At 40.8% G+C, this 72,089-nt stretch overlaps 2 protein-coding genes across 2 annotated transcripts in view; one reads left to right on the forward strand and one right to left on the reverse strand.

The window, feature by feature from the left end:
* The first annotated feature begins 20,351 nt into the window (after positions 1–20,351).
* On the forward strand, positions 20,352–49,769 carry LOC147603757 (uncharacterized). The gene is made up of 5 exons (XM_086796202.1): positions 20,352–20,562; positions 38,086–38,163; positions 46,574–46,649; positions 49,044–49,117; positions 49,277–49,769. The coding sequence occupies exons 1-5, from the start codon at positions 20,497–20,499 to the stop codon at positions 49,349–49,351; spliced, it is 369 nt and encodes a 122-aa protein (XP_086652328.1). The 5' UTR covers positions 20,352–20,496; the 3' UTR covers positions 49,352–49,769.
* Positions 49,770–65,375: 15,606 nt separating this feature from the next.
* The window catches only part of ATPQ (ATP synthase D chain), a 47,910-nt gene continuing 41,196 nt past the window's right edge, over positions 65,376–72,089 (reverse strand). The window contains exons 3-5 of the mRNA XM_086796219.1: positions 66,030–66,094; positions 65,843–65,929; positions 65,376–65,757 (exon numbers count right to left, since the gene is read on the reverse strand). Of these exons, the coding sequence (XP_086652345.1) occupies positions 65,656–65,757; positions 65,843–65,929; positions 66,030–66,094 (254 nt within the window). The 3' untranslated portion in view covers positions 65,376–65,655. The remainder of the gene's footprint in view (positions 65,758–65,842; positions 65,930–66,029; positions 66,095–72,089) is intronic.

Consider the following 72,089-nt stretch of genomic DNA (forward strand, 5'->3'; position numbering starts at 1 on the left):
CATGATGCATGACAATGTGGTCCAAGTGATACGAGTAACGAATGTGTGACACTGATGAAACATGTGTGACCTTGAGTGGTGGAGCTATGCAAGGGTCAAAACAAAGTAAAGATGTGAAGATGTGCATGGAAAAAATCCATGTGACCTTGGAGCAATAGACAAATATGTGAGAAGCCATGGAATGGCACAAAATGCAAGGAATGTTGGTACATTATCTCGTAGTGAAATGGCCATGGCTCACCTATCATGATATCAACAAAATCCTCCCAAGCATCCTCAAGGAATGAAAAAACACCCCACAATTCCTCGTACCACCTAAGGATGCACATGCAACTCATAGCGTGGGAACGCTCACATGGTGGCAAGATGGTGTCAAGAACAAGTGCTAAATGATGCACCATGATGCGAAAAAATAAGCGTGAAGTAGATCAAGGCACAAATACACATAAAAATAAGGCGCGTGTGCATGAAAAAATTAGCTTCTTTTAAAGTTTTGTAATTTTTTAATGGGGCACATGTGCATGAAAAATAGCTTCTTTTGGAGTTTTGAATTTTTTTGAAATTTTTACTTTTTTGGCTCTTTTCTCTTTTTTTATTAAAACAAAAAAGATGCAAGGGGGGTTAGGAAAAAAAAGGGAGAATATATATAAAAAGTGTTAGTAAGATGAAGAATTAACATAAAAAATTTTTAAAGTAGAAAAGTTAGTTTTAAAAAAAAGTTTAGATTAGAAAAGAGGAAGGGAGGTTAAAATAAAAATAAAAATGTGTTTTTTGGATTATATTATTTTGACATTTGCTTGAAAGAAAAAAATGAAAATAAATGCAAGGGGGGAGGATTTGGGGGTTACTTATAATTAAAAAGACAATATATAATGGTTTTGAAATTGTTTTGAAAATATCAAAGGAAGAGGCATCAGTTAGAAAAATAAAAGGGGAATTTTGAATTAGTTGAGGGCGTTAGTTTACTTAAGAGAATTATATTTTTGTTTATGGATAGTTTTTAAAAAACAAAATAAAAGGGAGGTAAGGGGATCAGTTAAACATAGAAAAAAAAAGGGAGGTAAGGGGATCAGTTAAACAAAATAAAAGGGAGGTAAGGGGATCAGTTAAACATAGAAAAAAAAAATTAAAAATTAGTTAAAGGGGGGGGAGGGGGGCTATGGGTGTAAGAGGGAGGATGGGCTTGTAAGAGAGGGGATGGAGGGGTTAATGGATGTAAGAAAGAGGATGGGAGGGTTAATGTGGGTTTAAGAGGGGGAGTGGGTGAATTTAATAAGATAAAGGGGGCAGCTATTGTCAAAAAAAAGGGTGAAATTGATAAAAATAAGGGGGGAAGCTGTAGAAAAAAAAAAGGGGGGGGGAAGAAATGTGTTTCAATACCTTGGGAAGGGATCATTTTTAAACATTAGGAGGGGATTTAATTTTATTACATAAAATTAAAAAAAGGGGAACACTTTGAATTGTCATCTGCTTCGTTCTACGTGGATATGACAAATCTTTTCCTTCCATTTTCTAGAGAGCAAGACAACTACCAATAGTGCGCCTCCATGACATGTCACCTTGCTGAAGAGCTATGCTAGCACAAACTACCACCTTCCCTTCCCATAGCGGTGCATCTCAATGTCGCCTTCAGCCTTACTTCTCTGCAACATTGTCATGGCACCTTTTCTTAGCCCATCTCCTCCAAACTCTACTAAGTGACAGTCTCCCCCGACACAATTACCTCCCACACCTTTTTGACCCCACCACCACATTGCCTCCCCTTGCCATGTGTAGCCTAGATAGCAACTACTTCAACCTAATGACATCTATCGTTGGCTCCAACAGCCCCACCGTTGTTTCCCTCTTTGTCTGCAACATTGTGCCGTGAGGGCTCCCCCACTTCTTTATGTTGTTGTGGCACTACATAACCACCTCTTACTCCTTCTGGTTGAGCAAATAGCACCTCCACCTTCTCTTGTAAAGCTGTGATGATGATTGCATTTCTCTATCTTCCTTGGGTCCACCTCTTCTTGGTGTTGTTGCACCACCTCATGGGACATGGTTGCCACCTCTATCCCTTGTTAAGCCCATCTCACCACATGCCCTTGCATGCCACGAATGACCTTCTTTCCACCCTCTCTACTTGTTGGGTCCATGTCAGCTAGCATCCTCTGATAGTCTTGGGTGGTGCCTTCAGCACACCCTCTATCGATAGCCTTGGGGCTACTCTTCTGCTAGATGCTTTCTAGCACTACAGGCACCTCTTGTAACATACTCTCATCTAATTAATGATGGGTGTGCGATGAATTAGACAAATGAGATGGTCCTCTCCACCTCTTACTCTCCTCCTCCATATGAGATGGTCCTCTCCACCTCTTACTCTCCTCCTCCAAATGAGACAGCCATCTCTTTGGGGTCTTTACACCAACCTAATTGGTGACTTTGGTAGCTTGTTCTTGGAAGGCTTATGAGTTGGCAAGGATTGTGAGCCACCAAGGTGGTTCACTTATTGTAGGCACTTAAGCTTATTCCTCATGCAAGCCATCTCTTTGGGGTGTTCACACCAGCTTGATTGATGACTTTGCTAGCTTGTGCTCTCCTCCTCTCGATGATGACCATCTCTTTGGGGTGTTCACACCAGCCCGAATCAGTGACTTTGCTAGCTTATACTTGTAAAGCTTGTGAGTTGGCAAGGATTGTGAGCACCAAGGCTGGTTCATTTATTGTAGGCACTCAAGCCGGTGCCTCATGCAAGCCATGTGGCCTCTCTTTGGCTAGTATATGGAGGTCGTCCTAGTACACACATTCACTAGTGCTTATGAGGCTTTAAGTTATGCCCCCTTTCTTGGCATATGTTATATCTTCTAAACTGAGAAGCTAATTCTTCTATTGAGATTTTCCCTTGCCTCCTTGCACTCCTTTAAGAAATTATAGAACATGACATTATGGAAGTGTAATAAAAAAACACAACTCACAATGAAGGCTCAATCTGTGTCATTAAAGATCACCCATTTGATGAAGATGCCTCCATGTAAACTTGTCCTAGTAATAAAACCATCACTAAGTCATCGGCAAGGTGCACTCTATATTATAGGTGCTCAAGAGCTTGTCTTTTACTGAAGCTCTCAAGCAAAGAATAATAAATAAAGAATGTGATAATCTCCATTTATAACCTAGTTGAATAGATAATGAATAAGCTTATCTAGCAAAAATGAGAAGAAATAGGAAGAGGTTAAAAGGAGGCAATAAACCTAACTAAAATGAAAAGGAGACAATAAACCTAACTAAAATGAAAAGGAAAGCAACTCAACACATCTCTCACACTACACACTCTCACTCCATACTCACCTCTCACTCATAAGCCTAAGCTCAAGCAAATTACAAGAACATGGCAATGAGAAGATGGAAAACCCACACACAAGCTCAAGCAAATGACAAGCACATGGCAAACCCACACACAAGCACTTAACCACAATCCCCTCACACTTGGGGAGTGCTCAAGAATTAATAAGCTTTGCCAAAAGCAACACACCCTAGTTCTCTCTTAGCAAAAAGAAGACCTCACTCAACTCTAAGAAAACCATAAAAGGAGATACCTCAACCTCTAACATGAGAGAGGGGAGCACAAGAATTAATCCTACTAAAAGGGAAAGAACACAAGATGGAGTCCATAACTTGGGCTAGAGATGGAATGGGATCTCACTAATGCTCTCTATATATAGTAAAATATAGGTCCATCCCATAACTTGGGCTAGAGAGGAATGGGATCAAACTAATGCTCTCTATATATAGTAAAATATAGGTCCATCCCATATCCACAAGTGCCACATGAGCATAGGTAAGTCCACAAAAGGTACACATGAAGCTCAATGTTCCTACCCAAATATACCATGTAAACAATATAGGATGCATGCCCCAAAGTGGTATGCATATACATGTGCATGTGCACCATCATGTGGAGAGGGTAGATAGTGCTAAGCTATGGTATAGAAAGGGGTACACTAGATCCCAGTCAAGCTACACAAGTGCCATATAGATCCATCCCATATGCACAAGTGCCACATGGTGAGCATAGGTAAGTCCACAAAAGATACACATGACGCTCAATGTTACTCCTAGTCACACATCGAGCTATAGTACAGAAAGGGGTTAACACACTAGATCCCAATCAAGCTACACAAGTGCCATATAAGTCCATCCCATATGCACAAATGCCACATGGTGAGCATAGGTAAGTCCACAAAAGGTACAAATGAAGCTCAATGTTACGGGAATGTTACTTCCAATCATCAAGCTACACAAGTGCCACATAGGTCCATCCCATATGTACAAGTGCCACATGTGGTGAGTATAGGGGAGTCCACAAAAGATATACATGAAGCTCAATGTCACCTAAATATATTATAGTAAACAATATAGGATGTGTGCCCAAAGTGGTATGCATATACATGTGTATGTGCACCATCATGTGGAGAGGGTAGGTAGTGCTAAACTATGGTACAAAAGGGCATTAACACTCTAAATCCCAATCACGCTACGCAAGTGCCATATAGGTCCATCCCATATGCACAAGTGCCACATAGTGAGCATAGGTGAGTCCACAAAAGATACACATGAAGCTCAATGTCACCTAAATATATTATGGTAAACAATGTAGGATGTGTGCCCCAAAGTGATATGCATATACATGTGCATGCGCACCATCATGTGGAGAGGGTAGGTAGTGCTAAGCTATGGTATGAAAAGGGGTTAACACACTAGATCCCAATAAAGCTACTAGAATCCCAAGGTTTCTACAAGGTAAACCCATCTGTTTGAATCCCAAAAACCTTTCCATCCACACAACCCCTAAAAAGATTCAAGTAACAATGGCCTCAATACCAAGTACCACTTCAAAAGTCAACATTTCATTTGGTCATGATAAAATTGCTTAAAGCATAAGGATTCTATGAAGTGAACCCCCCACATCTGGGTGCTAATTTCAAAGAAATCCATGCCTTGGACCCTCGCAAATGCACCCTTGAACAAAAAATTTAAGTGGGTGTGGAGACCCAAGAAAATGTCATCCCCAAATTTTAAGCAAGAAGGGAGAGCAGTGGTAGCACCTTCAACATGCATATCAAACCCGCCAATGAAGTAGTTGGAAGAAAGTTTTGGACGTGCCACCAAGTCCATGTGTAGTAGTGTGGTCCACCCCCAATAGTTCCAATTTTCATGAGCCACCTATGGTGCCATGTTTTCCACTATACCTCGGGATTCCTACGAGTGCTTCATATGGAGGGTAGAGATGGTACAACTAGGTTTATTTTCAAGTACCCTCCCCACGGAGGGCAGAGCCAATAACCTCCTATAAAGTTTAAAAGCACCTAAACATCCATATTGAGTGGGCATAGCACTCCCCATCGAGGGTAGAGTTGATAATAGTTGGGTTTGTTTGTAGTAGGTACCCTCTCAAAAGGTCCAAAATACACCAAGGTCTGGGTTTGTTTGCAGTACCCTCCCCATGAAGGGGAGAACCAATACCCTCCTAGAAAGTCTAAGAGCTTCCACCTCAATAGTCCACATTGAGTGGGTAGAGTGATCCTCATGGAGGGTAGAGCGGACAATAGCTGGGATTTTTTTGTAGGTACCCTCTTGAAAAGTCCAAAATGTACCTAGAAAATCCAAGAGCTTCCACTCAAATAATCCACATTCTAATCATAGCCACCTCACCTTGTCACTTTACATGTAACTAGCATTAACATGGCAATGATCAACATTCTGCTCATAGCCTCCTCATCCGATCATTTTACATGTAACTAGCATTAACATGGCAATGATCAACATTCTGCTCATAGCCTCCTCATCTGATCATTTTACACATAACTGGAACTAACACGGCAATGCTCACATAATGACCATGCACTGAATCAAAACCAAGAATTTAATTCATTGCACAAGGAACCTACATGCACACATCAAGGCTGACAATGCCACCACATCCATATCATCATGCACCTAAGTTGGAAGCCTAGAAAGAAGCCTTTGGATCTCCTAGATCCATTCATCACATCAAATTGTCCCTCACCATTCGGGATGATTCCTACACCATTTGGGATCCCAAAATAACCCTCACCATTCGAGATGATTCCTACTCCCTATCCCAAAATTCTCTGCACTGTCTAAGGATGTCTCCTTCATTCCCAAGTTAAAGCTCCCTTGGCAACATCTTTAGGGTTGCCTACCCATCGGCAGAATGTCGTGCCACATTGCATTTACTTAAAGTAGCCCCTTACCTCGTGCAACCAATCTCCATGCATAGCTAAACCACCACATCTAAAAGCCCCCCACCCTTGGCTCATTCCATGAGGGGCTATATCTCAATGAGAAACCACTGCCAATTACTCAAGACAAAGCTAGTGAAGATGACAGGAAGGACCCAGGGGTGTCCTTACCTATCCATGAGCAACAACTCACATAAATGTTAACTCACAAAATGGAGCTCGGCTCACACACACAATGTTCTCAAAGACAAGAACACAAAGGTGTAGAGTGTGAGAGGTAAGTTGAAAAGAGAGAAATGAAGCTCTCTACAAGTACAAAGGAGAAAGTATAAATGAGCAGCAACCCTAAACTCTGGATGAGGTTTTTTATATACTAGCTAACCCTAAGGTGCTCATTCACACCTGGATGGCCATGGGAAAAACCCAGTGGTGGTGGGATAAAAGTGCCCATGGCATAAGCACATGGCCTCATAGTAAAGTACTACCATATATCAAAAAAACCTCCCTTGTCTCATGTAGTATAAATAAGAGAGGTTTAGAGAGATAGTACATCACTCTTTGAAAGGCCCAAAGCTTAAAGAAAGGCCTCACTCTTTGAAAGGGAAGAGGCCCAGAGCTTAAAGAAAGGCCTCAAACTGCCTTAGTTAAAATGTCTGCCACATTATCATGTGTACTACAATAGATCACATTGATCTCTCTTGCATGGAACCACTCTTTGACATAGTGGTAATGCACTTCAATGTGCTTGCTCTTGGCATGAAAGACATGATTTTTTATAACTTACCATTGTGCTCTGACTCGTCAATGTGAGAATAGGAGTAGGGGTGTCTGAAGAGACACAAAGATTCTCCATTAATCTTCTCAACATAAACATTCAACTATCACACTGCCGCTACTCTATATTTAGCTTCACAAGATGATGTTTGCGATAGTTGTTTTCTTTTTCCTCAGCCAATATATGCATAAGTTTCCAAGAAAGAAGCAATTATCAAATGTGGACTATCATGTATTATAATCACCCTACCCAATCAGAATCACTAAAGGCCTACAGTCATAAATTACCCCCTTGGCATAGAGCAATCCAAGATTGTAAGTGTTGTGTGGAAGATACATTTAACTGCCTGCCAATGCTTAGTGCCTTGGCAGTGCACAAACTTTAAAAGCTATGACACACCATATTGGATGCCTAGCCATTGATTTGCACAAATAGATTAGGCATCCAACAGCTTGATCATAAGTGATGTTGAATGGTTCACCGACATTCTATAGACTAAGCTTTACACTAGGTTCCATCAGTGTAGATATTGGTTCGTAACTTTCTATATTGAACCTCGTGGAGTAGTCCTTTGATGTACTTTGATTGGTTAATGATTAGACCATCATCTTGTTGTATAAACCATGTATCCACATAGTAGTGCAAAAAGACTAAAAACTGACATCTCAAAACTTGAGGTAATGTTAGCCTTGAAAGCTATAATTAAATCCTCATTTGGTGCGTGTTACTAGCATGTCATCTAGATAGAGAATGATAATCCTACTTTTCCTTTGTCACATATAGAGTGCTTTCTGTAGATTGTTTTGAAATCCCTATCTAATCAGATGGGCAAAAAATTTTTGATACCAAGCTGTGGGAGCTTGTTTCAAATCGTATAAAGCTTTATTTATACCTTCTCTTCTTGACCAGGTTGGGCAAAGCCAATTGGTTGACTCACATAAACTTCTTCCTATGAGTTACCATTCAAGAATGTTGTTTTAATGTCCAAATTGGTGTACTTTGCATCCATGATGGGTTACCAAAGCAATAACAACTTGGATAATGGTCATATGGGAAGTTGGAGAAAAAGTTTAATCATAATCAATCCCTTTTTGTTGGGCATAACCTTTTGCAACAAGTCTACCCTTGAATTTTTCAACGGATCTATTTGCCTTTCTCTTGACTTTAAAAACCCGCTTAGTGCCAATAGCTTTCTTGCCAAGTGGTAGATTCTCTAAATCTACCTCTCTCTTGACTTTACCAATTTAGTACCAATAGCTTTCTTGCCAGGTAGTAGATCCACTAAATCCCAAGTACCATTTTTTTGAATGGCATGAATTTCATCTTGCATGGCTTTTACCCGATTTGGATATTCTTAAGCCTCTTGAAAAGACTCAAGTTCATCTACATCATGTGGAGAACCAAGAAACGCAAACTCGGCAATATCTCATATCTAGCACTCATATCTCATTCTACTCTGCAAAGAAGCAGACAATTTGCTATCTTGCAAGGTTCTTCTCACCCATCAAGGAATAAGCCTAGATTTATTTGTTGATCTTTTAGCATTTATTACAACATTCAACTGATCTGATGTTGGTGCATCAAATCCTTGAGCATTCCTCGCTTATAATAAACAAGGATCAGTGGCAAAGTCTACTCATAATCAATAGATACTAGCACAAGTAATAACCCATCAAACATGTCTGGAAAATTGGCATATACATGTTTATTTAATTCCATCATTGGATAGATAGAGTCCTCTACAAAAACAACACCCTAACTGACAATAATCTTCTTTGTGAGAGTATTGTAGAGATGATAACCTTTACTTTCAGCACTATAGCCAATAAAAATACATTTCATTATCTTGTCATTAAGCTTAGTTCTGCTTTATGTTGGCATATGTTCATATGCCAAACAACCAAAAACACGCATGTGTTTAACCTTAGGTTTTTTATTGAACATAGCCTCATGTGAGGAATGATAGTCTTCAAAGCTTTAGTGGGGCACCTATTCAGCACATAGGTAGTATAAAGAACTACTTCCATCCAAAACTTGTGTGGCAGTTTGCTGACCTTTAACCATGCATCTAGCCATCTTCACATGAGAGTCGTGTTTCTCCTCTCACCAAGCAACACCATTTTGCTATGGTGTATAAGGAATTGTACAACACTAATGCTTAATGCCTTTTTATGTCAAAAATTCTTTGAATGCATTAGACATATATCCCCCTTCTGAACAGAGAGGTTGAACTTTTAAGCCACTTTCATTTTCAACCCCATAACAACAAAGTGTTGAAAATAAGAAAATACCTCTGATTTTTCCTTCATAGGGTAAGACCACTCATACTACTATAGTCATCAATGAATGTAACAAAGTATAAGTTTCCTCCCAAAGAAGTAGTCCTCATTGGACCACGTGTATCACTATGTATGAGCCGTAATTTGTGATCAGCTCCATCTGCTACACTCTGGGAAACGTTGGTGAGAAATTTTTCCAAGGATGTATCCTTCATAAACATATCTTAGGGGTGGATCAAGTTGAGGAAGATGCTCTAACATTCCATGTTTTTACAAAAGCATCAAACCACTACTAGAAGTGTGGCCCAACCTAGCATGCCACAAATGGGCATCTTTTACTATATTAAAAGTGTTTTTCACAAAAGCAAAATCACGCTTATCATACATGTCCATTTTGTACAAATAACCAATGGTCAAAAATCCAGGTATAATATGTTCATCCTATTCAAGAATAATGCATTTATTATCTGCAAATTCAACATCAAGACCCCCTTACTAAAGTGGGCAAAAAAAGTAGATTCTTCTGAATTCTTGGAGCAAAAATTATATTCTGAAAGCAAAGATCCTCACCCACTAACAGTAGTGAGAACCTTTAACAAGGTAAGAGGAATTATTGGCACACGTAATAGTGTGACCACTGTGACCAAATTTCTTTGAGAAGTTATATGCTTCGAAGCACTACTGTCAAGAGACCAATTGTCAAAGACAGTTGCACTACTGTCAAGAAACCAATTGTCAAAGACAGTTGCACTACGGAGACATATATCCTATTCACGATTATAACCACAAATAACCATTAGTGAGAAGTCTTCATGGATACAACAACATTAGAAGAGTCCTCTTTTTTGAACTCTGAATTGTTAGAACCTTTGTTGGATTCCATTTTTTTCTTTTCCTTGTTTTGAAGTTTGAATCAATTTTCTATTACATGGTTACTCTTCTTACAATATTGGCAAGTCACCTTCTTTAGCTTTTCGGATTCACCCTTCGCCTCAAAAGTTTGGTGTGAATTGGTCTTCTCCTAAAACTTCTTGCTCTTATCCTTGGTTGTTAGAGCGTGAACACTGCTAGAACTCTCACATGAATACTTTCTAGAATATTTCTCCTCTAACAAATAAGCTAATAAGCTCTTGATAGATAAGAGAGGCTACATTGCCTCTCAAAGAAAGTTAGAGAGAAGTACTAAAACCCAAATAAGATTAATGCAAAGAGTTAAGGGTAATGTTAACCATTTCGTTGTCAAAAATGATCTCATGAATGTTGAGAAGTTGTTCTCTAAGTCCTATAACTTGGTTAAGTGTTCATCATGGACTCCTTCTTCTGCATTTTCTCATTATCGAGTTATCTTTTAAGAAAAGAAACTCATGTATCACTTTCAACCTAATTCTAAAGTGTTTTGTAAAAATGAATATAAGGAAAATAGACCTTTTAATTGACAAGGCAATCAATGCCAAAGCTTGAGCATCTTGGGAATCCCATCTTCTTTGGTCAGCATAATAGTTTAAGGGACTTTAAGCTAGGTCAATTAGTCTTGACCTAGGTCAGCACAATAGTTTAAGGGACTTTAAGCTAAGTCAATTAGTCTTGACCTAGGTCAGCACAATAGTTTAAGGGACTTTAAGCTAGGTCAATTAGTCTTGACCCCTTTGAGGAATAACAAGAGAAAGAATACCAAACAAAACATTTGCAGGGTTGTTGACCATACCTTAGTGCTGCTATTGAATTTGAGAAGGAAAGATGCAAAAAGAAAGCTTAAACTAAAGTCTGTAGATGTTGTTGAACAATTTGCAAATTGCTAGGAATTATCAATAGAATCATTGGAGTCTCGGATCACCGATTGATCAGGTGATCCAATTTTGCAATCGGATGATCAAAAAAAGTGGAATCGGTTGATCACAAAAAGTGGAATTAGTTGATCACAAAAAGTGGAATTGATGAAGTTGGATCACCAAGTTAGTCAATCGACCACAAATCACAAAAAGTGGAATTGATGAAGTTGGATCACCAAGTTAGTCAATCGACCACAAATCACAAAAAGCAAAATCGGTGAAGTTGGATCGTCGATCAAAGAAACCCATGATTTAAGAGTTGAATCGATCAATTGTAAACCTAAGAGCAATTATAGAATTGGGTAATTGCACATGAAAATGATTGCACACAATCAAAAACGTTAAGCGATCTTATCGTGCCATGCAGCATCAACTCTTCTGATGAAGAAGTCAAGTCAAATCGTGAGGAGTTGTCGACGAGACTACACTATTGGATGGCTTTAAAGAATCGACATAGCACTATTGGGCTGACTGTAGCTATTGTAAGCCAAAGTTGGAAACCATGTCCTCTTTTGTTGAGAGAGAAGCTGCCTAGGAAGCTATGAAAGCTTCAATGGAAACTTGAACTAGAAAACTTCAAGCAACAAGAGGAAAACACAGCTAGGATAAATCACCATTGCCTAGAAGAAAACCTCCGAAGCTTGATGCCTACTACTATGAGGAGCTACAACCTGATGAAAACCAGAAAACTAAGCTATGGAAGCTTGAACACTGTGAATTTTGAAATAGAAAACCAAGCTATGGATACCACTATTAGCTCATAGAATCAACATGGACTCACAACACACAATGCTCAAAGATAAGAACACACATGTAGAGTGTGAGAGAGATAAGAGAGATGAAGCTCTCAAAGGAGAAAGTACAAATAAGTAGCAACTCTAAATTATGGATGAGGTGTCCGTTCACAATTGAATGGCCATGGGAAGAAACCCAGTGGGATAAAAGTGCCCATGGCATAAGTACATGGCCTCATAGTATAGTACCATATATCTAACAATACTAGCTAATTGTGTGGGATATCACATTCCAAGGAAACTTCCATAACCAGCTCAATATCCCCTTTGATATGGCTGAAATCCATCTAATGAATCAACTCATCGATCACCTATTTGCCCAGTGAAAGCCCGACCAACACATGGCACACCACTAGAGAGAGGCTAGCACTTTGTTGATCCTAGGGACTATGCAGGGGACTGCCCAGTTCACAGGTCACATAGAAGTCCAACCCAAATGGCACACGCCCTATCTCCTCATTGATCACCAAATGTGGCAAGAATATATGGCTACTCCTAGAGAATTCCACATTGATCCCAAGTACATGCCTATCAAAAGGAGGTGGTCCTGGGCAAAAGTTCCTATGTATGGAAGAAAAAGAGCTCACCTATAACTTTCTAGACATTCATGGCCCCACATCCCTCACCCCACTATAGTTGTGATGCTGGTTCTTCCTCAAGGTCAAGAGAATTAGCAAGTGAAAAATGATGAGAGGGGGTAAAGAAAGAATAGTTAGTAATGTTATCTTTTATATTGACATTGTGGGCCTCATCTTTTTTAGGTTAGTTCGATGACACAAGTATGGATGTTAGAGGATGGTAACAATAAGATATGCTAGTAAACTCTCTTTCTCCTTTTGTGCATCTTCCTCATCATGGTCAGGTGGAAGTGGGGGTTTGGTAGGATTAAAGAATATGCATACCTCATTCTCCTCATCTTTAGAAGCTAGGCAGGGATATTCTACATGCTCAATAGAAAAGTCGTATACTAAAGATGTTAATAGCTTTTTGAATGAATATGTGTGTGTGTGTGTGTGTTTGTGTGTGTGGTATAAGAATAGAATTCCTATGAGATGATACAATGAGTTGTTATGCAATAGTAAGTGTTGATGAGTATCATGAGCTTCTACCCACCCTTGTGTTCTGAACCAATGAAAATTGTGTAGAAGCTTCTCAAGGGAGCCTGCTGTGGATGGAATATCTAGCATGTGGAGCTCTAACATAGCTTCTCTATCATCAAGATGGTGAAGTTTTGTATCACTCTATACCAAGATTGGAAATTCAATACTATGGGCATGTATCAGAGTAATCAAAGAGCTCTAAGTTATATATCCCCTATTATTAGTGGACCCATAATATCGATTCTAAATTGAATGAGTGAGAGGGTTAGTGTAGCAAAGAACATGGATAATGTTTGAGGAGGGGCCTGAGGAATTACTGACAACACACCCAAATTAGACACTTTGTATATGAGCTACTCCATTCTCGTGTCTCTTCTTGTGCTCTTGGCCTTGTGTTACTGGCAAGCCTCTGCTCTAAGGTGATTACTTGCTTTACATGATTTTGCATAATGCTAACCTTACCAAACTTTAATTTGATTGTAAACTTTCAAGTTGCTTAAAATTTGTGATTTGCTGAAGAGGTAATTGAGTAACAATCCTATTAAACAAGTTTGGAATTAAGAATTGTTTTGATGAGACCTTGAGCATGTTTTATCGCTTCTTAATGCTAGACAAACCAATATGCCTATTTTGACCTCTTGTTAACTAGCAATATTTTTTAATTGGTGTATCCAAGTCTAGACAATATGATCTTGGGCTTTATGATATGTTCTAGATGTTGTTGATTTTATGAAAATAATAATTTCTTTTAATTTGTGTGATCTACTTGTGTCATCAATATAGAACCTGTCGTTTTAAAGAAAGTGGTAGATTTCCAACATCCTTTTAAAGTGGAAGCTGGTGTTGCTCTTGCTAAGTGGCTCTATGCATGATGTAGCAACTCATAATAGAGTGGAGAGTTACAACTAAGCTTAATTGAGGTCATTTACAACTAAGCTTAATTGAGGTCATTTACAACTAAGCCTAATGTTGATTTACACATCACATTAGTAATAAAAGGGACCACGTAAAAGTGATTAGTGTATCCATATCTTTTTCATACATCCAATATATATATATTTATCATAGAAAATACATGTATATGTATATGGAATTAAATATTTCTATTGATAAAAATATAACTAATTAAAAATGAATATGTCTATGTATATATGAATTAAATATTTCTATTAATAAAAATATAACTAATTAAAAATGAAGATTAAAGATTTTCCTAGGGGGTAGAAAGGAGGGTGGAAACTCCCTCACAAGTGCCTCTTCCTTCTCGGGACCCAAGGAGTTAAAAGAGTGGTATACATGTTTATTTACCAAAAATTAAGTACAAAAGGCATGGATGTGGATTAATATGGCTAAGGGCTATTGTGAGCTCTTCAACTGTCACTTTCCAAGAAAAAAAGGAGAAGGGGAGAATGATTTTCCCATGCCTACTTCTACAGCCTTTTGGAGGTTAAATTTACAATTTTTTTTTAGCTAACTTAAGAATTTTACATATCCAATACTTGTGTATGTTTAATTTTGTCACAAACAGCAAGTACTATCAGAACTTTTACAACCTTGGGAAGAGCTTCTAGTAGGTGTTTTCTTTTTAAGCAAGAAGGAGGCCCCTACAATACTCTATTTCAACATTTACTCACCCCCAAATTCAAATTGATCAAAGATATTTATGCCCACTTGTAATTTTATCAATCCTTGATATTCAAATGCTTTGATATTTGAATTTTTTAATGTGATATTTCAAAACTTAGTGAATCATTAGTTAAGTTTCATTTTTTGCACATTTTCACAAAACATAGTGTAACCTTAGACTTAAGTTTAATTTTTTATAAATCATTCATAGATAGACCATATCCAATCTTTTCTCAAAGATGATTTTGAAGTTCTTAATGAAGTAGGATGAATTCAAATCTAGGATGGGAACGCGCTTTGCGATTTCTCGAATTCCACTCCCTCCTAGAGGTTGTAGTAGAGAGGAAAATGCATGCCTTTTTAGTATAGTGGGCTAGCTCGGTATTAATTAATTAGTGCCCCGGGCACTAAATAATTAATGAGGATAATCTAAGGTTTTAACTTTAGAATTAAAAAAAAATGGGCACATCTCTGATTCCAAACACGTCTCTCTCTGTCGTCTCATTGGAGGCCGATAGCACAAGCATCTCTCTCTCTCTCTCTCTCTCTCTCTCTCTCTCTCTCTCTCTCTCTCTCTCTCTCTCTCTCCGCATGCAGCGACGACAAAGAAAGCAAACTACAGATAGTTGCTCTCTCCCTCAACCTCGATTTTTTATTTTTCATAAATTTTTAATTTAAAAGATAAAATATTTGCTTTCTCAATCTCTCTTGCACTGTTCGCGCACCATTGTATTTGACTCATCTCTCTCGCGCACAGAAATCACCACCTCTGTCGCTTTACAGCATCGCCCTCTCTCCTCTCTCCCTAACACACGCGGGGCTATTGCCCTGGACTGAGAATGCGAGGAGGGGGCTTTTAGGCCTTCCCTAGAACCCTCCAGAAAAATCGAGTGTACCATGCCATACGTAAAGAGCCAAAAATGTGGCCACATCACTAAGGTATAAAAATGTTCACTAAGGTTCTCTTCTCTCACCTAATTAATTAATGGCCAAACAAAATTTGGCACCCATATTGGGGTAAAACTTGTTTGCCATTTCATTATTGTATTTTGAAGGGCATACAACAAATGCATATATGTTTCTTTTTTTTAAATCTTTATGTTTAATTAGTTATATTTTTTAATCAATAGAAATATTTAACTATAAGTGTAAGTTAACAAATGAATAAACATAAATATTTTTTTATCAATAGAAATATTTAACTATAAATGTAATTAAACAAATGAATAAATATATATATGCAAAAAAATAATTTTTGATGCACGAGCGAGCAAAGGCGACACGTGTACAAGGAGTGGAAGAGTGGATTCTTGGTGATTTTACTTCACACACATAAGTGCATGCAACCCATACGTCGATGGGTGGTTGACAAGCCCTGCATGGCTGATCCAGCCAGTTTGTGGCACCAAGGGGATGAGGAGGGCTCGAGTGGATGAGGGGATTGGGAGCCTAAGTCTGAGTCTGAGAGGAGGAGATGAAGAATCGAAGAGAAGAAACAGAGGCTAAATGTTCCAAGAAGAAATGTATGCTCGACTGGTTGAATGAGAGATTGTGCTCGCGCAAGCAAAAACTAAGGTATGTTTGAAGCTCAATCAAGATTTTGTCAGAAGCCAGATCGGGTTGTTCTCAATGTGCAGCGTCTTCATTTTTTGTCCGAGTAAACCTCCATCAAGGGTGGAACTAGGAAGATGGCTTCAGGAGGGTATCATGTATGATAACATAGTATCCAAGGTTTTTTATTTGGGAAAAGGTTTCTCTGACGTCCTTTTTGTTAAGGGTCAATCTGTCTCTAAGTTGTTTACTAAAGGGCCTCTGTTTTTTGGACAATGTCTAGTGCATGTTTTTCCCTTTGAATGCAGAGTGCATGTCCAATGTGGGTTGAGGTGGTTGGTCTGCCCCCTGGCTTAGGCCAGCCCTGTGGGATATTGCTATTGGTCTCTCAATGTCTGCATCACCTGAAATACTTCCATTGAAACCCCAAAGTCAATAGATGTGGATCTGGGTCAATTGGGTATCTTGGAATTAGGTCTTGAATTTGGTGCATTCTCAGGTGCATGTTTCAAGTGTGGAGGGTTCGACCATATTGCGAAAAATTGCCTTGACCTGAATATCGCTAAAGGGGAGGAGGTAAAAGATGATAACCTGAGTGAAGTGGATAAAGCTAAAGCTTTTGCTGAAAGCCAAAAGAACAATGAGAAAGGAAAAGAAGTGGTGAACAAGTCTGGTAAAGGCACCTCGGAGGGTGAATGGGTTAAGGTTAAAGGGAAGTCGTTAGGCAGGCTAAGATAGAAGCTAGGAAAACTCAACCTAATCGCGGGGCAGAGGGTAGAAAGTCAAATTCTCTTGGGAGTCTGAGTCCCATCTATTGCTCTAATTCCTTCAGTCCACTTAATGATAATGATAGTCGCCCCTCGTTTGAACAAAGATTTGATTTCATAGTCGAAGAAGCTTGGAAAGGAATCCAAAATGAGCAGAATACTACGAGGAATGAGGAGGAGGCTAACATGGTTTCGAAGATTGCCCTCTCATGAAGAATTATTCAGAGTTTTCTGGCTGTACGTTGAAAGGAATCAAGGATAAAAAGAAGAACGCGTCATTTTGGGGGTTAGTGAAATCATGGGGCTTCTCAGTGGTTTTTGCTATTCAAGAGCACAATCTTTTTGGGAAAATCCCTAGAAAAGATAGATTTAGAGAATGGGTGATTTTTTATGGGGGTGTTAATTTGGGCTACAGTGGGATAATAACCCTAGTGAGGGGAGATCTTAATCCTAGTGTCATTGCCAACCACCCTAATGGTAGGATTTTGGTAGTTGAGGTTTTGGTAAACAAGGAAAGAATATGGATTATCAATGTATATGGGTCTCACAATCACCAAATTAGGAGTGATATGTGGAATTGGAATGCCAACTTAAATATCCAAGTTCCTTGCATTGTTCTAGGTGATTTTAACATGGTGGAAAAGGTTGTGGATAGATGTGGTGGCAGTACTGTCCTCTTAGGGAAGGAGAAAGGGAAATGAGAGGAGCTAAGAAGGGGCTGGGTCTTAAGGATAGTTGGCATTTAGGGGACTGGAGAGACAACTAGGGCCATACCTATTTCAGTCTTCAATATTTATCATCCTCTTCCAAAATTGACAAGGTTTTCTTTAGCCATCAAGCTTCCTGGGCACATTCTAAAAGTTTTTGTTGATTACAACTCTACTCTCTCTGATCACATGCCTCTGAAGTGGTGTTGGAAGATAAATGATGGGCCTGACATTTATCTCTCTCACTACCCCACAAGGAAAATGAGAGTGAATAATTTTCTTCTTAAGGATCCTCTCTTCATGGAATATACGGAAGAAGCAATTAGAAAACTGAAAAGGAGGGGGGGGGGGTTGAAGGTTCTTGGAGGCAATTTGCCAATGAAATGCAGGGGATTATTAGAGCTGAGGAAAGGAGAGGTGAAAGAAGGAAATGGACTGCTTTGTTGGAGGAACTCCAACAAAGCAGGGGATTATTAGAGCTGAGGAAAGTGGAGGTGAAAGAAGGAAATGGACTGCTTTGTTGGAGGAACTCCTTATTAAGAGACAAACTAGAGGACTAAATGCTGAGGATACCTTCTTGTATTTCAAGTGCCAACTTGGCATCAAGGAGGAGGAAGACAGATGCGCCAGAGAGCAAGATAAATGGTCTAAATGAAAATTATTTAATAACAAAAGAAAACCTGACAACAGTTTATTCAAACTCTTAAAAGGGAAGAGTGATAGGGAGGTTGTGGGGAGCATCTTGGATGAAGATGGTCTTCCCTTGAATGATATGAATACTCTTGCTAAGAAATGGGTTAAATTTTTGGGCTCTGCTCTTAGCCTGAAGAAAGACTGCTCCTTGAGGAGGTTTCAAGCTGAAGATATGCTGTTGGGACTACTTAGCCAAAATGTGGATCCAAACAAAGCAAGGTGGCTAGAAAGGGATATAGATGTGGAGGAATGTTGGTGTGCCTTGTTAAAGTTGGGGAGAGATAAAGCCCTGGGCTGGGATGGACTCTCCACAGAGTTCTTTATAGCCTTTTAGCCTTCCTTGAAGGATATTGTGGGTGAAATTTGGATAAGGATTTCAAAGAAGGGCTAGTGAAACTTATTCCAAAGTTTCTTGGAAAAAGAGGTGGAAACTTCTTTGGGAGAGTTAGATACCTAAGAAGTTCCAGGTCTTTATGTGGAACTCGGGGGGGGGGGGAGGGGGGTCACTCAAAAATATGTAAGCGTAGCACGTGGATTCGACAAAAGGGATTTTTAAAATCCTTTTTTTACACATTTTTTTCATATAGACGGGTACCATTTAATAAAAAAAGGGTATGTCTTATTCATGAAAAATTTACAGATAAGGGATTTTTAAAATAGGCCTTGAACGCACGTGATACAGAGGGTTTACTTATAATGAACCCCCCGAGATGTGGAAGGTTGGTATGTGGGCTTACCTATTGGTTCTAAACTTCAAAAGAGAAGTATCTCTAGTGGTATTTGCCCCATGTGTAGATCTTCAGTTGAGGATGGTGAACATGATTTTTGGGACTTCCCAGCAATCAGAGGAACCTGGTCAAAGTTGTCTAAATGGATTGAGAAGGGCTTGGGCACTCAAACATTATGGGGGGACTGGATTTTGGGTAAATGGTCTTTTAGTGATGAAGATGTTGGGCTGCTATTTAACATTGTATTCTGTGGAAAATATGGTCCACCAAGAATGCCATTGTTTTTATGAGAGTCTCATGTACTGGTTTGCAAGAGTCAGACTTGATGCATAAGTGTGTGTATGTGTTGGTCTGTATGCAATGTGAATAAGCTGAGATGTATTGAGCTAGATGTACTGGATTTTGGGTAAATGGTCTTTTAGTGATGAAGATGTTGAGCTGCTATTTAACATTGTATTCTGTGGAAAATATGGTCCACCAAGAATGCCATTGTTTTTATGAAGGTCTCATGTACTGGTTTGCAAGAGTCAGACTTGATGCATAAGTGTGTGTATGTGTTGGTCTGTATGCAATGTGAATAAGCTGAGATGTATTGAGCTGGATGTGCTGTTACTGAATCTGCAGAGGAACATCATTTGACTCCTGCCCTGGTTTTGGTGAAGCTTCAATCATACTGGGAGTGAACTCCTTAATGCTGATTTGTATGCTGCTGCTGTGCAGGTGAGGTGTTGGGAAGGAAGGAAGAGACTCCCCAGATTCGGCCCGAGAACTCAGAGGTAGTATCGTAAAGAAAAGCAGGTTGATCACACTTTTGTTGCCTTTATAGAGAATCCAATGGAAACCAGACCCACTGTCAAGATATGGTCCAAGAAGGAGGGAATGTTGGAAAAGCAATCTCCTAGAGACTGCACTACTGAAGCAATGATGGAGGCCTATATCTTGCTGGGTTATCAGATATCTTGGGAGCAATCTAGTTTTTTGATGGAGGAGGAGAGAGAGGATTTTCTTTGTAAAATTTTAAATGAAGACAAAAGTGATTTGTAGAGGACTGTAGGGAAGCTCAGGTTTTAAGTTGCTGTATTTTCAGTATTTTTGGACATCTTTCAAGTTTATATATATATAATTATTATTGATCCCAAAATATATACACATATACATATACATATACATATATATATATATACATATACATATACATATATAATTATTATTGATCCCAAAATATATACATATACACACACATATATACGTGTTAAAGCCTCAAGGCTTCTAGAAATCTCTGAAATAAATCATTGGTATAGGAGTCGGTATTGGTATGCACTGATATATCCAGTCACAACACACACGCAACCTCCTCTCCTGTGCACATACTATACAGATACAATTCTTTGTCTTTCTTCAAATGGGCTCGCAAAGCGCAGGGCATTTCAACTACCCTGGCGTCGACTCCATCCCCGATTTTCACAAGGTTGGTTCGATTTTCAAAGAAAAAACCCAAACCCTGTGTTTTTTTTCCCTGCAAAATTAAGATTTCATTTTCTCCTTCATAATCAGAAAAACCCAGTTTCTTTTTTCTTTCATTAAAAAAAAAAAGACCCCGTTTTCAACAACAATTTCTAGGTTTTCTGTCTTCCACCAGTCATCTAATATAAGAAAGAGAGTCATTTATTTGACCAAACGTTCAATTTATTCAGTGTAATGCCAAGTATGACCTCCTTAATTTTTATTTATTTTTTGGAATAATGCCAAGCATCATTGTGTAGTAATTTGGCTCCATACTACCTTCATTATATCAAGTGCATGGATAGGGACCACGGCATCACCTTATCTTTAATTGGGTGTGTTTATTTTAAAAAAATCATTAATCTCTCTCATGATTTTTTTTTTAAAATTAATCACGTAAGTCATTGCTTAGGGCCTACATTGCTCTCTCTCTCTCTCTCTCTCACATCTTGTACTTTCACTTGTATTACTTTATACTTCTTTCTTGTACATAATACAAGGGAGAGAGAGAGAGAGATGTACATCTATGGATCTATCTATCTATCTCGTGGGACGGGTGCACTTCGTTCATCGATCGGCGTGGCAAATAAATAATATATATATATATATATATATATATATATATATATATATATATATATATATATGTGCACTTCGTTCATCGACCGGCGTGGCATATATATATATATACATATATATATACATACATACATATATATGTATGTATGTATGTATGTATGTATAATATATATGTATGTATGTATGTATATATATACATACATATATATTATACATACATACATATATATTATACATATATATTATACATACATATATATTATACATACATACATATATATATATATATGTATGTATATATATACATACATACATACATATATATTATACATACATACATACATACATACATATATATGTATGGTGATGTGAATGGATGAGATGTGATGTGATGTGAATCTGGATGTGAATGAATGAGATGTGATGTAAATGGATGAGATGTGAATGAATGTGATGTGATAAGATGTGGATATGGGTAGATGCGAGTGGATGAGATTTGATGAGGATAAATGAGAAAAGATGTGATTGGATGAGAATGGGAATACATATGAAATGGATGTGGATTAAATAATGTGGATTGATGTGGAACAATGTGGAAAGACGAGAGTTTGTTATAGAAACTGTATTTATTTTTCGTTTTTAAATGACTGTTTTATGTTAAGAATGCTGGGGAAGCATTTTGATCGTCTTGTAAATAAGGTCGTGGAGACCTAACTAATAAAGTTGGAACAACTGACGGAGAGTCAATGGAGGACGTCTCGCATAGCAAGGTCGGTCGAGGTCTTGACTAGTCTCGGTTCAATTTAAATGGTGAGCTTCCGGTACGGTGGATGAGGGACCAAGGAAGCGGCCTATGAGTGAAGCACTAGGTGACCTACGAAGGATCCTAGAGGGTGTTGACCATACGGTGCTCAGGCTCTGGGTCACCGAAGATACCTACACGTACGTCGGGGAAGATATTGGAACAAGGAGTAAGAGTTGTTTTCTGAATTCGGACATGGATCTGGTTGATTGACCTTGCTGGTCCTCAACGGATCCTAGAGGGTGTTGACCATACGGTGCTCAGGCTCTGGGTCACCGAAGATACCTACACGTGCGTCGGGGAAGATATTGGAACAAGGAGTAAGAGTAAGAATGGATATGGATGTGTATATGATTTAAAGAGATGTGATGTGACATGAATATATGTGGATGTGAAGTGATAGATATGAATGTATGGATAGATGTGGATAGTCGTACATGTGAACGATGTGGATGGATGTGGATGAATGAGATGAGATGTGTATGAATGAGATATGATGTGGATAGAGGTGATGTGATGTTATGTGGATAGAATGTATGTGGGGGAGGGAATAACCACACAAGTGGTCGGTATTGCCACGTGGGCTCACCCCCGCTATTTGTGAGAAAAGGGCCAAGTCACCAAAGCGTCAAGAAGGCTTCTCGCCGCTTTTGCATACGGTCAAAGCCGCCTTGCAACTTCCCCCACTGGCCGCGGAGGGTATGAATGATGTCGAGCCAAATGCTCCCGATGGACTCCGCAGGCAGAGTGTGGGTACCTTCGATGACTATATATATATATATATATATATATATATGTATATATATATGTATATATACATACATATATACATATATATATACATATATACATATATATATACATACATATATATATATATATCCCTTTGCTTGGCAATCTCCTTGGCTTGACTGGCCCTAGATTGGCTTGAGCTCTTGGTGAAAACTGAGATGAATGATGGGATTATGGCCTCCACTATTTATACTCCTCCTCAGGAGCAGTCGGCCAGCTGAAAAACAGGCTTTGTCCCACGACTGGTGAAAATTCAGCAATAAATGCTGAATTAAATCCCAAAAAATACTGCCTTTTTTTCCTAACAGGCTGAAAGTGATGCGCCTGCTTCTGATTGGCTGGACACCACTTTTGTCCACAATCCCAAGGCTGGGCAGCCTGTATGGGCTGCCCTATACATGCCCTACAGCAATATAAAGGCTGTAATCTCTTGGAGATTGCCTTATCTGTGTCCTAGGGCTGTCCTACAGCCCCTCCATGGCTGGTGGGTCCAGCCTGGGCCTTCCTGGCCCTCATGGGGATGGTTTCACACCATGTCCATGCCCATACTAAGCTCCGGGGTAGCCCTATGGACGGGCCCCTTGTCCTAAACATAATCTACTCAGTGATCTAGCATCCGGTACCATATCAGATACACAGAACCACTGACATCATTCTAGAGGGAGACTCACAGCGCGGACTGGCACTGTTTCATGTGCAGGACAGTGCACACCTGATCTTGGACTCATGTGCAGGACAATGCACACCTGACCTCGGACGACTGAGATGGATCCCTGGCTGACTCGTCCCGGACTGGGCTCACATGGGACCAGTTCACCATCCCAGGTCCTGCACCTTCTGTACAGAAATGTCTACGTGGCATCCAAGTGCGGGATGCACGTGACATCTCCTTCTGCTTAACTTGACGGAAGCTGCATAGCCTCCAAATAATCCGTCAATAATGCCGGATAGTCTTCGAAAAATTCTTTGTCGAGCCATACCGCTTCATGAGTTCCTCGGTCCTGAAACTTCGTGAGGAACTGTCGTAGTCTTCGGCCTGAGCCATGAGTTGAAACGGTGCAGAAGGATCTGTTCTGGAACCATTACTTCTGCTTCATCAACAATGTCTGGTTCCGCTTCGTCTTTGATCTCTGAAGGGGGTGGACCTGCATATGGCTTTAACCAACTGCAGACACCTCATTAATCTTTTTCCGGATGGGAAATGGTCCGAAGCTTCTGAAAGACAACTTTGGGCATCGCTTGCCCACCTGCTTCAATCTTTGCTTCATAATCCGAAGATACACCCAATCCCCTTCTGAAAACTTCATGTCCCTTCGGTCTTTATTGGCCTGTCGAGTGTAGGCCTCTTGCGCTTTAGCCAATCTGTCTTTAACGGACTCTAGGATCTCCTGGTAAGACTCCGTCACTCTATTCGCCTCCGATAGCGAAGACGAAGTCCTGGTTAACAACGACTGGAAAGGCCTTCCAAACGTTGCCTCATATGGAGTCCTGCCAATAGCTGAAAAAAAAGAGTCATTCAAAACAGCTTGAACTAACGACAAAAACGATTCCCACTTACCTTGCTGATCGTGGACATAACACTTCAGCACATCAAAGGCCAACTGGTTGTATATCTCTGTCTGGCCATCTGTCTGTGGGTGGAATGCACTGGAAAAATTCAACTTAGTACCAAAATTATCAAACAATGCCCTCCAAAAATGACTGGTAAACTTGGCATCTCGGTCTGACACTATGGTTCTAGGAATCCCGCCAATCGGGTACCAATGCCGAATGAATAGCTGGGCAACATCCTCGGCGGTCACATTGGCCCTGCAAGGAATAAGCATAACAAATTTACTGAACCTATCAACAATAGTTAAACACTGCGTATTACGCTTACTCGGACTGGGAGGCAGATTTGTGACAAAGTCCATCGAAATGTCCTGGAAAGGACCCTCAGGAATTGGCTAAGGTTGTAACAACCCTATCTTCTTTCCACGAGGAGCTTTCACCTTTTGACAAATGTCACAGCGTTGTACATATGTAAACACATCACACCTCATCTTTGGCCAATAGTATTGCCGTTCTAATTTCTCCAGAGTCGAATTTATGCCCCTATGAATGATCTTTGACCACCTGTAATGGCGTCATGGGCATCATGGAGAAGAGCTGCCCGGAATGATTTCATGACACATAGTCGGCCTTTGTAGAAAAGCCAACCATCGCGTATGAGAAAATGGCATGGTCCTGTGGCATCCAATGCCTGTTCCCACTGAGTACCGAATTCCTCGGAATCCGCGTACGTGTGCTTCATGTCCTCTAGTCCTGTACCAACAAGGTCCAGTCTAGTGGTCTGAATCGTAGATACTTGTCCCTTCCTGCTCAAAGCATCGGCCACTGGATTGGCCTTTCCTGGAAGGTACTCAATCATACCACCGAACTGCTGGAATATCTGACTCCAGCGGTGTTGTCGATCACTCCACTGTGCACTTGGCATCGTCTGAATCCAGCGCAATGCCTGATGGTCAATGGGAACCTCGAAGTCACGGCCATACAAGAAATGTTTCCAATGTTTCGACTGGTGAAAATTCAGCAATAAATGCTGAATTAAATCCCAAAAAATACTGCCTTTTTTTCCTAACAGGCTGAAAGTGATGCGCCTGCTTTTGATTGGCTGGACACCACTTTTGTCCACAATCCCAAGGCTGGGCAGCCTGAATGGGCTGCCCTATACATGCCCTACAGCAATATAAAGGCTGTAATCTCCTGGAGATTGACTTATCTGTGCCCTAGGGCTGTCCTACAGCCCCTCCATGGCTGGTGGGTCCAGCCTGGGCCTTCCTGGCCCTCATGGGGATGGTTTCACACCATTCCCATGCCCATACTAAGCTCCCGGGTAGCCCTATGGGCTGGCCCCTTGTCCTAAACATAATCTACTCAGTGATCTGGCATCCGGTACCATACCAGATACACAGAACCACTGACATCATTCTAGAGGGAGACTCACAGCGCGGACTGGCACTGTTTCATGTGCAGGACAGTGCACACGTGACCTTGGACTCATGTGCAGGACAATGCACACCTGACCTCGGACGACTGAGATGGATCCCTGGCTGACTCGTCCCGGGCTGGGCTCACATGGAACCAGTTCACCATCCCAGGTCCTGCACCTTCTGTTCTACGTGGCATCCAAGTGCGGGATGCACGTGACATGTATGTACATATATATGTATGTACATACATATATATATGTACATACATATATACATACATATATATGTACATATATACACATATATATGTACATATATATGTATGTATATATGTATGTACATACATATATATGTACATATATATGTATGTACATACATATATATGTATGTACATACATATATATGTACATATATATATGTATGTACATACATATATATGTACATATATATATATGTACATATATATATATATGTACATATATATATGTATGTACATACATATATATGTACATATATATATATGTACATACATATATATATGTACATATATATGTATGTACATACATGTACATACATATATATATGTACATATATATGTATGTACATACATATATATATGTACATATATATATATATGTACATATATATGTATGTACACTATGTATATGTATGTACATACATATATATGTACATATATATATATGTACATATATATATGTATGTACATACATATATATGTATGTACATACATATATACATACATATATATGTACATATATATGTATGTATGTACATACATATATATGTACATACATATATATATATATATACATACATATATATGTACATACATATATATGTACATATATATATATATATGTACATACATATATATATATATATACATACATATATATGTACATATATATGTATGTATATATATATATATATGTATGTACATATATATGTATGTACATACATACATATATATGTACATATATATGTATGTATATATGTATGTACATACATATATACGTATGTATATATGTATGTACATACATATATACATACATATATATGTACATATATATGTATGTATGTACATACATATATATGTACATATATATGTATATATATATGTATGTACATACATATGTATGTACATACATATATATGTATGTACATACATATATATATACATATATATGTACATACATACATACATATATATATATATATATATATGTGCACTTCGTTCATCGACCGGCGTGGCAAATAAATATATATATACTTCGTTCATCGACCGGCGTGGCAAATATATATATATTTGCCACGCTGGTCGATGAACGAAGTGCACCCGCCACAAGATAGATATATAGATCCATAGATGTACATCTCTCACTCTCTTTCTCCCTTGTATTATGTACAAGAAAGAAGTACCAAATACTACAAGTGAAAGTACAAGATGTGATCGAGAATTAAGACGTCAAATCACAACCCTATGACCTATTGTACACTCCTCACTAGCACTTCGCCTACAGAGAAATGCTCTGTGGAGTTCCAACAATGAGGAAAGCCAATGAATATGACGATTTGGTTATCCACACACACACACACACACACAGACACACACACACACACACACACACACACATATATATATATATATATATGCACCAATGCTCCTAGTCGGCCAGTAGTATTGATGTCGGCCACTTGTACCCGGCTGTCACGTCATCAGTGCCATGTTACCGATTGCCATGTGTCACTTGTGTTGTCCGAGTCTCCCTGTGGACGATGGCTGCTATCTGATGTCTGGCTGTACCCTGCATACTCATAGGTGTGTCACATTCTCATCAAGTTAATAGCCAGGCAACCATATACCACCTCAAAGGGAGTTTTCTTGGTCAATGCCTGCAATGTATCATTGATGGCATGCTCCACCAATGGTAAGAACTACGTTCACTAAAAAGTTTGATGCTCCTGGCAATAACAATAACACCGCAGCATCGTGATCATAGTCTTGTTCATTATCTGGGTCTGGCCGTATGAGGAACTGAACTATAACTTTGTCCCACAAACCATAGAACAAGGCTCCCCAAAAACATCCAATGAATTTGGATCCGTGTTTAAGACAATCCTCTTTGAAAGTCCATGTTGTTAGCACATTCATCCCCAGTTTCTGCCCATGTTTGATGTCCTTTTGGTCCTTTTTGCATGGCCCTTGATTGTGGGCTGGCCACCCCTTAATTTACATATTTTTCTGGGATTTTTCCCAACCTGGATGCATTTTTCCAGTCGGCCACCTTTATTATGCCCAGTCGGCCAATTATAGCATGTCCAGTCGGCCAGCTCTTCCCACCTATAAATAGGTGGGCTGGCCTCTCACTTTTGTATCCGCCTCCACCTCCTCCTCCTCCTCCCTCTGCTTCTGTTACACCTCCAGGTGTGGATTCTCAGTCAGATGATGATGACTCTGCTCCTCCTCCAGCGAGTTCGAGCAAATTATTGAAAAACAGGTAAAGGGAGAGGAGACACACACACAGGAGCAAACCCTAACCATAGAGGGAAGCCATCTCCCTACTCACACAATGCATAAAGCCATAATCCATAATACACAAGACACACTATGAGTTGTGTCCACACACTACTAACCCTAGCTAATGTCCACACACTATGACCAGCTGGACGCGGTCATTTATGTATCACACATGCTGCTACCTAACATGCGAGCACATAGCACCTACTAACCCTAGCTAATGTCCACACACTATGACCAGCTGGACGCGGTCATTTATGTCTCACACATGCTGCAACCTAACATGCCAGCACATAGCACAGCTGGCACACGCTAACATCGAGCTTGAATCTCAACAGCCCCTCTCAAGCTCATGATGTACTGCCATAGATGAAGATGTAGGTGAGCTTGGGCTATCAAAGCTCTCAACACTCTCCCTCAAGCTCATCCCACGTACTCCCAACATAGTACGGAAGTACTCAAACTTCTCCTTGCTAAGTGGCTTTGTAAAGATGTCGGCCACCTGCTCTTCAGTCTTCACATATTGGAGATCCACTGTACCATCCAACACTTTCTCTCTGACAAAGTGATAGTGGACCTCTATGTGTTTGGTCCGCGCATGAAAAACTGGATTCTTGGCCAACTGTATGCTGCTCATGTTGTCACAATGAATGACAACCTTGTCATCAATAGACTCACCCAAATCTGCCAAGAGATTCTTTAACCATATTCCTTCACATGTAGCAATGGCTGCATTGTGCACCCCTGTATTCAGCCTCTGTACTGGATAAAGCAACAGTAGGTTGCTTCTTGCTACTCCAACTCACCACGGCACTTCCAAGTGTAAAGGCATAACCACTAGTAGACCTCCTGTCATATGAGCTACCTGCCCAATCTGCGTCTGTGTAGCCATGTATATCCAAGCCTTTACCATGCTCATAAAGAAGACCATAATGTGCAGTGGTCTTTACATATCGCATAATGCGTCTCACTGCATCCAAATGAGGTTTTCTGGGGCTCTACATAAATTGGCTTACTAGCCCCACAACATAACTGAGATCCGGGCGTGTGATAGTCATGTAAATGAGACTACCAACCATCTTTCTATACATAGATGGATCATCCAACTCTTCACCAAAATCAGCCCGCAACTTCGCATTCTGCTCCAAAGGTGTACTCATTGGCTTACACCCTGTCATCCCATATTTTGCCAACATATCCAATGCATATTGGCGTTGCACTAACCATGTACCTGCATGGTCTTTGATCACTTCAATTCCAAGAAAATATCTCAGTTTACCCAAGTCTTTCATGTCAAACTGCCCACTTCTATGGATACTAGTGAGAAGCTTTCTCTACTTGATGCTTCTCCAGGGATTGATCAAGGACAATATTGGGTTCTCGTCGGTTGTTTGGTTTGGTTGACCTACTCCCGATTGGACGTGTGTTTCGCAGTTAGTTTATTGAGTTCTTTCTCATCCAAACCTCGTCAGCAGCATTGGCGGTGTGCTCTCAGAGTTCTCCGGTACTTGCGTGGCACTCTGGACTTTGGCATCTTCTATGGCCAAGGATGCACTCTTGTTGGATGGTCTGGTTCAAATTGGGCTGGAGATCCAGATACTCGGCGTTCGACCACCAGTGGTTGTGTTTTTTCACTTGGGTCTGGAGCCATTTCATGGAATAGTAAAAAACAGCCTACTGTGGCACTTTCCTCTACAGAGGCGAAGTATCGTGCGGTTTGTTATGCTGCATGTGAGGCGATTTAGCTGCGGAGATTATTGGAGGAGCTTGGCTATCCTCCTACCGGATCTACTCTTCTTTGGTTGACAATCAGAGTTGCATCGCCATCGCCTAGAACCCTGTGTTTCGTGCTCGTACGAAACACATTGAGATACAGTATCACTATGTTCATGAACGGGTTCTTGCTGGAGATTTGCGTTTGGAGTATTGTCCTTCATCGGAGAATGCTGCAGATTTGTTCACCAACCCGGTTTCTCAGGCTTCCTTGGCTCCTCATCTTTGGCTTCTCGGAGTTTGTTCAACATCTGGTACTAAGAGAGGGTGTTAGCACATTCATCCCCAGTTTCTGCCCATGTTTGGTGTCCTTTTGGTCCCTTTTGCATGGCCCTTATTTGTGGGCTGGCCACCCCTTATTTACATATTTTTCTGGGATTTTTCCTAGCCTGGATGCATTTTTCCAATCGACCAGCTTTATTATGCCTAGCCAGCCAGTTATAGCATGTCCAGTCGGCCAGCTCTTCCCACCTATAAATAGGTGGGCTGGCCTCTCACTTTTGTATCTTGCCTAGTCTATCTTTTGCTCCCTCACTTATGAGACTACTTCTATCTCTTGCTTGGGACTATCACTTCAGTATATTCAGCATAGTTGCTCCATATCTCTCTCTCTCTCTCTCTTGCACTCTCTGCCCAGCACACTCTAGTGCTTATTTGCTTCCGCTCTATGCGCTCTTTCACATGTTGCATAGCAGAAGCTTTCTTCTGTGATCTAGCCCTAAGCTTGATTATGGAACACTTGTAGATGCTAAATAAATGATTAGAGAGAGAGAGAGAGAGAGAGAGAGAGAGAGAGAGAGAGAGAGAGATGGCTGTTGGTATTCAATATATTAATATGTTACAAAAAGATGTATGACTTTACAACTTCATGAGGCCTTTGGCCTGCCCAAAAAGTGTCTAATGCACTTCTGCTCATTATATGTTGACCTATCCCAAGGGAGGGAAGAGATGATTATTTACAATGATGTCTATGCCTATATGGGCCATTGGAGAGCTGGTTGGCCATATGAAAGGCTGTCGGCTTGTTTATGTGTCCACGATTGATGAAAAATCAGCATTAAATGCTGTTGCTTTTCACACGTGTGGCCCTTGATGCTATTCATGCTGCCGATTGTGCCCATGCTGCTGCCGACTAGGCTGAATACTCATAAGAACTATGTAAGAGCCTTGCTAATGCCCTAGACTGCTCTAAGATGCTGTCCTAAACCAGGGAATATGCTGAATATGTTGAGATTGTGCCATGTCACGAGTGAGCATGTGACATTCCCTCCTGCTAAACTTGATGACAAGGTGGATACATAGTCATCCTTCCGTCCTCCCTGGACTATTGACTTTGACTTACTGCTTCTCGATGAAGAATTGAGCGTTTGTTCCACTGCTATCCCCATGCCTGTTATCCCTTTCCCTTAACACAGCGGGGCAGGTCACCTGTCGGAACTAATCATGCTTGTTGCTAGGTCTTTGGAACTGATATGAGAGCTAACTGATGTATGGCTCTGAGTACATACTCCCAAAGAATGCTTTCCTCTAGCTTTGCATGTTGTTGCAGACCACTCCATCTTCTACCCTGGTGGCATTCTGCTCATGGATCTGAACACCTTCTTGGGACATTGTGCTTAATGGCTGAGCTTGAATGCTGATACCAATGCTGCATAGCGGAAGCCTTCTTTTGTGATCCACCCCTAAGCTTGATTATGGAACACTTGTAGATGCTTAATGAAATGATTAGATAGATAGAGAGAGAGAGAGAGAGAGAGAGAGAGAGAGAGAGAGAGAGAGATGGCTGTTGGTATTCGGTATACTACTATATTACAAAAAGGTGTATGACTTTACAACTTCATGAGGCCTTTGGCCTGCGCAAAAAGTATTTGATGCACTTCTACTGACTAAATGATGACCTAATCCCAAAGGAGGGAAGAGATGATTATTTACAATGATGTCTATTGCTTATATAGGCCTTTGGAGAGCTGGTCGGCCATATGAAAGGTTGTCGGCCTGTTTATGTGTCCACAATTGATAAAAAATCAGCATTAAATGCTGGCGCATTTCACACGTGCGGCCCTTGATGTTGTTCATGCTGCTGACTATGCCCATGTTACTGCCGACTAGGCTGAATGCTCATAAGACCATGTAAGAGCCTTGCTAATGCCCTAGACCACTCTAAGATGCTGTCCTAAACCAGGTAATCTGCTGAATATGCTGGGATTATGCCATGGCACGGGTGTGCACGCGGCAATCCATGTAAGTGGTACACCTCCTGGATGAAAAGCACGGCCACCTTTTGATCATCTACATCTGACTTGCAAGGAATAAGGTGGGTCTACTGCTTTTTTGGTGTCTGGCATTGACTTCTGACAAACTTGGTAGAATAGAACATATTGATGAACATCTTGGTCCGTGTGAGGCCAAAAGAAAGACAGGATAACTTGTGTAATGTTGGGCCCTCGCCCATGATGTCTTGAAACGAGAACATCATGTGCCTCGTGTAGAAGCACTTAGCAGAAATCACCGTCGTCGATGACACAAAGTCGATCCTTGTAGTACAACCACCCATCCCGAATGGTGTATTTAGAAGCAATGCTATGAAACTGAGAGAGAAAACGCCACCACCGTAACTCGCATGGAGACAAGTCCTGTTGTGAATATGTCAACAAATACTAAGAGATTGGTGATCCAAATGGAACCGGAACTTCGAACCAATCAAACTGTTGCATGCGCAGAAGCCTTGTTGTTGTACTGATCCACATCCCTAAGCCTGATTAAGAACATTGATGCTGATTAAACATGGTTAAGACAGAGGAGAGAGAAGAAGAGAGGGATTGGTGTCAAGGTTTTCTTATATTTAATATGGTACAAAAAGGTTGCATAAATGCTTGTACATTGGTGGGCCTTGGTCAGCAGCCCCAAGGGGTTGACCCCTGGCTCCTTCTACATAACTTCTACTACTGATGCTAATGATGGATATGAACTTGATCCTTTGCTGAATTATGACTTTTGCTTATATACTTTACTGAGGACTAGGTCGGCCAGCAGGTGTGGCTGTCAGCTTGTTGCTGGACATTAAATAGGCATAAAAATGCCAAAACTGTTGTGCCCTCTGCCATTAAACGCTGAGCATGATTGCTGTTGTCGCTTATGACTGCTAGCCATTGCCTAAAGCTGCCGACTGGATGTCTAGGTTCCCCATTGGCTGCCGACTGCAGGCTGAGTACCCGGATGGCTGTCAGCAGGGTTCCCAAACCCTTTTCATGATGATTATGACGATGATGCTGATGTGATGCTACTGATAATGATTCTGATGCTGACTTAACTGCTGACTAATCAAGGATTAAGAATGTTCATGGCAAAGATTAGCCATGGCACGGGCGTGCACATGACATTCCCTTCTGCTAAACTTGATGACGGGGTGGACACTCTGTCATCCTTTCTTACTAAACTTCTAACTTTAAATTACTAATGACGCTGACATCTACTTAATTCACTCATGATCTCCACTTCCAAGTCTTGCTAAAGAACTGAGCATTTGTTCCACTACTGTTCCCATGCATGCTTTCCCTTATCCTTAACACGGCGTCAGGTCACCTGCCGGAACTGATCATGGCTGTTGCTAGGCCTTTGGACTGATGTGAGAGCTTAATGATATACTGGTTCCGCATACATACCCTCAAGGAATGTTTCCTCTGGCTTCGCCTGCTTGCAAACCACTCCATCAGCTACCCTGCTGCATCCTTTTTGCTAGAATTGTGCACCTTCCTTGGGACAATGCTTAGTGGGCTGAGCCTAAATGCTCTGATACCAATGTTGCATGCGCAGAATCCTTGTTGTACTAATCCACAGCCCTAAGCCTGTTTAAAAACATTGATGCTAATTAAACATGATTAAGATAGAGGAGAGAGAAGAAGAAGAGAGAGATTGGTGTCAGGGTTTTCTTATATTTAATATGGTACAAAAAGGTTGCAAAAATGCTTGTACATGGGTAGGCCTTGGTCAACCCCAAGGGGTTGACCCCTAGCCCCTTCTACATAGCTTCTACTGATGCTAATGATGGATGAATGCTAAATGAACTTGATCCTTTGCTGAATTATGACTTTTGCTTATATACTTTACTAAGGACTAGGTTGGCTAGCTGATGTGGCTGTCGGTCTGTTGCTGGACATCAAATAGGCATAAAAAAATGCCAAAACTGCTGAGTATGATTGCTGTTGTCGCTTATGACTGCCAGCCATTGCCTAAAGCTGCCGACTGGATGTCTAGGTTCCCCATGGGATGCCAAATGGAGGCTAAGTACCTTGATGCTTGCCGACAGGGTTCCCAAACCCTCTTCATGATGATGCTGATGTGATGCTACTGATGATGATTCTGATGCTAACTTAACTGTTGACTAATCAGGGATTAAGAATGTTCATGCCAAAGATTAGCCATGGCACGGGCGTGCACGTGACATTCCCTTCTACTAAACTTGATGACAGGGTGGACACTCTGTCATCCTTCCTCCCTGGACTTCTAACTTTAAACTACTACTGACGTTGACTTCTACATAACTGACTTTGATTGATCTTTTTGTCTGAACACCTTCACTCTTGATCACCACTTCCAAGTCTTGCTGAAGAACTGAGCATTTGTTCCACTGCTGTCCCCGTGCATGCTTTTCCTTACTCTTAACACAACGTCGGGTCACCTGCCAGAACTAATCATGCCTGTTGCTAGGCCTTTGGACTGATTTGAGAGCTTAATGATGTATTGTGCTGCATACGAAATGCTTCCTCTGGCTTCGCTTGCTCTGTTGACCACTCCATCTGCTACCCTGTTGCATTCTTTCTATTGGAACTGTGCACGTTCCTTGGGACAATGCTTAGTGGGTTGAGCTTGAATGCTTTGAAACCAATGTTGCGTGCGTGGAAGCCTTGTTGTATTGAACCACAATCCTAAGCGTGATTAAGAACATTGATGCTAATTAAACATGATTAAGACAAAGGAGAGAAAAGAAGAGAGAGATTGGCATCAGGGTTTTCCTATGTTTAAGATGGTACAAAAAGGTTGCATAAATGCTTGTACATGGTGGGCCTTGGTCAGAGCCCCAAGGGGTTGACCCCTGGCCCCTTCTACAGAACTTCTACTGATGTTAATGATGGATGAATGCTGAATGAACTTGATTCCTTGCTGAATTACGACTTTTGCTTATATACTTTACTGAGGACTAGGTCAGCCGGCTGATGTGGCTGTTGGCCTACTGCTGCTGGACATTAAATAGGCATAAAAAATGCCAAAACTGCTGCACTTTCTGCCATTAAATGCTGAGTATGATTGCTGCTGTCTCTCTATGACTGCTGGCTATTGCCTAAAGGTGCTGACTGGATGTCCAGGTTCCCCATAGGTTGCCGAGTGCAGGCTGGGTACCCTGATGGTTGCTGACAAGGTTCCCAACCTCTCTTCATGATGATTATGATGATGATGCTGATGTGATGCTATTGATGAGGCTACTGATGATGATTTTGATGCTGACTTAACTGTTGACTAATCAAGGATTAAGAATGTTCATGCCGAAGATTAGCCATGGCGCAGGCATGCACGTCACAAACAATGGCACCACTTCCAAAGGGCGTGCACCATTGGAAGCAATTCGTGGCCATATGTGGAATACTGCAACTCAACACCACGGAGCTTTCGGCTCTCATAGGCACCATGCTAGTGCAACACTGCTCCAAGGCCATCCTCCACTAGTGTCGCAGAAAACTGTGAAGGGCTTATCCAAATCCAATAATCAGAGAATGGGAGCAGATGACATAATAACTTTGAGCTTCTTAAAACAGCCGTGCTTAATCGGAGTCCAACAAAATACTGGTTCCTCCTTTGTAGCATATGTCAAAGGATTGGTCTCACGGGTATGATGCTTCACAAAACGTCAATAAAAGACTATAAGGCCAAGAAATCCATGAATCTCCTGTACGTTTTCTACTATGGCCCACAAAACAAGGGCCTCATTCTTCTCCGGATCCGTGAAGATTCCATCCTCAGAGATGACACGTCCCAAAAAAAGAAATTTGGTCCGTGAAAAACTCTATCTTTTGAGGGTGAAGCCGCAAATTATGGGCATCAACCAACCGCAAGGCTGTCTCCACATGCTTCCCATGCTCATCTTTAGTCTTGTTGAAGACCAAGATATCATTCAAGAAGACAATGATCAATATCCCAAGGAAAGGGTAGAAGATCCGAGACATCCTACTAACGGTGGCGAGGGCATTCGTTGACCCAAATGGATGCTGGGCAATGGGAACTTGTTTTTGACAATGAGCTTGTCGAGCTTTTTGACACACAGCTTCTTGACCAAAAGGACCGGAGCTCCAAATGGTGAGGAGCTCGAACGGACCAAGCCTTGGGCCAACTTTTCCCTCAGTCACTGCTTGAGCTCTATCATCTCAAGGTGACTTATTCGGTATGGGGCACGAGACAGGGACTCTGCACTAAGAATGAGATCAATGTGGTGATCCTCGGGCCATGATAGAGGTAACTCCTCGGGCAAGTTGGCACTAAACTAGTTTCCATGCTTCTTCAAAATGCACTATCTATGTGCCGCCAAATCCTCCAAGTCATATGGCTAAATAGCCCCGACATGTCTGACCATCCTTGCGTACCACCCGTTTCATGTAAAGGGCGGATATAACTGCAACAAGACCTGTGTGAGATGGTAAGGACTTCCCAAATCACCTCTAAGGAGCGGCTAGAAGTATCCTGGAAAGTCAACTTATGCTCCTTATGGTAGACCACGCCTGCATGATTATACAACCATGGGTAAAATATCCACTTGATCCAAAGGTGCCACCTTGAACATGTGACGTTTAGAAAACTCCCTAAAAGCCAATGGGGCATCCTTCAAGGTCTTTGCAACGTGAATTTGGTTCAATTTCTTCTACTTGCCTCTCATGGTGGTGGCTAGGACTACATCACTGGTCGGGACTCCGCGAAGGAGATTGTCGGTGACATGAATGACGTCTCCCGTGCCAGCTACGCACAAGTGTAGAATGATGATTGTCAGATTGGGAGCGAAGCTCATCCAATACATCCTTGCTGCATGCAAAGGACCTTCTCCAAGAAGTTTTGCCACTTCGTCCTCGGAATTGTCCAACACTCGCTCCAAACCATATGGGTCCTTGTAGATTCCAAATCCCAAATACTAGGTGCTTGAGGTGTCGACTCCATCCTGTCGAGATGGGCAGATATAGCCTCCATTGTAGCCGCTTGTGTGTCCATGGATGTGTTCATGCTGAGAAGCAAATCAATGAGTTGACCAGGTGAGGGATTTCAACCCTGCGACGACACGATGAGGTAAGGGTTTGGTAGGGCAAGAAAGCACAATAAACCCCAATTAACCCAGGTGCAATGAAGAGAACCCAAATATTAACTTTCCCCAGCCTAACTTGTATAGTCTTGGAATTTAAGTGCTCTACCCTATCCAAGCGGTCAACGCACACAGGTGCCATAAATTTTTTTTTTTGCAAGTTCCAAGGCTCTGATACCAACTATGCCTATGTGCTAGGGTTTTCCAAAGATAGAAAGGAGAGTGTGGTTGAATCACACATAGTGTGTGAACACACACAAGAGTCCTAAACTCTTGCTCTGTATTATGTATAAGAAAAAAGTAATACAACTGAAAATGAAGACGTCAAATCACCGCCCTCTGACCTACTGTACACTCCCACTCATGTCTAGCACTTCACCTACAGAGAAACACTCTGTGAAGTCCAACACTGAGGAAAGCAGATGAATATGACGATTTGGCTACCCATGTATATATATGCACCAATGCTCCTAGTCGGCCGATAGTATATTGTTGTTGGCCATGTGTATTCGACTGCCACAATGCCATGTAACCATCGCCATGTCATTACTGCCACATGGCAATGCCTTGTGTCACTTGCATTGTCCAACGCACGCACCGCAGAGAGAGAGAGAGAGAGAGAGAGAGAGAGAGAGAGATCTTGTCTTCAATGTTATCTTGACTTAAAAGAAAAAGTGTGTTTATCTTGTGAGCAGGACTATTACAAGGTGCTCGAGGTCGATTACCATGCTAAAGATGAAATAATACGGACAAATTATCTACGCCTTGCGTTGGTAAGTCCATCACACTTCTCATAATAATCGAATACAGAGAATGGAAACCGACTAATCTATGAATAAAAACACCAACTCTAGAGAAATGGTTTTTTCACATTTTTTGCTAGGAAACAACCATTTTCTATCACTATATGTGAGACCCAACATGCGTACCCATTGTCTCGTTGGATATACCCGATCATTGTCCCATTGTTCTAGTGCATATTACCCAACATCATCCCATCAGATATGTCCCATCATGGTTACTTGCTAACCCATTTTTCTATTGTCAACTCTAGAGAAACGGTGTTTTCACTTTTTTGGCTAGGAAACAATCATTTTCTATCACTATATGTATGACTCAACATGCGTTCCCATTGTTGCTCGATCAGCGTCCCATTGTTCTATTGCATATTACCCATGATCGTCCTGTCACATATGTCCCATCATGGTTACGTGTGAACCCATTTTTCTATTGTCAACTCTAGAGGAGGAAATGGTGTTTTCACATTTTTGGCTAGGAAACAATCATTTTCTGTCACTATATGTATGACCCAATATGCGTTCCCATTGTCTCGCTACATATACTCGATCAGTGTCCCATTGTTCTACTGCATATTACCTATCATCGTCCCGTCACACATGTCCCATCATGGTTACATGTTAACCATTGTTCTATCGTATATGACCCACTTATAGTAACTGCAAAAACCCAAGAATGATCGTAATTCATGTAAATCATGTGGTCTAGGCCATGACAATGCTCTCAATCTTCTTTGGATCGACTTGTATTCCCTCGCCTGTGGAGCCTGATGCTGATACAATGTTACCTGGTCACCACACCACCAAAAGATCAAGACATAGGCGATGGTTTCATCCATGTGTGATGCAGTAAGGGTGGGTGAGACATGTGCAAGCAACAATATCTTAGAATCAGCCTAAAGTTGGTTTAGTACTTTGGAGTATCTGGGACACTTATTAGAGTGTGGTTGAGCTGAGGAAGGCTCATTTACAGAATTGGACGTGTACAGAAGGTGCATTTACATTGAGCAAATATGTCAGACAACCCAGTACAGATTGTGGGTGAGAAGTTGGATAGAAAGAACTTCGAGGCATGGAAGTACAGGATTAAAAGCTTTTTGAAAGGAAAAGGATTTTGAAATCTTGTTATAGGTGCAGAGCCAAAGCCGGATCTACCTCGACAACCTACACAACAACAAGTTGTAGCTCATAAACAATGGTTAGAAAGAGCATACAAAGTTTTGCATTACTTGTCTATATGTATCTCGGATGCTATACTCATACATATACATGATGCTGAGAATCCCAAGGATGCATGGGATACTTTGGTAAAGCTGTTTGATACAGATACTAGTGCTCGTAAGTCTCAGTTGAGACAACAGATTCATAATGTGAAGCGGAAAGGAAGGAGTATTCATGATTATGTACAAGAGATAAAGAAGTATGCAGATGCATTGGCAACTATCAATGCCCCATGCCTGATGATGATTTGGTAGACATTGCCTTGCGTGGTCTTGGCAAGGAGTACAAGTCTTTTGATACATCTATCTCTGTTCGGAGTACAGGTTTACCAGATTTTGATGAGTTGGTTTCACTCTTGCTTGTTGAGGAAATCAAACTCAGTGACTCTTTTCATGATGCATCTACTAGCCATGATGATCATGGCAGGAATGAGGCTTTCTATTCACAAAGGGGATTTAGAGTCAGGGGGAGATTTGCATCACGAGGTCGTGGTAATGGTCGTGGATGGCAAGATAGGTCACCACAACAAAATTTTCAGCCTTCATATGGTGCTAGAGGTGGTCGTGGATATACACCTTAGAGAGGCAGAGGTAATCCTCGTGGAAGAGGACGTTGGCAAGGCCAACAAGCATCTATGCAAAATGTGGAATGCCATTACTGTGTGGAAAGCTAGGTCATATGGTACGTGACTGTTATCGCAAACAAAATGATTTGAGAGGGGGTAGAGCACAACATGGTGGAAATTATGCAAATGGTGAAAATTTTGCATCAAGCAGTCACGATGGAAGTGCAAATCATTTGTTTGCCATGAAACATGTCGTGGGGTCTATGATGACACATGGTGACAGTGATGACACTTGGTATATGGACTCTGGAGCATCAAACCATATGACTTGTCATGGTGAATGGTTTAAACGTATGAAGCCAATGGATGTGAAAGACTATGTGGAGACAGGTGATGATTCTCAGCATGTTATCACTCATGTTGGGAGTGTACCATTGGTGATACACAATGGTGAAACAAAGTCTATGGCAGATGTCTTATATGTGCCTTCTATTACAAAAAGTTTGGCCTCAGTTGGTCAAATGATTGAACAAGGCTTACAGGTTCGTTTCAACGAGCATGGTTGCTTCGTTGAGGATTTTAAAAATGGATGTAGAGTCATTGCCAAAGGCAAGAAAGAAGGCAGGTTATTTAAGTTGGATGCTGGGATTCCTGAGTTGAAATCGGCTATGTTCTCTAAAAGCCGAAATGTGGTACAAGACATTGAAATGTGGCATAAAAGGATTGGATATGTGAACATACAAAGGTTAAAAGAACATGCAGACAAGATGCATTGTTGGTGGACTGCCTAGATTCAAGTATGATGGGAATATGCATGTATGTGATTCTTGCCAGTTTGGAAAGTAAGCAAGGTTGCCATTTCCTAAAGAAGGCAACATGAGTAGCAGGCCACTTGAGATTATTCATAGTGATGTATGGGATCCTGCACAAAACCCATCCATTAAAGGCAGCTTGTATTATGTGACATTTATTGATGATTTCAGCAAAATGACTTGGATTTACTTTCTCAAAGAGAAGAGTGGAGTGTTAGGAAAGTTTATGAACTTCAAAGCTTTTGCAGAGAAGCAATATGGCTCTTGGATAAAATGTTTGAGGACAGATGGAGGTGGTAAATACACCTCACATGCTTTTGAGTACTTCTTAAGAAAGAATGGCATAAGAAGGCAACTAACTTACAGGTATACACCTCAGCAAAATGGTGTTGCTGAGAGGAAAAATAGAGTCATTGGTGATGTGGCTAGGGCAATGCTCAATGAAAAGAGCATGCCAGACTATTATTGGGCAGAAGCGTGTGCCACAGCAGTGTATGTACTTAATAAGATATCCACAGCTCCCATACATGGAAGTACGCCAGAGATGCGTCTTATAGGTTTTAGGCTAGACATTGAATACCTCAAAGTGTTTGGTAGCATAGCTTATGTGCATGTGTCAGATGAGAGAAGAAAGAAGCTAGATCCTAAGGCAGAAAAGTTCATTTTTGTTGAGTATGCACAGGATCGCAAGGCATATAAATGTTACAATCCACATACTAGGCAAGTGGTTATCTCACGAGATGTGGTGTTTGATGAACTTGCTAGTTGGTACAAGGCAAAGGATGAGGGTGTCATTGATTCCATTGATGCTGATGTGCATGTGAACTTGCCACAAACAAGTTCTATTTCTATGTTCGGGCCAGCAGAGTCTGAGAGTAGCACTATACGTCCATGGTCAGGACGCTTGAGACATGAGAGTGTAAGCACTGGGAGTAGTGCTGTGGATAAAGGGAAAAAGAAGGTTGAAGGAATTGGCATTACAGGTTATGAGTCGTCAAGTTCAGAAAGTTTGGTTGAGGAACTTGGCATACCAGTTTTACGCACACCAGGTGCAAGGCAGGATAGATATGTCCCTCCACATGCTAGAGTGACAAGGGTTCAGAGTGATCCGCATGCATTGCGGAGATCCCAAAGGGTCAGGTATCCAATTGACAGGTTGACATATCGTGACTTTGCTATGCATTACGCATATATGACCTCTTTAGTGAAGCATGTGGAACCTACATGCTACACAGAAGCTATTGGGAAGCATGTATGGAAGAAGGCAATGGATGTTGAGATGGACGCATTGGTCCATAATGAAACTTGGGATTTGGTTGCCTTATCACAAGGCAAAAATGTCATTGGTTGTAAATGGGTTTATAAGGTGAAATGCAAATCAGATGGTTCCATTGAGCGCCATAAAGCGCGGTTGGTAGCTAAGGGTTATGCACAAATCCAAGGCTTGGACTATGATGAAACATTTAGTCCAGTTGCAAAGATAGGAACAGTGAGAGCAGTCATTGCTATGGCTACAGCAAATGGTTGGAAAATGCATCAAATGAATGTGAAAAATGCATTTCTAAATGGTGATTTACAAGAGGAAGTTTATATGGCACGGCCAGAAGGATATATACACCCGAGGTATCCCACTCATGTATGCAAGTTAAAGAAAGCATTATATGGTTTGAAGCAAGCACCTCGTGCTTGGAGTGATAAGATAAGTCGATATCTTATCTTCCTTGGATTTCAAGTTTCTTCAGTAGATTCTTCACTCTATGTGAAGAAAACAGATCATGGGATTGTCTTGCTTATCATCTATGTGGATGACTTGATTGTCACAGGAGATCGTGCTACAGATATTATGCATGTTAAGAAGGCATTGAGTGGGCAGTTTGATATGAAAGACCTGGGTGAATTGAGATATTTTCTTGGGATTGAAGTGATCAAAGACCATGTAGGGACATGGTCAGTGCAACATCAATATGCATTGGATATGTTGGCAAAATATGGGATGACAGGGTGTAAGCCAATGAGTACACCTTTGGAGCAGAATGTGAAGTTGCGGACTAATTTTGGTGAAGAGTTGGATGATCCATCTATGTATAGAAAGATGATTGGCAGTCTTATTTACATGACTATCACACGACCGGATCTCAGTTATGTTATGGGGCTAATAAGCCAATTTATGCAAAGCCCCAGAAAACCTCATTTGGATGCAGTGAGATGCATTATGCACTATGTAAAGACCACTGCACATTATGGTCTTCTTTATGAGCATGGTAAAGGCTTGGATGTACATGGCTACACAGACACAGATTGGACAGGTAGCTCGTATGACAGGAGGTCTACTAGTGGTTATGCCTTTACATTTGGAAGTGCAGTGGTGAGTTGGAGCAGTAAGAAGCAACCTACTGTTGCTTTATCTAGTACAAAGGCTGAATACAGGGGTGCAGTCATAGCTACATGTGAAGGAGTATGGTTAAAGAGTCTCTTGGCTGATTTGGGTGAGCCTATTGATGGCAAGGTTGTCATTCATTGTGACAACATGAGCAGCATACAGTTGGCCAAGAATCCAGTCTTTAATGCGCGGACCAAACATATAGAGGTCCACTATCATTTTGTTAGAGAGAAAGTGTTGGATGGTACAGTGGATTTACAGTATATGAAGACTGAAGAGCAGGTGGCCGACATATTTACAAAGCCACTTAGAAGGGAAAAGTTTGAGTACTTCCGTACTATGTTGGGAGTACATGGGATGAGCTTGAGGGGGAGTGTTGAGAGCTTTGATAGCCCAAGTTCATCTACATCTTCATCTATGGCAGTACATCATGAGCTTGAGAGGGGCTGTTGAGATTCAAGCTCGATGTCTGCTTGTGTCAGTTGCACTATGTGCTGGGGTGTTAGGTAGTAGCATGTGTGAGACATAAATGACCGCGTCCAGCTGGTCATAGTGTGTGGACAGCTAGGGTTAGCTGTGTGTGGACACAACACAAGTAGTGTGTTGTAGCTTTTGGATTATGGCTTTATGTATTGTGTGAGATGGGACATGGCTTCCCTCTATGGCTAGGGTTTGATTAATACATTAGGGTTTGCTCCTATGTGTGTGTCTCCTCTCCCTCTTACCTGTTTTTCATCACACAGTGAGCCCAACCAATGGCTATTTATAAGCCTTTGAAGGACCTGTGGACTAGCCGACCTGCTGTCGACTAGTTCCCTGGACACAAAATCACCTTCTTGCAGCCAACACCATAATAAGTCCCTATTCTACTGGCCAATAGGACCTGGTCCATTCCACTATCTTCCATGCTGCTGTAGCTCCATAATCTGGTTCAAAATCTGGTCTTTATCTGTTGCTCCCTTCAAGGATTAGTTGTGGGATTAGCATGTACATGTCATGCACATGACATTGGCAGTCTAGGTGGTAGTTCTTCTAGAAAGTAATCCAAGAATTTGGAGAGGAAATCTTGATGTGAAGGACTAGTAGGTGCAGTTTTGGTAGTAGCAATTTTGATAACCAACACCATAAAAGTCTTCTCTTTCTTCTGCATAGCCTCTTATTAGCCTGTCTATGACAAAGCAGAGGACTAATCTCTTCTCTCATTTGACTTTTAAGACACAAATCTTTACCATCTTTCGACATCCACATGGTGTTATCCGCATGATGTGTGTGCCATAGTCAATCTTGGGATTGTATTGGTGTCTCCAAGGCATGCCTAAAATGATGTCTACTCCTTGCAAAGGTGCCGCTAAGACAGAGCGTTTGATCTTTAGACCTAAGTTTTTCACCTCCCTTGGCGGTTATACTTGGTGCTAGTGAAAGCTGCCTTGGCTTTGTAATGTGCGGGTGTTGACTCAAGGTTAAGTAAACTCAAAACTCTTTCAGAAATGAAATCATGCATGCTACCATCATCATGTAAAGCAATAGCTTCTTTTCCATTTATGGCTCCTTTTATTTTCAAAAGAGAATGAGATTTACACTTACCTTCATAGTCGGAATAGTCGTGGTCGAAATTACCCTCTTGCTTGAGAGACTCCGTCATCCTTGATCATGTGCAGCTAAGCCACGTTGTTCTTCTTCTTCTCTGGGCAATCTGTAGTAAAATAATACTCCATATGATACCATAGAGGGACCATTGTAAATGCAACACCTCTGTTTGTGCCATTGCACTACTCATCACCCATCTCACAAACGTCATCCATGTTAGTTACAACAATTAAGTTTAATCCACGCAATCAATCCCAACATGACAACATAAAATTGGCACAAACACATACACCAATAATACACTAGCTCAGTATTTAACATGGAGATTACTCGTGCAATACTACTTAGCCCCAAATACATATACCAATAATAGTGAGTCGTCAATATTAAGTGGTCTCACCCACGATACCAACCCATCAACATGGTACAATGGTCACGGAGGCATCCCCAAATCTCCATAGAGGGATGAGATCTACCAATTAACAAGGGAATTGATGAGGTAGTATACAAGTTGGGATTTGCCACCAAGGATAAGGATTCATCCTGCCTGCCCCGCAGCAAATGCACCCATCACCCAGACGATGGAAAACGTGAGCATGATAGATGCCACTAGCAAGGTGTGACAGAGCAGTTTGGAGTTTGGAGAAAATCTTGTTTTGGTTGATGAGCTAGTTTGGTTAGAAAATTAGACTACCACATGAGCCATAATTGATTGGGGACTATCGTGAAAGAGCACTCAAGAACATGCATGTTCACTGAAGACAATAGTTTCTTCGGAGACTGTGGAGTCTCTAAAGAGATACTTCCTTTTCTAGTTACTGCTTCTATTGGATGAAGGGGGGGGGGGAGACCCTAGTGTAAAGGAGGAAGTATGTTATGTTCTTAAAAATCTTAACATGGCCGGCATATTATTTTCGACTAGGCTTATACTTAGGGGCAGCCCTGAATACGGACGCTATGGGTATTAAGTGACTTATGGACACTTATGGCATGATTTAGTGTGAAAGGGCTTATTCAAGTGTGCTTTCCTGCTTTATATATAGCTCATGCTCTAAATAAGTGAGCCATAGGTTCTTAAGTGCACATCTCTTACCGGGAGGACTCCGTATTGATTAAGACCCAAGCAAGGCCTTGGATAGTGGGCTCTGGTGGTATGGGTTGCCGGGGTTTGGGTAACAAGTATGGCCGTGGGGTTGGTCTAGCTTCTAGCTGAGCGGTGCTGCAAATGGTGCTATTGTTGAGTGGTGAGCAACGGGCACCACATCTATGTGGTTTGTGTGTGTGTCTTGCAGGAGCTGCTCAAGAGTTAAGGGGCTGTTTCACCTTGACCTCAAGAGAAGTGAATATGCGTGAAGAAGTGAGCTTGAAGGTGGTATATTTTAGTACACGAACCTACATGCTCTCCTGGGTGTTGTTTTGTCCCCTTTAATGTTGGACGCAAAAGAAATTTTCTTTGCATTTTAATGTTTGATTCAAACATGCGCGCGCGCACACGCACGCACACCTTTGAATTCAGCACCATTATTCAAAAGCTACAGGGCAAAAAACCAGACACATGCACCTTTATGTGTGTATTTACGTGTTTTTTTTTGCTTTGTTTGCCTTTACATACACCAGCCTATCAAGAGGAAATATTTTCAGGGGGTGAGTGTGACAGATAATATGTGGTGCATCATTCTTTGTGCCACTGAATACATGAGTAGAAAAAAGAGTGGTCTGGAGACGATAGAGCTCTAAGGCGTGATGATCTGAGCAGTGGTGGTGGTTGTCCTTTGTTTGTACACATGCTGATGAAGATTTGTAGATTTGTTTTTTTCGCAGAAGTGGCATCCAGACAAGCATAATGGGGAGGAATTTGCCAAGGCCAGATTTCAGGAGATAAATGAAGCATATAGAGGTGTCACTTTTCACTCAGGCTTTCTCTTGCTTATAGTCACAAATACTTTACATGGATTCATATGTTCTTTTCTTGTTCATTTCAAGTCTGTGGTTAGGTTGCAATTTGCATTTTATGCTTTTTTGGTCCATTTGACAACTACATATGTTTGGCTAGTAGTCAGGTTTTCGGACCCTTTGGAAACCTCGTGGGTGGCTAAACTGACATGAATAACGATGCTTTGCTACAGAAACTGTATTCTAAGAACTCTTCGTTTTTGGCCTTCTTAACAAGGCTCCCCTGGTCTCACATAATAGCGGTGGAAGGGATAGTAGGGGGGAAAGCAGATTTGAGATGGAACGGCTGCTGAAATCCCAGTGGATGCCGCCCTGCTGCATGCACTTATTGTCTGAGCATGGGAGCAAGATGTTTGGCAAAATTTTGTGCAGCTCGTCTGTGAGCTGGTGCTTCAGCTCAGCCAAAGAACATGCTGTTCATGGGGATCATGTGCAAAGGGTAACACAGGACAGCGCTCATCCAACAGCTCTCATAGTGTCTGCTGCCCCCCTCTAATTTCCCACCCAAGCTTACTTAGGCATGAGAGCTAACGCTCATTACTTTCAATAAACTACTAAGCTTAGTAAAATCATGTCACAACAAGATTTTGGCAGGATGGGAATCAGAGTCCCAAAGATAGCCCCACTTTTTGGTCCATAATTTTATAGAATTCCCAGTTTTTTTTCCTGGGTAGAGATCCTGCTAATTAGTCAACCATGCTGTGCCTCTCCAAGCTCAACCCACTGTGAGCAGGGAGAGGCCAGAGCTTGCCCATAGGTGAGGAATGAAGGACCGGGTGTCCATCGGCTGAGTGGGATTCAAACTCAAGACCCAGGGGCTCAAGAGTCTGAACACTTCCCACTCTGCACGAGCTAGAATTCTTGGTTATTAATAGGTTGACATGGTGAAAGAGAAGAGAAGAGGATTGAGTGAGAGTCCACGTGGATGAGGACAGATTGAAGGAAGGATTTATGAAAAGTCAATCCAGGCCAGCAAAAGGAGCAGCAAAAGGAGACCCATAAGAGCGACCTTAGTCCAGGTTGATAAGGGCTGATGGAAGGACGGTTCATGGGCATGATGCCCTGAACTCTGAGGTTTGGAATGTACTTAAGGATAGGTGAAGCATGAAGGATGGATGCCAGTTGATTAAAAGTACGTGCATGTGAAGATGCTTTTCATAAGGAAAGCAGGGCTGAAGGACTTGAATGGATGAAGTGTACCATAGAGCATCTATTTAGAAAGGTGAGGTATGTATACCCATGGATGATGACATGAAATGTCAAATTGATATCATGAGCAACACCTTATGGGACCACCTCCACCCCCATGGGTCCACCAGAAGCCCTATAGCTGAGGCAACCACATCTAGTGTTCAGGGTCCATGCGATATGCTATCATGCACCACCCCCGCTGACCGCTGGCCACGGAGACTTGCTCCGTGCTCCACGATGCCCTTGACTTGGTCGGTCTGCCCATGGTAGCCTCCACTTCAAGGTCATTAGCCACAGGTGAAATGAACTAGATGATGATGTGCGGGGTGTAGCTACCCTAAAGCCACTTCTAGGAATCCTCCCCCCCCCCCCCCCCCCTTGCCCTCCCTCCCTCGCTCCCTCCCTCCCTCCAACTATCCTTAGGCCCAAGATCCTTCTCCACCCGTAGGTGATGCCACCGAGGAAGCACCTTGTGGGGTTTTGAACCCAGGACCTCCTGGTCCTAGATAAACACCTTTACCACTTGAGCTATCACCTCATTGGCTACTTCTAGAGGTTTGTGACGACATACCATAAATCGTTGGCACTTGAGCTGCTTTGAGTAATGAGAGAAAAGATGACCACGGTAGTCTGTAAGAGTCTTGCCCTAGGAATCCCACTGCACTTGGCCACAGGTCAATCTAAGACCAAGGAAATCCTTCCCCCCTTTTTTTCCCTCCCTTCTGAAAAGGTTTGCGTAAGTTCTCAGGTAGCAATCTGCATACGGAGGAGCCTCCCCTCAGGGCCAATGGTGAAGACCATGGGAGGTTGTTTGAAGCAGCCGATGATCCATAGGAATGTTTGGAGGGGAGCAGATTGCCTCAGATCAGCTTGGTCCGCTCTCTAAAAGTAGTGGAGTTGATGTTGAGGATATGGTCAGCCCCACAAAAGTTGACTCGTGCATCCTCATTTTCATGTTACTAGGATTGCAACCTTGGAGGTAGAGGCTACTTGAAGTTCAAATTATAGAGTTTGTGCTATCCCTTGCTTGGCTTTAACTTGAAAGTGTTCAGATATTGTAAAGACCAACATGCATACATGTAGGCTTTTTTTTAGCTGCATGTACTAAACCTGCTTTCTTTTTTTATTTTCCTGGTTTTGTGAGCAGTCTTAATTGATCCAGCAAAACGACTCGATTATGACTTGAGAGGAGATTTTGCCCTTGATCAATACAGTGCCACAGTAAGAATTCTAAAATCCTATATTTAGAGATTTTTTTTTTGGGTTAATTTTATTGAAGCTGTAGTTTTTTTAATCGGAAAGTTTTTTTATTGAAGCTGTATTTTTTAATCAGCATAGTTAGCCTCCTTGTAAATGCTCTTTTTATGGCCTTGGCTTCAGGAGTACCTTGATCGTTTTAAGGGCTTGATTTTAACCTGCAATGGCCTTGGCATAGGCAGTACACCTAGGTGGTAGTCCATGCATGCTAATTTAGTGAATTGAAGTGCTCAGAGGTACAGTGGAGGGTGGTGAGGTTTTGAGGTCAATTTTTTTCAGGACAACAGATCTAACTATCAATGCAAGCAAGCTCCAATCCAAGCAGGAATGTCCATTACATTGTATGAACACATGAAATTTGTATTTTGTGGAGGTGTAGATTGTACATTTAGAATGGCTTCTCCTTGTAAAAGTAGGAGTCTGCCTCAAAGCTGGACACCATTGGGGGAAGTTTTACGGTTGGTTAGGAACCAGGCAATGTTTTGAAGGGTAGTGTACTTTGAAGCACCCTTTGTAGTTAGTAATAGGGTTAAAATGGAAACACATTCCTGGTTTTTAAAACTCAACTACCAATTTCTCCACACATTTTCTATTAGTAAACAATTTTTTTCCTTCATTGTGGGCATGTATGTATTAATACTTGGGCTTTGTAATGTGTGGTTGCAAAGGGCTTACTAGGTTTAACTTAGATGATAAGGTCGTCTAAGAGCTCGCAGGAATGTGGTTTTTGTCCCCTCCAAGTTTTTGAAACCCATTCTTATTATATAAAACTATGGGGCTGCATTTGTTGGCAACCAGACCAAACTAACTTCTTTTGCCAATGTTGTGCCTTATGTTCTGTCCCGTGGCACCACTTATTAATTGATGCATGTCTAACGCATGTTATACTTGGTCATCCATCTTCCTTCTACTCTGGCAAGAGTGTTTTATTTGGTCATCCATCTTAGTTCTACTCTGACAAGAATCATTTGGGTGTAGATGTTAATAAGCAAAAGCAAGGGACAGATATTAGCCAAGATCTTGCCTCCTATTTATCATGCTCTTTTGTTCAAAATTTCACTGGTGTGTATACATTGCCAAACTTGAAGGATGGTCACATGGAATCACCTTTCTCAATTATGCTCAAACACCTCTCTAGATACTCTCATATCAAAATTTGTGTATTTAAGATGTGCATAGCTCATATTTTGGACAATCTTTGCATCTCTCTCTCTCTCTCTCTCATGTGGACAAAGAGCAAGTTTACTAATGGCATAGAAAATAGCATCCATAATGTGATGGTCATATTCTTACCCTACCTCACATTTAAATTCATTTTTTGCCTTTGTCATGATAGCTATGGGGCATGTTATAGCTTGCTGTTGTACATGGTGTACTATATTGGTCTCATAGGCCACTCCCCTCATGCAATTACCACTCCCCTCGTGCAATTAATAGTCTCACTCTCTCTCCCCACACGTGCATATGCTTGCATATACACACATGTACACAAACAATCAAGTCTACACTTATCTTTGATTATTATTATTTTTTGAATCCATTGATAATTTTGTGTCAAAGCATGAGTTTACAAGGCTTATCTTGAATACACAAAACTTTTGTGCCAAAGCATGAGTTTTGAAGGCATGCAAATTATTTCAAGCAAAAGGATTGTGTTATAATAATTGCACATGCCGCCTCAAAATTGTTGTCTTTTCTTTTCGGAGTGTCATACCATGTCACTAGACCACTTGTGTATTTAAGGGAAGAATACATAGATGTCACCATGTCAATTGGTCAATGCTTCTACTTAAAGATGTGGTTTGTTGTTAATCTTGCATCAAAGCAATATTTCCATTCATGTCTATGCCCTTACCTCATGGGGCATTTCATCCATTTCCTTCCTTTGATGTAATTTATATATCATAGCTTACGGTCTTATTGGATGCATGCATAATCATTGTGCTAAAGTACTTTTTCATCAAGGTCTTGGAAAGTGGGTAGTAACTTGACATGTCCATAAAGCCCTACACAACTGTCTTAAGGAGATTTTGCTCAAGCTTTCCTTGCCCTATTTTGAAAACAATGATTTTCAATGGGGATATTTTATTCTTCACCAAGCATACTTTGTGAACAAAATGATAATGGACTTCAATGCATTTTGTCCTTGTATACAAAACACAATTCTTTTATAGTTGAATACAATGTCAATGCATTTTATCCTTGTATACAAAACACAATTCTTTTATAGTTGAATACAATGTCAGTATTCACCAAAAATTCGGGTTGGATATTCTTGATTATCCATGATTTCATCAAGTAATCTCCTCAACCACATAAATTCGCACAATGTTTTCTTGCCTCAATTATACTATGCTTCAAAACAATAGTTGCTTTCTTTTTACTCTTCCATGAAATAGATCTGGAATCAAGAGAAAATATATATGTGGATATGGATTTTTGATCATCAATATTACTTCCCCAATCCGCATCATAGAACTGTGAAAGAAACGAATCACATGATGATAAATTGAATTTTACAAAGACAAGTGAGCTTCAAAATTTTTGCATGTGAAGTGAGAACTAATGGAAAGATTTATAAGCTCGATACTATTGTGGACCAACAAACTAGTCAATTGTGGCATGAGCTATTTGGACCTTTGAGTTGGCAACCTTCAAAGACCCATGTTTACTACCATCTTTATAATTTTAGCCTTATAGCAATGTGAGGATAGATATACATGCCAAATGCCTTGAGTACCTCACCTACATATTTCTGCTGAGAGATAAAAATGTTACTTGGCTTCTGCCAGACCTCAATACCCAAACAATTATGCATGAGCCCAAGATCTAGCATGTCAAACTCTGCAAAAGCATTTGTTATGTCTTAGAGATCTTTTTCTGGTGATCCCCTATGAAGGTAAGGTCATGTATATACATAACAATGACCATATTCTTTTCCTGCTCACAAAAGACATACAAATACTTTCCCTACTCACAATGACCATATGGTTTGCCTACTCATTAAAGACATACACCATGTGTTGTGTCTTTTATGGTGATCCCCTATGAAGATAAGGTTATCTACATACAAAACAATGACCATATACTTTCCATGCTCATCACAAAAGACATACAACTTTACATTTGAAGGGTTGTATAAAGAGACCAATACTCATAAAATAAGCATCAATCCTCTGGTACCATGCTCATGGGGCATGTTTCAACCCATAGAGTGCCTTTCATAAACTGGGAACTTTGCTTTCAGAATCGTGGCTACTCCACATATACCTCCTCCTCAAGGTTCCTATTGAGAAAAATAGATTTTACATCTATTTGGAGAATATGCCATCCCCTACACTGCTAATGAAAGAACGCGCTGTGGAATGTTTTTGACCTAGCTGTGGGATATCCAAGGAGGAGTGGGTGAAGTGAAGGTGAGGAGAAGGGAAGCTGATGTAGATGGTTGGTCTACCAGGGGAAAGGGTGTCGAGGCTTATTCCTTCTCCTTGCTTTCAACGGAAGTGCTTGAAGTAAGTGCAACTGATGAAGAGGGGCCTCTTGGATGGTGAAGGTCCATGGGAAGGTAAACTGAGACCACCTACTATTTTTGCTTGGGGGTTTATTCTTCGAACATGTCTTTTGCTGCCAAATGCATCATCATCATCTTGGTCCTTGGCCATGTTCGTGGTGTCCTCTTCTTCATCCTTTGACCTCGAGTACTGGGTTCATGGACTGATAAAACTTAAGGGCCTCTATGGATTCTTCGTTAGAGATATCCTGGGGGTAAGCCACATGGGCCATGTCGAGAAGAGATGGCATTTACTAGTGCGCATGAAGCTGCATAGTTGCTTCCAGATGCGATGGTATAATACTAGGATGCCAATGGGGGCGTATGTGGTGTTGGCCTCTGGTGAGATGTCGATTCAACTTCAATATCCTTGTCCTTGAGCTTTTCATCACCATTCCTTGCACCTCAGCTTTTCAACTATCATTCCATAGACGGCATCTAATATGGCTTCTTTTAAGCATTCAACTTCATTCCCCGTTAACATTTCCTTGAGGTATTCTTAAGCTTGGTACTAAGAACTCTATGGGCATGATAAAATTTGTTATGTATGTCAAGTTAAAAAAGGTGTCGTGTGAATGGCTACTTTGTAGGACGTTCTATAAGCCCAAAGAGTAGCTGGTAACTTATGTTCCCAATCATTACATGAGGCTTCCACAGTCTTGGCCAGGATAGCACATCTAATCTTATTGGTGTTTTTTTCCTAACCATTGTCTTGGGGGTAGTAGGATGAGGATTTGTGAAGTACAACCATGAACTCACTTAGGAAGAACATTATTACATCATTGATGAAGTGGGTTTCCATGTCACTTATTAGTTCAAGCGGACACCCAAATCTAATAATTATATTTTCATAAAGGAATTTAGATGTGCCCTTACATTAGCCTTTTTGGTCGCACCACGAACCTCAACCCATTTAGTATAATAGTATGTGGCAAAATGATGATAAATCGCGCTTGAGTTCCTCGAGCTCCAAGACTAATCTGTCCAACAAAGTCAATGCCCCACTTCTCAAATGGTTGAAGAGACACTATAGGGTGCAGGGAAATATTATCATGTTTGTGAACACTAGCGAATTGTTGATATTTGTCCGCAGCCTTTTACAAATTCAGTTGATATTTGCTAGTATTTGTCGCAACCTCGGTGTTTAACTATCTCTTGACATTACACAAGTCGTAAGCTCGGAGATTTTCCATAATCATTTTACATGTAGAATCTTTAAGTGCTATATTAAGACTCCCATCTACATGAAAGAAAATAAATGAAGTGCTTGTACATGATTTTAAGACTCAAGATGTATAAAGTAAATTTTATTTGTTTATTTGAAAAAATCAAAGATGCTATTTAAACATTTATAAATAGTGATATTTATAAGTACAAAAGGACAAAAAAGCACACCACCTTACCATGCTTTTACCCACTAGGTTACATTTATAATCACCCATTTCATTGGAAACCAATTTTTCAATGTTCACATAAGACTATGTGCTTCATTTTGCACCATCTCCCCATGCAAGCTCAATGTAGTACTATTTAAAACCTTACCTATCTTGGATCTCCAATCGACTACTATCTCTTTGTGATGGTCTCACATAAAAAATGAAACAATATATTTAAGAGGAATTTCTTTGAAACAAAAAAGGAACAATATATTTACAAGGATGTCTTTGAAACAAAAAAGGAAACTATTTTTTTATAAACCATCAAAAGTAGCCATTTTTCTAATTTGAAGGGGGATCAACCCTTGAGAGTAATCTTCATGACCACTTTCATGTGTAAAGTTCCAACTTTTCATGCCTACTTGGAGCCACATACATTACTTGGGTTTGCATGCCAATTTAAAGTTTTTAAGTTGAACTGTGAGGATGGAATGTATGCTTCTAAGCTTTCTAACAAGCTAAAAATGTTACAATCTAAGCTTTCTAGCTCTAATTTACTACCCTAATAATCTTGGGAGGAAAAAGAACCATTGACTTACCATGTCGGATAACGATCGGTGGTGGTTGGTGGTGCATGATATAACTATTTCAAGTAAAGAATGAGTTTCGCAAACCAAAGTGATTCCTAGGATTAATTTCAAGTTTCACTCAATCTATAATAACACTTTTTTGCACCCAATGTGATCCCTGAATCATTTAGCCATGAAAAAATGAAACTTTACTCATGAAATCGACCTTGCAAATCACTCTCAAGGCTCAATCTACCTTCAAGTTAGGTTTTTTTTTTTAAAGTAAACCAAATTGATTCTCAAGATTACTTTTTAAGACTCAAATTTTCTTTTAAAAAGAGTTATTTTGCACTCAAATCCAAGAGCCATTACCCATTTAAAAATTCCAAATCTTGCATTTTCAAGATTACTTTTTAAGACTCAAATTTCATTTAAAAAGTGTTATTTTACAGAACCCAAGAATCATTTCCCATTAAGCATTTTGTTCCCACCTAAGCTAATTTTAACACAACTTCCCAAAAAAAATTTAAAACACTCTTGTGGGTGAAGGAATACATCAAATTACTTTTACCAATAGTCAATGTTGAGCATGCATGGATTGTATACGAGAGAGAGAGAGAGAGAGAGAGAGAGAGAGAGAGAGAGAGAGAGAGAGCTTGACACTACATTGTGTGTGTGTGTGTGTGTGTGTGTGCATGCGTGCATGTGTGTGTGTTGTGTGTGTGAGATAAACGTCTACAAAAGAGCTCAAGGTTGTAGCCATATTTGGTAGTGGTGTGTGAACACACTAGGACCAGCCGAGACACTTTTTCCCTCTTTAGGAGGTTTTTCCCCCATGCTAGTATACACCCATCTTGGGGTATACTTATCTTCTTTGTAGAGCACACATTTTGTTTTTGGTTTGGAAAGTACCCGAATCTGAGGGTCCACCGTGCCACCCACTTTCTAGCGTTTGGTTTCTTAGCTACTAAGACCAATTTTATAGGCTCAGCCTAGCCCCGTTCAATCCCATGGGTCTAACCTTTTGCCCAACCCCATTGGATCTATGGATTTGGGACTGTTTTTCAAATAAGGTTATTGGGTTTGTGAGCTCCATTGATCTTCTCCACAATGTGTGTGTGTGTGTATGCATGCATGTGTGTGTGTGTGTGTGTGTGTGTGCGTGCATTTCTGCAACCCTATTTCCAACATTTGGCATTAGAGCATACGCTCCTCACCCCTGTGTTATTTCCTATCCCTCACCCCGAGTCGCCTGCCTTTGAACCGGATCAAGGAGCCCTTTTGGGAGAAGAAAGAGGACTATGAAGTGTGAAGTACTTTGTATTGTAGTTTTTCGGTCAGATTTTCGTTTCGAGCACGTTTTGGGGGCCATTCGCGTGTTTTTTGGTTTTCTACAGACATCTTCGAGGACCGAATTTGCATTGGTCTTCATCAAATTCTGGAGTAGTTTCGTTAGATCTACTATAGACGGGTGTGAAAATACACGAGAAAGAATCTACGGGCTTCACTTTAGCAACATCGATCTGCATCTTATGAGTAAAATTTCGACTCACTATACTCTGTATTTGTTTCATACATCTTGCAGATACATGAGAAAGTATCTACTCACTATACTCTGCATTTCTTTCATACACCTTGCAAGTCTCCATTGTCAACAACCTTATTAGCAACCACCTTGGTTGTATCAAAGAGCACTCAGCACTTTGTAGATTACGTAATTACTTGCTTGGGTATTATCAAAAATGGCAGACAGTGATTACTTTGTAGGTTGCGTGATTACTTGCTTGGGTATTATCAAAAATGGTAGACAGTGATAATTTTGGATGCTATCCCCGCTAAGGATAAGCTTGACGGGAACATGTATTGGTAGCCAAAGGGCTATGGAATGTTGTGGGTGGCATTGAGAAACATTCTAGTTCTTTTGATGAACATGGTGCAGAAGGTACATCTGCAGACACGGACTCAGTTTCACATGGTGCATTACCACAACATAGCATACCTCCTATGCAACAACAAACAAAGTGGGATAGAAGAGATGCGCAATCACATGCATTGCTTACTTTGTCAGTTAAGAGGAGTATCATTCCTAACATTCGGTCAGGCAAGACTACTAAACATGCTTGGGATGCACTTGCGTCATTGTACCATGTACATAATGATACACTTGCGTCATTGTACCAGGTACGTAATGAAGCACGTGTTGCTTATATAAGCAAGCAATTAGAGTCAAAGCATATGGATGAGGGAGACTCCATGGATAGTTTCCGTACAAAAATCAAGGATTTTAAGGAGCAGTTGGCAAGTGTTGATGAAATATATCCTGACAGCTCATTGGTGCCTACTATCTTGAATGCGTTGTTGGACTTGTATCAAGGTTTTTCTTCTACCATCAAACTTATGATGAAAGGCAATCCAAATGCCTTGAAGTTTGAAGAGTTGGTTTCTGTGCTTTTGTAAGAAGAGAAATCTAGGCAAAATAGATCTGTCATCATGCGTGCAGGAGATTAGGATTTTGCTGCCAATCAACAAAAATGCACAGGTAAATCCTTTCCTCAGGGTAGTTACAAGCCGAAATCAAAGTCATCGGGCAAGCTTGCACACAAGGAAGGTGAAGCCAAAGAAAAAGGGCAACTGCAACTATTGCAGGAAACCTAGTCACTACATTAATGAGTGCAAGAAATGGCTTAAGAAGGAGAAAAAGAAAGAATCGGGTATGGTAGTAGAGGATGCATCAGCATCCTATGTAGAAAATAAAGAATCTGCAAACTATGCACATGATGGTTGGGCTTTCATTGTGCAATGCAGTTATGATCCTTCGCATAAGGATGCATGCATGGTTGTTTATAGATGTACATGTCTGGTATTTTGACAGTGGGTTGTGCTAGTAAGCACATTACTTCTCATCATTGTATGTTCTCATCACTTCAATCTGCTCCATAGGGAAACACTGTAACATGTACAAACAAATCCTCATATCCTGTAAAAGGAGTTAGTGAAATTTCTCTCACTACTATAAATGTTAGAACAATCACGCTTTCAAATGTATTATATGTACCAGCAGGGATCACGAAGAACTAGTTATATCTGTGTCATTACTAAGGCTGGCTTAGTAGTTCCGTTTGAGAATGGTAGATTTATTGTTCATGATCGTAGTGAGACGACAAGACAATTGTTACTTCTAGTACTTTGTCTCATGGCCTTTATAGGCTAGATGCATATGAAAGACTAAGGCATGCTACATGTACAATTTTTGCCACAGGCAATGGGTGATGCTAAGATGTGGCATGTACACTGTGGTCACTTGAACTTTGGCAGTTTGCTGCGTTTGCATAAAAATGACATGGTGTTTGAGCTGCCACATCTTGAAGCCCCTATCAAACATGTTTGTGTGAGGGCTATATTCTTGGAAAAATGTAGCGGGCATCATTTCCCAAAGATGGTTTAGATAGAGCTATCCAAAAATTGTAACTTATACACAGTGATGTATGTGGTTCTATGAGAACACCATCTATTGGGGGCTACCTCTATTTTGTCATATTCATTGATGATTATTCCAAGCATACCTCGGTATATCCATTGAAACAGAAATCAGAGGTTTTAATGTGCTTTAGGCACTTTGCTGCTATGGTTTAAAATGCTTCTACATGTAATATTGGTACCAGGTTTTTAAAGAAGGCCCAATACAATTAAATGTTTTTAAAAAATTTAAATTTTTACCTTGATTTTGCTCTTTGTATCAATGGAAACATTTTTATCATGTTTTTAAACATGAAAATATTACAAGTTTTCATGATGTGGCACCTATACATTTATAAATATTTTTAATATTGTCAAAATTGAATTATTTTTTCAAAAGACCTTGCAAAAAGGTCAAAACAAGAATCATTGTTCAAGCTTTTTCAAGGGAATCTTGTTTGGGTAGCCTCTTCACAAGTTATCCACACACCTCATAAAACGAAAGCAATCAACAACCTGTTCTATTTGGCAAAAACCTTTGAGGCTATAGTATAAGGTCCAAACATTCACTGAGACCTTACATTCATTAGATGACTCTCCTACTCTTGGTAACCCTATGATTTAAACCACAAAGCTTTTTCGGTCACTCATCGCTTGTGCAAGCCCATACATTTAAAAGAGTCCTTTTAGGTAGATATCAATTCCCCAGTTTACTTTATCACATGAAACCCATGACAAACATGGCTTTTTCTAGAGTGATGTGTTCACATGTTTGGTCAATTAAGCACCAACCATCTTTGGAGAGAAACTATTTTCAAAATGATATTTTCCACCAATGGCACCTAATAGTGACCACTAAATCGCCCTTCATTTATCCACTTCTAACAAATGATGTAGACATGTCCACCAACTCACCTTGACCAATCCCTTAATTGGCTATTGAGGTTACCTAGATCAATCGATTAAGATTTGACCACCATTTTTAATGAAATTGGTAAATATTTTTTTAGTGAGCTCTAAGGTTATGTACTTTGAATTGGTTATTTTATGTACATGATTGTTTCATGTGATGGTTATTTTATCGTACGTGGTTAATTCATTGTGATGCATACACTTAATAATCTAGCCATATATTTGAGAACCAAAAAACAAGATGTTGAATGGGCATGATAATTACTATATACTTAGTTCTACATTCTGAAGGATATTTTATTTACTTTTTTTGTATGGGTTTATATATACATATGACATATATGGTGTAAACTACTTTCCACGTCCCTATGTATTATAGGCATAATGTTGAAAGTGTATCACTCACATTCACATTGTATGGGTTTCTTTTCTTTTCTTGTATGGGTTATTTATACACATGAACTTTCACATTGTATGGGTTTCTTTTCTTTTCTTATATGGGTTTATATATACGCATGAACTATATGGTGTAAACTACTATCCACGTCCCTGTGTATTATAGGTATAATGTTGAAAGTGTATCACTAAATTCACATTGTCAAGATCATGTTTTTGTTTCCATACATTTATTCGTATTCATTGCATTTTCCTTCTCCATTTTCCCCAATTTCTTTTAACGTAGTCTTGGCACATTAAAAACTCAAGCATTGTGTGTGTTCATGCACATAATATACTTAGATTTGTGTTACTTTATATCTCACCACATGTGCTAGGGCTTATAGTTCTACATTAACCTTGAACTAGGTGATAACTAATCCTATGTTGAAATGCTATGCAATAATGGCAAGTAGCTGACTAGTCTATTTCCCATTGTATATATCTTCTTGAGTAAGTAAGTCATTAGTTTCTTAGGAAAAAAATAACTAGTCACTTTTATGGCCACCTTCGAATTGGGTAACTTCATTTATTTACTAATCCTATGTTGAAATGCTATGCTTCAATGACAAGTAGCTGACTAGTCTATTGCCCATTGTATATATCTTCTTGAATAATTAAGTCATTAGTTTCTTAAGAAAAAAATAACTAGTCACTTTTATGGCCACCTGCGAATTGGGTAACTTCATTTATTTACTAAAATATTGAAGATGAGCAGATTAATCATAGCATTGTTGTTGATAGTGGGTGTGAAAACTTGACAAGTAGACCCATTATATTATGATAGTTTGTAGGTAGACAATGCTAGTGTGGGAATGAGCAAATAGTGCTCTCTCTCTCTCTCTCTCTCTCTCTCTCTCCCAATTACCATGCTAGAACCCAATTGTGGTCACTCATCGCTTGCATAAGCCCTTTTTTTTTAAAATTCCTTTTAGGTAGATATCAATATCCCCATTTTACTTTCTCACATGAGACCCTTGACTAACAACATGGCTTTTTCTAGAGTGATGTGTCCACATGTTAGTCAATTAAGCACCAACCCTCTTTGGAGAGTAAACTATTTTCACAATGATATTTTTCACCATTGGCACCTAAAAGTGACCACTATATTACTCTTCAGGTATCTACTTATAACACAAATGATGTTGTAACTCACCTTAATTGGCTATTGAGGTTACCTAGATCAATCAATTAAGATTTTATCTCTTAAAATGACAAAGTTGGCCACTCATCCACTAATATCTATCCCTTATCCCTTATATGGATAGAAATAATCCACTATTAGTTCTCTTTTTTTTTAATGGACCAATGCACCATTTTTTATGAAATTGGTAGATATTATGTTAGTGAGCTCTAAGGTTAAGTACCTTGAATTAGTTATTTTATGTACATGGTTGTTTCATGTGATGGTTATTTTAAGTACTTTGAATTAGTTATTTTATGTACATGTTTGTGAGCTCTAAGGTTAAGTGCTTTTTGAATTAGTTATTTTATGTACACGGTTGTTTCATGTGATGGTTATTTTATCATACATGGTTAATTCATTGTGATGCATACACTTAATATTCAGACCATACATTTGACGACCCAAAAACAAGGTGTTGAATGGGCATGACAATTATGGTATACTTACTTTGTTTTACATTGTGAAGGATATTTTCTTTTCTTTTCTTGTATGTGTTTATATATACACATGAACTATATGGCGTAAACTACTTACCACTTCCCTGTGTTTTATAGGTATAATGTTGAAAGTGTATAACTCACATTCACATTGTCAAGATCACATTTTTGTTTCCATAAATTTAGTTGTATTCATGGCAGTTTCCTTCTCCATTTTCCTCAATTTCTTTCAATGTAGACATGGTACATTAAAAACTCACGCAATGTCTGTGTTCATGCACATAATATACTTAGGTTTGCGTTGCTTTGTATATCACCACATGTGCTAGAGTTTATAGTTCTACATTGACCTTGAATTAGGTGATAACTAATCCTTATATGTTGAAATGCTATGCAACAATGACAAGTAGCTGACTAGTCTATTGGCCATTGTATATATCTTCTAGAGTAGGTAAGTCATTAGTTTCTTAGGAAAAAAATAACTAGGGTACTTCATTTATTTACTAAAATATTGAAGATGAATCGATTAATCATAGCATTGTTGTAGTGGGGTGCAAACTTGAAAAGTAGACCCATTACATTATGGTAGAAAATGCTAGTGTGGGAATGAGCAAATAGTAGTATAGTGGTGTCTCTCTCTCTTTCTCTCACCATGCATAGTGCTCGCTCGCTCGCGCTCTCTCTCTCTCTCTCTCTCATATATATGTGTATATATATATATATATATATATATAGAACCCAATTGCACCATGCTAGAACCCAATTGTGATTTTGTACTTAAGATTCAAGTTCGAATCTTGGTCACTTTGTTGGGCATTAATGGCTATGGTGAGGGGCCAGGGCCATTACAGTGGAGCTATCAACAACAGGCAAAGTGCAACTGGTGCAGAGGGAGAGATGAGCTGCTCAGTTTCTTGGGAACCCATGGACTGTCTATGGTCTTTTTGAGACTCTTTGGTGCAGATGAAGTGATCAACTCCAAGACATAAGGTTTCTTCTCTCTATAATTATTCTTGATTAATCCAGGAAATTAATCTCATTTTCAATCATTAGAAGCTTTAAAAGTTTTGATGATTTGATCTGCAGACATAGTTGCAAGAGTTAAAAGAAATTATAAGAGGAAAGCCAGCATACGCTGCCATTGATGCTGTCTCTGGCATTCTCACCAAGGTTATTCACAGCTTTGTCCATCACCATCAAAACAATTAACACTAGTTTGTGCATCGTCAAGGCAATACATACATACTTGTATAGATAGTTAGTTCGTACGGACATGCTGTGTTTGTAATGCAGATGTATGTATGCATGCATGCCACATCTGTAGTGCATACATAAATGCATCACAGCTCTGTCCATCACCATGAGAACAATTGACACTAGTTTGTGCATCTTCAAGGCAATACATACATACATGTATAAATACTTCGTTCATACGGACATGGGTGCATGCATACATACATATATGCATGCATGCATGCATATTCTTTTCCTAGCACATCTTAAAGCTTTTTGGTTTGTCTTACATTTTTGCACAGTATGGCGTGTAAAAGACAATGGCAAAGTTTTGATTTATGAAATGCTCTTGGGCCGCGACTACGCCCGAAGCATTTCTGATTTAATGAGAAAAGTTAAAGTGAGCGGCTGGACACTTTTCAGATATGCGGATACAGAAGAAAAGCAGCAGTACCTTGCCTCAGAGAAATAATCACATCTTTTGCAGGGAAAAAGTTCAAATTAGAACATTTTAAAGAAGCCATTTAGGACGCTGAAAAGGGAATGTGGATAGGGTTTAAACATGCTATACATGTGTGCATTCATGATGTTCAATAAGGCCTTTAATGCATGCTATGCATGTGTGCATACATGATGTTGTAAATTTTGTACTTTGAAACATAGTACGGAAAGGGTCTTGTAGTGGTAATTGAAGCAAGAATATGGGCTAATAGCCTATAATTAGAGTAAATTGAATACATCAAGAGCCCAACCCAACGTCAAATTTTTTGAGTCTCACATAACATGCACTTCTTCAAGTTTATCACTTTATATTCAATATGGGGGGGTAGGAAAGTCAGAGTTTTATTGATCTAGAATGTCATTCAGATCCCTAGATTTGACTTATAGAGTATGGAAAGAGTCCATGTAAATTGAAAGATATAACATAAATTTCGACGCTCTCTATTTACAAAATTACAAATACTTCTTTTTGGTGAATATTCATACATAAATAATAATTTTAAAGATAAAGATGTATCACAAGTCAATAGAAATGTGAAGTTTAGTTTTTTTGGCATTTAACAATTGCTCATGCTATCATACTCAACTTACAAACCTTCACACAGCTTAAGCATATAAATCTATGATTACAACAATATGAAAACCTCAAGAAGTATGTTCATGCTATCACACTGTCAAAGTAAAGTGACAAATGGCACTGTGTTTGGGATTTCATGTGACAAGTGGCTCTAATGTTATAATCATAGATTCAGATGTTTAAATTGTGTCCTCTCTTCTTTGTGTTATAGATCTTGCTTTCATCTTATACGTCAAGTGCCTTCTCTAGAGTATGTGCATGCATGGACTCGAAGGCCGCATTTTGTTTTCAATGATAGTGTTCAGTATAAGTACCAGTACAAAGGTTTCAAACTGAGTGCATATGATATCCACTGTTTATTAAAATTAACTCTAGTAGATCGGTAACCCTTTAAACCACAACCTTATTTAAATACCTTGTCATCTGCAAACCATTCTCTACTTGAACAAAGAACTTCATGGCACAAGATTTTGACATGTTAAAACATGGCAACACCTTTGCATAAATAAGAACATTGATTCCATGCCTGACACCTTGTTGGTTTAATTGGTATATGCGCTGCATGAGAACTAGAATCACAAAACTTTTGCCATTTATGTTGGTCAAGAGAAAAACAAGGTGCTTTGACAATCACAATATGTTACAAAATTCAAGGTTAAAAGCCCTAGCTTAAGCAAAACTCTGAGATGGACAGACCTATCTAGCTACCAAATGCATAGGAACGAAGACAACGATTGCCCAACCAGACTAGCCCAAAAGGTACCCACGAATCACATACCTTGACAAGAAATTGAACTGGTTGAGCATTTCAACTTCATGGGCAATTAAGGCGATGCAGAAGTCAAGCAGTTACATGTTCAGATTAGCTAATATGCAATGGCAATCATGCAAATACATGTAAATGGCATCTTTTTTTTTTGTCCAATGACCCTTGCACAAGTGGCTATATCTTATCACTGCCGAGCTCACAGAGTGAGTTCAACCAAATATTATTTGCGCGACACATGCAACACTTATTTCTGTAGTGCCTTGGTCACGCAAGTCCTTCATGACTAGAGCTCGTCTGCCATTTTTATGCTCATTGTGTCTGTGGTAAGATGCTGTGTTGAAGATGAAGATGTATGTTCAGACAAGCACACAAGTTTGTTCTATTTTACTCACCGGAGCATAGTATAGCCAAACACTTGAGACATCAACAATATTCCTGAACGATTCCCAGATGATTCATAAGCTAGCCAAACCTCCAAAAAGAAATAACACAAGTGATTGACTAGTTCAGATCGGAGGTAAGCATGTAAGAAAAAACATGAATGTTGAAAACTGCATGGGGCATGTAAACTACACTTGGAATCATGGTCAAATCCCCTGATTCCCGCATCGCGTGATGATAACAGATGTTGGGTCGTGTGTTGGATTTGCTTACCATTGTAATATAAAAGCTAAAAATAGATTGGCATACAAGAAAGAGAGAAACGTTCATGCAATCATAAGCAAATATCATCAAAAGGATGTTAAACGAGTACTTGCACTGAAACCAGCAGCATGTCTTTTACTAGGGCACCTCAAGGACCACCTCAGACTCAATTTCCACTTGAGAACCCTTGTTTCCCATTCATTCAAAAGTCAGCCGAGCCATTGTTATGAGAGCCATACTACCACATGAATAACAAGTGCATATGCACGTCGGCATGTATGATCCCAAAGAACAGAAAAGGTTCCATCTTTGGACCGTTCATCTAGCATTCCATGAAAGCGAATGATTCAAAGTCCAGAAGAGGGTTGGGTCTTTGGACCCTTGAGTAACAGCTTTTCCAATCAAGCCTAGCTTACCAATTGGCATTATTGACCATCACAATCAGCTTTTCCATGCCATTTGACAAGAAAATAACACGAGACACGTGGGTCAGGATGTTAATGCTCCCACTTGAGAACCTTGAAAAGCAGGATATTCCCATCAGTGGAAGAAGGTTCCCCTGACATTGAGGGAACATAGCACTCAAAAATATAAGAATATTAGCATATGGTGGACAGTACATGATTGATTACTTGGTAATGGGGAACCAAAGATTGAGTCATCCAAAGCTGTATGAAATTCAACATTTCAAAAGTTACTAGAGATTCTTCATTCACCTATATCCCTGCCATCCAGACACAACCTCTCCAAAACTAGACAAGAGACCTAGTGAGAAACAGGTAAAATTATTCAAATGGCAAGAGTGTGTGCACGCTCTAAGCAGAGCCAGGTTTTCAAGTACAAGCACAGACTTGATCTAATAGCCCCAATTGTGGTTCCTAATTTCCTCATCAAATTTGGCCTTGACCTCTGGATGCTTAGCAAAGTATTCATCTGCCGTCATCGTCTTGATAGACTCCTGTCATCAGAAAACCATTGCACCAGCAATCAGACTACACAAAACGTCCAGTCCCCAAACAAGTCAATATGTATCTCAGACATACCTTCTCTTCCCGGATCCTCTTCAGATTCTCCTTACACTTCGCTATTTCCTTTCTTGAGGTCTCCTCTTGTTCAGCCACTTTAACCATCTGCAAAAGACCATTCCAGCCAACAAATTTGAACAATATTGTTGAGAGAAGAATTGTCAAAGAAACAGAGAAGGAGCTGATTCTCAGTGCTCACACCCACCAATGCATCAAACTTCTTTTTGTATTCTGGAGTAACTGTGTCATCATACTTAGGGACTTTAAGAGCTGCAATTACAGACATTAAACCCAGAAAATTAGCATAACCAAAGATGATTATTTTATCCTTAGCAATCCCTAAAAAGCATCTTGCACTTAAAAACACCCCACCCTCACTTTCATAGCACACAATCAACAATGACTTCATTTACCTACATTCATGTGTATAAGCACCTTTATAGCATGTTATCTTCTTTTCTTCCAAGAATGGATCTTTCTATTAGTTAAAAGAAAATCTGCCAAGAAGCATAACACAAAACCTGTCCATATGAAAGAATGAAGGGGAGGCTCCCGGGGGGGGGGGGGGGGGGGGGGGGGGGGGGGGGGGGGGGGGTGGTATGTCACTAGTAGGGATGCCTGGAACAATAATAGACCAACACTTCAAATACCAGACAAAGAGCATGAAAACACAGCAAAAGAACCATATACAATATAAAAACACCACACTGAGCCCAAACAGCCAGCCCCTTGTAGGAACTTCTTTATTGAGAGAAGCTTTTACAACAAACCAAGGTGTAGGTGCATAGAGCACCGGATTTTCCACAAAGCATCAGCAAGTCTCTTGCCTAGATAGTGCTAAGATAAAACAGAGCACCAAAAGCCATCCGAAAACTATCTCAAAACAGTCCCATGAATTAGCTCATAAACAGTCGAGCCTCAAATCAGCCCCAGTAGAGCTCTCAAAACTGTCCCAGACTTGCTCCAAAACAGCCCCAAATCTGCCCATAACAAGGCCAGAACCGGTGGCAGCTGTCACATGTGTGGGTACGGCTGCTGAACTGAAGCTGCTGTACGACCAGCATTCAGCTGCTGTACGGCCAGCGCAATGGAAAGAGAGAGAAATGAAATGAAATGAAATGTTATATTAACGTCTTCAAAAGGCCATAATGACCTATGAGACCAAAAGTTACATCATGGTGGATCTGATACAATGTCTGGATTTTTTAAAAAAAAAACCCCAGAAAATGAAAAATAAAGATGATACTACTGGCACCTAGAAAATGAAACTGGAACTGGAATATAGCGAGGGGGGGTACGCTATGGAGGTGAGTGGAATATAGTGAGAGGATACAATATCATGTGGGACGGAGGGGTACACTATGGAGGTGCCTCCATCTCATAATATGTGCCGCATCGGACACTGGCGGATCTCCTCAATATCCTCTGTGGTCAGCACCCTGACTGGGTGTCCCGCATGCCTCGCAAGAATAATCCGAATCTGCCGCTGCAACCTCCGTCTATGCTGGGATGCCCCCCTCCGTAGACGTGGGCGTCTAGACCACCCAAGCTCAATCGCACGATCAATCAGTGTACCCCTGGTGTGGGCGGTATCCATGTCCTGCTGCTGCTGTGGTCCATCTGGCGCAGTGATGGCTGGACTAAAGAAATCTGTAATGTGCCTCTGAGTCTGGCTCTCTGTGCGCCTAAACAGGCTATCTCTATGTCTCCGCAGCTCAAGCAAGAACAATCCCAAACACCTCTGGTCCTGGTACCCCATGACTCTGGAAAGTGGTCCAAAACCCTCTCTAAATAAACAGTGGAAACAACCACGTATCTCATAGTATGCAGTACAATGGCATATATAATGCAGCTCTGTCTCTGGCTCCCCATGGCATACTCGGCATATCCTGGCCTCAGCTGGTATACCTCTATATCGGCCAATCTCAATCTCAAGCTGGTGTGAGGATGTGCAAATCTGACCAATAGCACATCGTACTGCATGAGACAAGTGTACATCCATGTAACTGGGTCTGATCACAAAACCATCTGCTGTGAGCTGAAGAAAATGCTCTCTGTAGAAAGCCATCTTCGTGCCCAGCTCCTCAGTCGGCTGTATCCATGTCCTCCTAATGTCCAGCTGAACTAAATCCTGACGGATGAGTCTGGTAATCTCTGTCCGTGTGAGAGTGAGAGGGTGCCTCCAGAGAATACTGGAAGGGAGGCAATCTGTCCATGCTAAAACCATGTGCCTGGAACCAAGATGTCATCTGTCCATACCAACAAGCCGTGTCTCCCTGTAAAGCTAACTGTCGGGAGGACTCCAGGGCGAGGCGTGCATATCTGTCTCGGGGGAGATCCCACAAGCCATGTATGTAGGAGACTGATCTCGTAAGAGCCTCAATCACCAGAGGGGCAGCCGCCAGCTCTGCTCGAATAATCTCATGAGGTACCACGGCCTTGGCTCTAATAATCCTAGCAATCATAGATACCAAAGGCCTCTCCATACCTCTCCACCCGCCTGCGCTGTGATGGCCCACTGAAGGTCCCCATATCTGCACTCCATAAAGCATAGCTGATGTCACTAGAGTGTCAAAAAGCCAAAGTTTCGTTCGAGGTTCCTGAAACTGAACCTGCGAACACATCCTCTCCAAACCACCCAGGGCTGCATGTGCTCTAGTCAATCTAGTCTCTGCTGCTCTCCTCATCGAAAACACTGGCCCACTGAATACTACCCCAAGATATGTATATGCATCTGTATACTCCACAATCTCTTGCCCATATGTAAATGTGGAAGCTGATCGCCTAACCCACTGTGGCGTGGTGTTAAACACCATAACCTTGGTTTTGCCAAGGTTGACAGACAATCCACTATCATGTGCAAACTCATGTAAAGCATCCAGATGACGCTGCATACCCTCAGGGGAATCAGAGATCAACACAATATCATCAGCATATAACAATAGTGGGATCCATGTACCTGCTAGCTGGGCTCCTCTGTCCCCCAATCTCTCAATGTAGTCAGAAGCCTCATCCACATACATACCAAACAGTGAAGGAGATAACGGGCAACCTTGCTTCACTCCTATAGTGGAGTGAACCAAAGTAGAGACCCCCTCTGGGGTGCGTACCTGTCCTGCAACAACTGATCTATATAAAGCCATAATCCCCCATATGAGCTCTGTGGGTACCCCCATCTCCTGTAATCGCCTCATCAATCTGGCTCTGGGCACTGTATCAAATGCTTTGCGGAAGTCCACAAAGCTACAATAAACCCGTCGCCCATGCGACCTGCCCTCCTCAATAATGGCCCGGAGAGTCGAGATGTGGTCAAGAGTAGAGAAACCTCTCCTGAACCCTGCCTGTCCCTCTGCTCGAATGCCAACTCTCTCTGCCCATCTACTCAACTGCTGCTCAAGAATGGATGCATACAATCGTGCTAGTGTGTGACCAATCATAATAGTGCGATAATTCCCTGGCTCCATAGGGTCCCCTGACTTGAAGATAGGCACGATGGTGGACCTACTCCAAGTCTCGGGTAAGCCTTCGCACATAGCACGATTGAACATCACTGCTAGAAGCTCTGCGAGCATGTCTCTCGCATGAATAAAGTGCTCAGCGACCAATCCATCATGATCATATGCTCTCCCAGTCTTCATCCTATCAATGGCCTTCCTTACCATCTATGCGGTAAAGAAAGTACATGTCTGTGGGCATGGTGCTGGCGGGTCAGGAAAAGGTGTCTGTCCAGGAACTGTATATAGAGATGCTGCATAACTACCCCAGACCTCTGTAGAAGTGATGGCCAAAGCAGGGGAGGACTCATGAAACAGACGCCAAGCCTCCCTCGAATCCTGGCTCAAGAACAGCTGGTATAATTCCTGCTCTAGCTGAGCAAGGCCGGCCCGCTTCTTCCTTCGCACAAGACGTCGGAAGGCAATACGTGACTGTCGGTGAGTAGTGACTCCCAAAGCAACCTCCCGCTGCAGTCGGGCCCTGGTCTCTCTGCACTCCTCATCATACCAGCTGTTCTGGGGCATACATCTAGAACGCTGTCTCTGTCCAGGCTGAGTATGTGGATATGCCTCTCTCGCTGCATCATGTAAAGTCTCTGTCAGTATATGGATCAACTCCTCCAAAGGTCTCCCTGGCTCCTCTGTGTACAGACGTTTGTAAATCCCATCTGTGTAGACAGCATCAGTCTCTGAGGTAAAAGTATATCGAGCGTGATCTGCCCCTCGTGTCCTCTGAGCTGTGGTAAAGTGAAAAGAGATAGTCAATGTCAACAATGCATGATCCACTACTACCCCAATGGGCCGAGATCCAACTGTGAAGTCCTCAATGCATGAAACAAAGCTGGGCATAGCCATAACATAATCCACTGTGCTAGCACCATGTCTATGTGGAAAGCAAGTAAATCCAGCTGCTGACGGAAACCTCTGCAAGCCATTAAGTATGGCCAACCCATGTGCAGTCCCCATATCTACCAAATATCTCCCATACTCTGTGCACTCCACATCCTGTGAGTGTCTGTCTAATCCCATATCCAGAGTGTCCAGCTCTCTCAGCATCTCCTCCGAGGTATCATAAAAGGCTGTCTGGCGGTTGCCCGTCCGGGCATTAAAGTCCCCTAATAGGATGATGTCTCCATCCCTAGAGAACTCCCATATGTCATCATCTAGCACAGAGAAAGGAGACTGCCCTCTAGGTGCTGCATATGTCGATGTACTAGGAGCAAAATAGCATATGGCAATATACAGGAATCTGCCTGTGTCGGCCCTCAGTCTCACCCACATATATCTGGCCTGATCATCTCTCCGAACGATGTGTAGAAGCGGTTGCAGCTCCTCCCTGAAAAGAACTGCCACCCCTCCTGATCCTCTACTACTGTGTACCGATCTCGTCCCTACTCTGCAAGCTGTCTCCCATCTGTATCCTGTCACCTGTGGCATCATCTGACCAGGAGCCTGGTGAGTCTCCGAGTAGAAGACTATATCTCTATCTCTAAAGCTGTCCTCAAAGGCACCTACATCAAGCCTGAGGGATCCATTGCAGTTCCAGGCTGCCAGCTTTAATTTGGTCCCATAGGTCTCGCACCGTCATGTAAAGCCTCGCTCCACGATGACCACCCTCCCTTCTCTATAAAATGCTATCTTTCCCTTTTCTCTTGCCGCTCTAATCTCTGGCATAACTTCCTTCATATGTGCAAGCTGTGAAAGAGTAAGATCATCACCAAGAAAAATGCCTGTATTCTTTAAAGTGGGTCGTCTCTTCAAGAACTCCTTCGCCTCAATAGAGGGGAAGCGAAGTATGAGAGCTCTCTCCTTTGATGTTTCCCCGTTGCCTCCACTTTTTTTGCCCACTCTCCAAGCTTTTGCGTGTGCCGGACTGTCAATCCCCATCAACACCATAAGCTCTTTCACCTCCTCTTCAACTTTATCCCTGTCTTTAAGGCCGGTAATCCTCACATGCAAAGCACGTGTACGTCTTCGTTGTTCCTCTTCCAAAGTCATGTTAATGATTGTAGGTGTAGGGGTTGTTATCTCCTTACCTTTACCCTTCTTGGCGACCTCTATCCACTTCTCCGCTTCATCCATCTTCTTTTGCGTCTTGGTGATGACTTCCACCCATGAGAAAGTCTTTGCTTCATGTTGCTTCTCTTCTTCCTTAATTGAGAGAGAGAGAGAGAGAGAGAGAGAGAGAGAGAGAGAGAAAAGAGAAGAAGCTGTACAACCAGCACTGTGAGAAGAGCTGCAATCGGCCAGTAGAGGATAAACGCTTGATGATCAAAAACAGGCCCCAAGCCTTGCTTTAATAGAGTCAACTAGCTCAATAATAGCTATGCTTTTCCTTTTAGCCCAAAATAGCTGAACTTGTCCAAAAATATCAACTTTATGCTTTTCTTGGCTTGATGCCCAAGTTTCAGCCCAAAATATCAACTTTATGCTTTCCTTGGCTTGATGCCCAAGTTTCAACCCAAAATATCAACTTTTTGTACCTTTCCCAAGCTTGTAGCCTAAGTTTTCTCTAAGTGCCTCCTTCTATCCACATATACATGCCCAAAAGAATAATATATCCAACCCTTCATTAATGATGTGTGAACACTGACTTATAAATAAACATTATAAGTCACTTTAATGATAAAAATCCCATGGTGCTCATGCTGCATAGCCATCTTTCAGGCCAAACTTTGCCCGAACTGCTCCAGCTTTCTTTTATGGAAAATCCCCATTCACACCTTGACTCCACTCAATGTGTGAAACACTGGTCAAGACTGGTGTGAAGG

This window comes from Cibotium barometz, chromosome 63 (genome assembly GCF_041138505.1).
Source record: "Cibotium barometz isolate CiBa-2024 chromosome 63, ASM4113850v1, whole genome shotgun sequence".
Classification (NCBI taxonomy): domain Eukaryota; kingdom Viridiplantae; phylum Streptophyta; class Polypodiopsida; order Cyatheales; family Cibotiaceae; genus Cibotium; species Cibotium barometz.

Excerpts from the sequence above, each read along its gene's own strand:
- LOC147603757 (XM_086796202.1), top strand. The coding sequence starts at position 20,497 with ATGGGCTCGCAAAGCGCAGGGCATTTCAACTACCCTGGCGTCGACTCC. Across the intron at positions 38,164-46,573 it reads ATTATCTACGCCTTGCGTTG|AAGTGGCATCCAGACAAGCA; the intron begins GTAAGTCCATCA and ends TTTTTTTCGCAG. Across the intron at positions 46,650-49,043 it reads GATAAATGAAGCATATAGAG|TCTTAATTGATCCAGCAAAA; the intron begins GTGTCACTTTTC and ends TTTTGTGAGCAG.